Source organism: Lissotriton vulgaris, chromosome 12, assembly GCF_964263255.1.
Source record: "Lissotriton vulgaris chromosome 12, aLisVul1.2, whole genome shotgun sequence".
In the NCBI taxonomy this organism is placed as follows: Eukaryota; Metazoa; Chordata; class Amphibia; order Caudata; family Salamandridae; genus Lissotriton; species Lissotriton vulgaris.
In genome coordinates this window covers 30599583-30671671 of record NC_141700.1, presented here as the reverse complement: position 1 = coordinate 30671671, position 72089 = coordinate 30599583, and positions in this window count along the sequence as shown.

Genomic DNA, 72089 nt, shown 5'->3' with positions numbered 1-72089 from the left:
GGGGTGGGATCACGAATATTTATTTTTGTTTTAAAAAAAGTACTTCCTTCTGTGCTAGACGGCCGTGAACCTTAGCTGACTGTATCTCACAAGGAACAGAGCGCGCAAACGTTACTAAAATTGAAAAAGACGCAATGTTGCAAAACTCTACAAAAATGTAAAAAAATAAATACATGGGAAAAACCAGTTAAAAAAATACAAATGTAAAAAATAAGCAAAAAAAATAATAATAACTAAACATAATGGTAAGCAGTCAGCAACAATTTACAAATTCGGACGTGCTACCTTGGCGAAAGAAATCCGAGCCTTAAAACACATTTAGCATAAACAGTTTTAAAAAAAGAAAAAATAACAGGGTACCTACTGTAATAGGGCTTTTTTGGACAGCCGTCCCATATGCGCTAATGACGGCTAGACATACCGGCCGTGGCTTTTGTGAGCAGCCCCCCTTTGTGCTGGCGCCCCAAAAGCGCGCTGATTAATTAAATTTCACACTGTAGCCTGCGAGAGACATTTTCCCACAAACAAGCGGGTCGAGCACCCCCTCCCCAAAAAAAACAGCCAACTCCAAGTTCACCAGCGTGCCAACCCCCATTAGCATGTGAAAGGCGTCTGCCTGGACACAGGGCTTCCCACACACCAGGCCCCGCGGCCCTCCACACTTTCCCAGGGCCTGCCACAATCGGACAACTGTTTGTCTAAGATGCCAAGCGCTCTTCCTTTCTCCCTTTCATGGGGGAGCCTGTCTTGTGATAACAGACAATTAGCGCCCAAGAGCGCGCGGCAAGGGAGGCAGCACACAAAAAATACAGACACCCTCCATCACCAGCAGCGTAGGGAAAATGCAAACATTAAATGTAGTGCTATTTAGGGGGGAAAAAGAATTAGCGTAAAAGAAAAAAAAAGGTAAATAAAATAACTTTTGAATCAGCGCCGTAGGCCAAGCGATTTAAGCTGCAAAGGCGTTGGGGACGGGCAGAAAAGCAGTGAAAGTAAAAAAATATCTAAAAACAAAGGTTGAAATACTTACGTGGTTACTTTTTCGAGAAGTGTAAAAGGGAATGATTAAAACAAATGGAGTATGGGGAGGGTGGAAAAGGGGCTTCCGGAATTTAACACTCTCTTTAAAAAAAAAATAAGTCGAGAAAGTGAAAATAATTGAAAATTAATATAATTAATAGATCAGCAAGCCCGAGCTCGTGATTGGGCCGCCTCTGGCCGGGCCATTCTCTCGGGTGGAGTTTGAGAAAGGAAGCAGAACTGAGCCCCCCTAAAAAAAGCCTCGCAGAACATAACTTTGTTGTCCTTCCCTTCACCCCCACCAGTCTGCCCCCCCTCTTCCTTCCCATGACCCCCATCTGTCCCAGACCTTGGCTCATTTTCTCACAGCCCCCAGCTAGGTCTGTCTGCTCAGTCCCCTGGGGTCCCCAAACTGGACAGCCTGGAGTGGACGTGTCCTGCAACCCAAACAGCTACCCCCCTCGCCCATCCATTGTCCGGCCTCTTTAGACGTCCATTGTCCAAACTTCGCCCTGAGCTTGGGTTTTTTTTTCTTTCACTCTGTGTATTTTTGCTCCACGCTTTTTTTCCCTCTGCCCCCCCCCCCCCCCCCCAACCCCCCGAGTGCTACAGAAACAACACGCTTAGTAAATGCAGGCAAAATACTGGGTATGAGAGGGTTGGGTGGAGGGACAGACAAGCCCACTTTGGGTTGAACCCCCAATACGCCGCTCCCACCCTCTTCAGCTGGGTCTAAACTTGAGGTACCTCGGACAGCAACTTTGGTACCCACCTGGGTGTGTCTGTGGGGGTGGCTGCGCCCCCATCTCAGCCAAGCACCTCTCCTGGGCTCAGAGGTGTCCTCGTGCTGGGTCTGTGATGCCGAGGCTTCCCAGGGATGCAGGGGGGACGCACGAGCCTCCTGTACCCTCCAAGGAGTTCCGGGCAACTTTCGGTGTCTGGAGGACCCTGCAGCGGGCAAACAGACAGTGGCGGCTGGTCCATGGGGGCGTTTGGGCGCCGCCCCCCCTGTTTTCTCGCCGTGCGAGAAGGCAAACAAATGTAGTTATTATCACCAATGATAATAACTACCATTTGCTTCTGCCTTGCCTTCTTGCACGGCGAGAAAGTAGAATCTGTGTGGGCGGTGTTACTCGAGGGCAGGGGGGAGCGGCTTGCCCACTGTTGGTAATACTGTCTGTTTGGGCATCCTGAGAGGCTACCCAGACAGACAGTATTAACAGAGTAGGCAAGCCGCTCCCCCCTGCCCTCGAGTAACCCCTCCCACTCTCCCCGTCTCTCTGTATGCTGCTGTGCTGCAGCATACAGAGAGAAATGACGTCAGTAGGGGGCAGCCGGCCGAACCAATCCCAGAGCTGGCTGCTGTGGAGGGGAGGGAGGCTGCCTGCCGCCTTCTAATGACGTCGGAATTCTCCAGCAACTGCGGGATTCTGAAGTCTGGATCGGATCCTCAGTCAGGATTCAAAGAAAAGCGGGAAGCCGTCAACTAAGCCTTAGGTAAGTTTCGGAGACCCGAGCCAGCATTAATATTATTACTGCAGTCACAGTGAAGTATAATGAGAAGTCGAGGGATCACTGAGAAATGTTCGGGGAAAACAGCTTGGCGACTCCTATAAATTAAAGTCTATGTCAGGGAAACCCAAACTCAGATGGGATCTCTCGGCATCAAACAGTTTCTTTTCTGTGATAAAGTTCCGACTGGAAACAGTTAATTTTAGATGAAAACTGTTTTTAAATGTTTCGCATCGTCATCGTGCATTGTTTTATTGAAATGTATTACAATTTCACTGTTATATTAAACTTAGCATGTAGTGTTAAACAGTTTTCATTCTGCATCTGCCACCGCAAATGATTTCTTTAGGAATACATATTAAATGGGACCCCCAGAAGTGTTCTGACCAGTATTGTGATCCTTTAATCAGCGTGCTTGTGCAGTCCTTTAATAGAGTAGCCCGTGGTATTGATGCCTTTGCGAGGCAATTGGGTCGTTTGAATGTCAGTTTCACAATTGGCGGTTTATAAAGTAAAATGTGTCCCAACAGTGACATTTGGTTCTGAGATATGGGGCTAAAAGTCTTGCTTCCTCAGTCAGGTTGCGGAAAAACATTTTTTAAGGAGAATCCCGAGGATACCTCTGTCAGTACCTGGCTTATTAAGCAGGTTTGCTGGTTGTCACGGCTTTTGCTGCTTTGAAGATGGTGCGGCTGGTAAGGGAGCCAGTGGAGTTCCATCAGGATGGGAGAGGTGTGTTCCTACTTGTTCAGGCCCAGGGTGAGATGCAGCGGCAGATAAGAAAGCTGGCCGTCCTGTGCGGGTGACTGATGTGGTGTGTGTTAGCAGTGCCCTCCCCTCTGTACCCTCTCCCTGCATTAACTTGCAAATTGTGTGTGTGTGTGTGTGTGTGTGTGGGAGAGACTATCAGGCTTGCTCGCCAACAGGTCCCAAACATTTGCGCCCCACCACTTTCAAATGTCACCAGCCGCCACTGCAAACAGAAGCAGGCATGGGGCTGCCCCCTCCCCAGTCTGGGAGCAGGGGAACCAGGAAGAAAAAACATGAAGACGGTGGAGAGAGCGACGCGCCCCATGCGCCTGCATCCTCCCTCTGGGTACCACTTGGAAGATGCTGTGGGAGACGGGTCTCCAGGCGCCCGCGGGCGGCGGGGAGCGAGGCTGCCCCAGGAGCCGGCCGGCAGGGGATGCAGCCAGCAGCAGAGGACGGCTGTGTCCGGAGGAGGAGGCGAGTGGCTGGTCCTTCCAGGGATGGAGAGGCGGACAGGTCCAGGCGGCGGCGGAGGGAGCAGGCAGGGATGCTCCCGCCGGAGCGGGGCTCGCAAGCTGAGCCCAGGGTCACGTATCTTTACGTGGGGTTAAGTAGATACGCCTGCTTGTGGCCAGCAGAGATGCCTCGGTGTGCTGTGCATTGGAGGGGGTGGGGGCGGCTGGAGGGGGCGTCATCCCTCTCAGGGAGATACCATCCAAGCCCCACACAGCAGGCACACATCCGGGTCCGGCTGCCGCAGCCCCACTCCGGGTGACACACAACCATTTTGGATTTGAGCTGTGAGGGGTTGGATGGTGTGTGTGTGTGAGAGGGGGGGGGGGGGCGCTGTGGGAGGAGAAATGCATTTTTTTGGTTTCTCCATATTTGAGTACGTAAATGGTGACGCGGTGACGTCAGGGAGTCAGATAGGTTAGTCATTGCTGGTATTTTAATGCGTTTTCCTCCCAGAGGTGGCTGCCGTATTGGTGGGGTACCCACACGGTTTTTTTGTAATGCCTGTGTACAAATGCCAGGTTTGCAGGGGGTCGGGGGCTGAGCGTGTGAGGGGGAGGGAGTTGGCAGAGGGCTTCCCTGCCCATGCCCACCCCTGGATCCGGGCTCAGACTCGGATGCTGGCACACCCCAGCCCCCCAGGGCTGATGCTGCGTCCTCAGATATTCCTTAAAGCCGGATCCGGCAGGGCCAGGCTGCAGCTCGGAGGGTTAACCCCTTGCGCGCCGCGAGGCATCCCCAGGCAGCGTTTCCATGAGCGCTCCTGCCACAGACTCTCCCACCCTCCAACAGGCCTTGTAGTGTGAAGACAGCAGACGCATCGTGGCCATTTATACAGCGCCCAGCGCACACTGCGGTGCTTCTTAGCGCTGGAATAATCGGTCTGGTTAACATTATATCCATAATCTGGGATCAGGGCAGGCTTGGCCTTTAAACCCGGGGGCTGAGGCGGAAGTTGGGGGCTGTCTTCGAGGAACACGTGCTGTCTCTCTCCACCCTTCTCCTCACAGTCCTCCTCTTTCCACTCCAGTGGCGGCTGGTGACATTTGAAAGTGGTGGGGCGCAAATGTTTGGGACCTGTTGGCGAGCAAGCCTGATAGTCTCTCCCACACACACACACACACACACACACAATTTGCAAGTTAATGCAGGGAGAGGGTACAGAGGGGAGGGCACTGCTAACACACACCACATCAGTCACCCGCACAGGACGGCCAGCTTTCTTATCTGCCGCTGCATCTCACCCTGGGCCTGAACAAGTAGGAACACACCTCTCCCATCCTGATGGAACTCCACTGGCTCCCTTACCAGCCGCACCATCTTCAAAGCAGCAAAAGCCGTGACAACCAGCAAACCTGCTTAATAAGCCAGGTACTGACAGAGGTATCCTCGGGATTCTCCTTAAAAAATGTTTTTCCGCAACCTGACTGAGGAAGCAAGACTTTTAGCCCCATATCTCAGAACCAAATGTCACTGTTGGGACACATTTTACTTTATAAACCGCCAATTGTGAAACTGACATTCAAACGACCCAATTGCCTCGCAAAGGCATCAATACCACGGGCTACTCTATTAAAGGACTGCACAAGCACGCTGATTAAAGGATCACAATACTGGTCAGAACACTTCTGGGGGTCCCATTTAATATGTATTCCTAAAGAAATCATTTGCGGTGGCAGATGCAGAATGAAAACTGTTTAACACTACATGCTAAGTTTAATATAACAGTGAAATTGTAATACATTTCAATAAAACAATGCACGATGACGATGCGAAACATTTAAAAACAGTTTTCATCTAAAATTAACTGTTTCCAGTCGGAACTTTATCACAGAAAAGAAACTGTTTGATGCCGAGAGATCCCATCTGAGTTTGGGTTTCCCTGACATAGACTTTAATTTATAGGAGTCGCCAAGCTGTTTTCCCCGAACATTTCTCAGTGATCCCTCGACTTCTCATTATACTTCACTGTGACTGCAGTAATAATATTAATGCTGGCTCGGGTCTCCGAAACTTACCTAAGGCTTAGTTGACGGCTTCCCGCTTTTCTTTGAATCCTGACTGAGGATCCGATCCAGACTTCAGAATCCCGCAGTTGCTGGAGAATTCCGACGTCATTAGAAGGCGGCAGGCAGCCTCCCTCCCCTCCACAGCAGCCAGCTCTGGGATTGGTTCGGCCGGCTGCCCCCTACTGACGTCATTTCTCTCTGTATGCTGCAGCACAGCAGCATACAGAGAGACGGGGAGAGTGGGAGGGGTTACTCGAGGGCAGGGGGGAGCGGCTTGCCTACTCTGTTAATACTGTCTGTCTGGGTAGCCTCTCAGGATGCCCAAACAGACAGTATTACCAACAGTGGGCAAGCCGCTCCCCCCTGCCCTCGAGTAACACCGCCCACACAGATTCTACTTTCTCGCCGTGCAAGAAGGCAAGGCAGAAGCAAATGGTAGTTATTATCATTGGTGATAATAACTACATTTGTTTGCCTTCTCGCACGGCGAGAAAACAGGGGGGGCGGCGCCCAAACGCCCCCATGGACCAGCCGCCACTGTTCCACTCCTCCCCTCCGTCCACCTCTTCCCCCCTCTTCTCCTCTCCTGCTTTTCACTCTCTCTTTTCCCTCCCTCTCCTTGTGTTTCTCGCCTTACACTCCTCGTCTTGACTCTCTCCTCGTTTCCTCCTCTGTCCCCAGGCCTCACCCCGTGTCTCTGAGCCCCTCCCTCCTTTCTTCCCACCCCATCTCTCCACTGACACCCTTGCCATGTGGCCTGGATCTGCTCCCACCTTTCCCTCTAAGTCCGTCGTCGCTTTCTCATCCTCTCTCGGGTCCCTCCTGTGTGCTCCCTCTTCCTCTTCCTCTTCTGTGCTCCCAAAGTAGACGGTTTCTCCCCCTCTTCCTCCCGCGCCTCTCCGCCTCCATTCCCCCCCCTCTGATCCACACATCTCTCCCTCCCTCCGCACCCCCCCTTTTGATGTCGCCCCGTGTGTTTCCATTTAGCCCCCCCCCCACTGCCCCCCAGTTCAGTCTCTCCTCTCTCTTGCTTCAGATCTCACCTGCATCTATACTTTCAACTCTCTCTTTCTTCCCTTTTCTTCCCTCACCCTTGAGGGTCGCTCTCTCTACTCCACCTGCTTGCCCCCCCCTCTATGTTATCAGCACCCCCCCTCTCTCTCTCTCGTGCTACTTTTGAACATTTCTCTCTCTTTCAGCGCTTCGAGGCGTCTATTTTTATTCTTTTCCGCTCTCTCTGTTTCTCGCCCCCCATTTTAGCATCACAGCCTTTCTTGTTTCTCTCCCACTCACCTGCTTCTCTCCACCCGCTCTCCACCCCCGTCTGCCCCTGTGTCTCTTCGTCACCCCATCTCTTTCCCACCCCTCACTTTGTATTGTATTGTAATTGCATTTATATAGCGCTTACTACCCCTGGCGAGGCGTCGAAGCGCACTGACTGCCCCGTCTCTCTTCATTACCCCCAATACCTCTCTCCGGCACTCTCACTCCATAACCCGCCCCCCCCCCCCCCCCCCCCACCCATTCTCCGACCCTTCCCCAGCTCTCTCTCGTCCTCCTCTCTCTCTAGGCCTTAGAAGCGCCATATTATTTTTACAGCGACACCGCGCCCTCCTCCCGGGGGTTACACTTCCCAGCCCCAAAGCAGTCAATACGTCGAATATTAAAAACAAAACACAACATAACACCGTCCCCGTCGCAGGGAAGGTCGAATGGACCAATTCCGTTGTTATTCTGCAAACAGCTTCACTTCTGTCAACTCCTCGAGGCGGCGTTGTTCTCGATAACATATAGTTTTCTTTTATTTCTCTCTTTCTCTGAAAAATCCAGATTGGAATTCACCTTGTTGTCCTCTGTGTTAATAGCCACCTTAAAAAAAGATTCCTTATCATGCAGGTTTTAATGTTTTATTAAGAACGGCATGACGTACTTCTTCTTTGTCTATTAAATAGGAATAATGTTCAGATATTGCCCCCCGTTCAGAACAGACCGAGGGCCTGGGGTCGCAGGTGACGCGTGTGTCTGCGTGGGTCCACTCTTAAAATACAGGAATTGAAAGAAATGCCCCCCCCCCCCTGCTTACAGACCCCCTGCAGTTTCATTATCTGTAAGGGGGTGTCATTAAAGGGTGCGCGCCCCTGCTTACTCTCCACCCTCCATGGTAGGGGTCTGTGGTCCGGGGCATTAACGGCCCCGTTTACGAGGGTCCCGAGTGCCCTGCGGCCCCGGGTCACGGGGTCAGCCGGGCCACCCCCAGACACGGCGGACATCTTGAGAGCTGTGTTTTAAGAGCGGTCTGTGTTCAGATGCTAATGACGGTAAACACAGACAGACAACGGCAGCCCGGGGGTCCGTCTGTCCAGAGGGCTGTAAACACACAGACACCACGGGCCGTGGAGGCCGCTGGGCACGCGCAGGGTCAGTCGGTCCAGGGGAGGGTCAGTCTGCCAGGAGGGTCACTCTGTCCAGGGGGGGTCAGTCTTCTCCAGGAGGGTCAGTCTGTCCAGGGGAGGGTCACTCTGTCCAGGAGCGTCAATCTGTCCAGGGGAGGGTCAGTCTGTCCAGGGGAGGGCTGTAAACACACAGACACCACGGGCATGGGCCATGGAGGCGGCTGGGCACACGCAGGGTCAGTCTGTCCAAGGGAGGGTCACTCTGTCCAGGAGGGTCAGTCTGTCCAGGGGAGGGTCACTCTGTCCAGGGGAGGGTCACTCTGTCCAGGGGAGGGTCAGTCTTCTCCAGGACGGTCAGTCTGTCCAGGGGAGGGTCAGTCTGTCCAGGAGGGCCAGTCTGTCCAGGGGAGGGTCAGTCTGCCAGGGGAGGGCTGTAAACACACAGACACCACGGGCATGGGCCGTGGAGGCGGCTGGGCACGCGCAGGGTCAGTCTGTCCAGGGGAGGGTCAGTCTGTCCAGGAGGGTCAGTCTGTCCAGGGGAGGGTCACTCTGTCCAGGGGAGGGTCAGTCTTCTCCAGGACGGTCAGTCTGTCCAGGGGAGGGTCAGTCTGTCCAGGAGGGCCAGTCTGTCCAGGGGAGGGTCAGTCTGCTAGGGGAGGGCTGTAAACACACAGACACCACGGGCATGGGCCGTGGAGGCGGCTGGGCACGCGCAGGGTCAGTCTGTCCAGGGGAGGGTCAGTCTGCCAGGGGAGGGTCAGTCTGTCCAGGGAGGGCTGTAAACACACAAACACCAAGGGCCATGAAGGCTGCCGGACACACGCATGGTCAGTCTGTCCAGGGGAGGGGAAAAGTACGCAGGAAGGGAGGGCACTTAACACACACACATGTACACGCGCCCAGACACTCGGAGGGAAGTTGTGCACATACACAGCAAAGCACTACACACTCGATGTTGTCAGCAAGCACACACGTGCACACCCACTCCTTGTTCGGCGAAGGAAGTAGTCAGGGAGGGCAGTAAAGACTTCACACTGAGTGTTACACGCTAAGGAGAGGTCAGTAAACACACAACGCACAGCAGGACACGCCTAGGGCACAGGGTACAATTGTAAGCAACACACGCGCGCACACACCTAGTGCAGGACAGGGCACCCCATCAGCGAAAAGAGAACCCTGAACACACACCAAAGCACTTCACACGTAGGACACAACACACACATACGGGGCACAGGAAAAATTGTAAATACACACACAAGCACAGACAGTAATCATAACACGTCCATGGCGTTGTCTAGAGTATTTCACACATGCGCTGCGAGGCGTTTCCTAAACACACACAGCACAAGGCACGGCAGACGCAGGGCCTCGCGAGCGCACACACAACCTGTCTCTCTCTCAGACACACAACACCCCAATCCAAGGCACGCGAAGGGTACACACACAACACGAGACATGTCACACTCAGGGTCTCGCGGTGACAACCACAGACACACAAAGAGGCTGGCAATTGTAGGAGCGACACATTGTCATGCATCCTTTGAAAATACACACACACTGCAATGTATAGCACACCAGTGAGCGACAGGAGAATCGCCAACACACCCACACACATTATTTTGCACTCAGGGCAGTAAACACACACACCCACCCACATTATTCTGCACTCAGGGCAGTAAACACACACACACACAGACATTATTCTGCACTCAGGGCTGTAAACACATCCACATTATGCTGCACTCCAGGGCTGTAAACATACACACACATTAGGGTGAACTCAGGGCTGTAAACACACACACACCTTTTTCTGCACTCAGGGCTGTAAACACATCCACCTTATGCTGCACTCAGGGCTGTAAACATACACACACATTAGGGTGAACTCAAGGCTGTAAACATACACACACACATTAGGGTGAACTCAGGGCAGTAAACACACACACATTATGCTGCACCCAGGGCTGTAAACATACACACACATTAGGGTGAACTCAGGGCAGTAAACACACACACATTATGCTGCACCCAGGGCTGTAAACATACACACACATTAGGGTGAACTCAGGGCAGTAAACACACACACATTATGCTGCACCCAGGGCTGTAAACATACACACACATTAGGCTGCACTCAGGGTCGTAAACACACACACATTAGGGTGAACTCAGGGCTGTGAACATACACACGCATTATTCTGCACTCGGGGCTGTAAACATACACACATTAGGGTGAACTCAGGGCTGTAAACATGCACACACACTAGGCTGAACTCAGGGCTGTAAACATACACACACACACACACACATTAGGGTGAACTCAGGGCTGTAAACACACACACATTATTCTGCACTCTGGGCTGTAAACATACACACGCATTATGCTGCATTCAGGGCTGTAAACATACACACGTATTATGCTGCACTCAGGGCTGTAAACACATCCACATTATGGTGCACTCAGGGCTGTAAACATACACATACGCATTAGGCTGAACTCAGGGCTGTAAACATACACACACACACATTAGGGTGAACTCAGGGCTGTAAACACACACACACATTATTCTGCGATCTGGGCTGTAAACACATTCACATTATGCTGCACTCAACAATGTAAACATACACACACAACAACATTAGGGTAAACTCAGGGCTGTAAACACATCCACCTTATGCTGCACTCAGGGCTGTAAACATATGCACACACATTAGGGTAAACTCAAGGCTGTAAACATACACACATTAAGGTGAACTCAGGGCTGTAAACATACACATGCATTATTCTGCATTCAGGGCTGTAAACATACACACACATTAGGGTGAACTCAGGGCTGTAAACATACACATGCATTATTCTGCACTCAGGGCTGTAAACATACACACGTATTATTCTGCACTCAGTGCTGAAAACATACACACACATTAGGGTGAACTCAGGACTCTTAACATACACACACATTATTCTGCACTCAGGGCTGTAAACATACACATGCATTATGCTGCACTTGACTGTAATCACATCCACATTATTCTGTACTCTGGGCTGTAAACATACACACGCATTATAGGGCTGTAAACACATTCACATTATGGTGCACTGACGGCTGTACAGATACACACACACATTAGGCTGAACTCAGGGCTGTAAACATACACACACATTAGAGTGAACTCAAGGCTGTAAACATACACACACACATTAGGGGGAACTCAGGGCTGTAAACACATCCAACTTATGCTGCACTCAGGGCTGTAAACATACACATGCAGTATTCTGCATTCAGGGCTGTAAACATACACACACATTAGGGTGAACTCAGGGCTGTAAACATACACATGCATTATTCTGCACTCAGGGCTGTACACATACACACGCATTATGGTGCACTAGGGCTGTAAACACACACACACACATTAGGGTGAACTCAGGGCTGTAAACATACACATGCATTATTCTGCACTCAGGGCTGTAAATATACACACATTAGGGTGAACTCAGGGCTTTAAACACTCACACACATTATGCTGCACTCGGCTGTAAACACATCCACATTATTCTGTACTCTGGGCTGTAAACATACAAACACATTATGCTGCACTCTGGGCTGTAAACACACACCTTATGCTGAACTCAGGGCTCTACACACACACACACACACATTATGCTGCACTCAGGGCTGTAAACACATCCACATTATGCTGTAGTTAGTGCTGTAAACACACACACACACCTTATGCTGAACTCAGGGCTCTACACACACACACACACATTATGCTGTACCCAGGGCTGTAAACACACACACACACACACATTATGCTGAACTCAAGGCTGTAAACACACACAGATTATGCTGCACTCTGGGCTGTAAACACACACACACACACACTATGCTGCAGTCAGGGCAGTAAACACAAACATTATGCTAAACTCAGGGCTGTAAACACATCCACATTATGCTGCACTCAGGGCTGTAAACACACACATGATGCTGCACTCGGGCTGTAAACAGGAGAAGTGTGGCTCAATAGCAGGTCTGGCCCGGGACCGGATTCAATACCCGCCTCGGCGGCTCTTGGGCTCAAAATTACACGACCTGATAATTCTCGCCTCGGTGCCTATTCTAATCATGGAGTCCCACTCTGCAACTCTGGGCAATAGCTTGCTTAATCTCCACAACGACCCCAGCAGCGCTGGGATGCCTGGCTTCACCTTAGGGTGCCCAGCAGTGGACATTTCACAGGGAAAAGCCAGGAAGGGTTCCTAAGCGGTATACGGACAGCGCCTGGAGGTAGCTGTGCACTCTACAAATGCTGACATTCACATTTAAACACACACACATTATGCTCCAATCTTGAGCTGTAAACACACACATACAATACAAGGCCCTGGGAGATCTCTACGTACACACTTCACGGCGCTACACACATTTTCACATTCACATAAACACACACACTCTCTATCTGTATGGCATGGGATACGCGGAGTCTGACGCCATTGTATTTCTGTACACACACAGACCTGCACAGACACTCTCACGTGACGGTTAAGCGTGTGAATACACACGCACACTGGAAGGCATGACACACTGAGTGGCCAGGGGGATTCAGAACACATGCACACACGAACATTTACAAACAGACGCACGTACTGCTAGGCATGGCCGCCACACTGAAAGTAAAAACACGCACACTGGGAGGCACGGCACGCACAGGTGCGGGGGGGTGGATGTAAAGACACACGCACGAACACGAGCAGGACAGACCTAAATACACACACACCTCGGCGCGGGTGGCACACCAGCGTCCACAGACAGACACACAGCCGGACACGCAGGCGCGCTTCCTTCCACAGACCCCGAAAGCGGACAGACTGGGTCCAGACACAAATCAAACAAGCATTGGTGGTAAACATGCCTGCTCCGAGACAGGCTTATAGCGGAGAGCCTCACGGGTAGATGCAAGCAGTGTCTGACGCACTAACTAACAGACACAGTGACAGGCAGACACACTGCGAAACCCTGAGGCAGGCAAGCACACTCACTGCAAGCACGCAGACACAGAGAGGCAGGCCGGGTCACAGGCACCTTTACAGGCAGACAGAGAGACCCGTTGCAGCACCGAGATACAATGACAGCTCCACAGGCCCACACTAGGAGACAGTCGCAGACAGACACACAGACAGGCAGTGCAAGGGTCACAGAGATGCAGACAGGGTCATGGACAATCTGCTTCCCAGAAAGAGGGGGTGACAGGAAAGCAGTCAGGCGGAGACTCTGCCTGCCAAGCATCCCAGACAGGCAGACACTCAGCAGCAGGCAGCCAGGTGCATCCACAGGCAGACGAGACAGACAGACAACGCCTACACAGAGCGACATCCGGCGAACATACCCCACTGCACAGACAATGACGCAACACAGACCGCACACGCCTGCCCTCGCCCCGGAAGCAGAGCCATGCGGGGTAAACTCGGGGACACAGCCAGAATCCTGTTACATCGGAGGCTTTTTGGGGCGCACACAACGAACCCCACCTTCAGATGTGCAGCAGGCCTGCTTCATAACGACAGTAAAAACATAGACTGTGTGTTGCACAAAGATAACATGTAAATAAAATATACCTCCATCCCCACCACGTTCAGGCAGACAAGGCTGTGTGCGTGGAGAACGGAGGCGCAACAAAACCCACACAGACCCCTGCACAGGGCGAGCCGAACCCTAGAGGGGGGGGGGGGGGTCAACCCCCTTCCAGGGGTCTGGAAACAGACGGGTCCTCGGTTCTTTGTGTCCTTATGTATTCGAAATATATCATGTTGGCAGATTCCTTAGACATGGCTATGATATCTATTTATATATATTTACACACACACATATGTATGTACATTTTTATTTATACGCATATATACCCACACACAGTAAATAATACTACCCTCAAACCACTCTGGATGGTTTTAACGTTGTCAAGGCTACTGAGGGTATACGAGGTGGCAGGGGGGAGGGGGGGGGGGGTACAAGTTATGCACAAGGTTCCAAAATTACATTTCAGCTACAAGCGATGTTTTGGATGAAGTCTGCAAATTTTGCAAAACCATAAACATGCGGCAAATGATTCACGGACCCCACCACTGGCAATTGTTTCATTGCCGTTGGATTCAAGCAGAGTAACCACAACCTAAACATTTCAATTTCAATCAGTGCCCATGGCTGTTCGACTTGAAATAAACAGATGTTTTAAGCTAACTACGCCAAAGTAAACATGTAATATAAAAAAAGAAATAGGTGACGCGTCATATGGTTAAATACTGGCATCTTGGGTTTCTGGTGACAATAAGAAAACACTCGGGCTTTGTACTTATAGGTTATATCAACAAAACCCCTCAGTGGTAACATTAAAGCACTTTCCATGTTACTTGATATATCCATCGATATATATGTGTGAGTATATATATATATATATATATATATATATATATATATATATATATATATATATATATATATATATATATATATATATATATATATATATATATTTGGATCACCATAAACCGACGCCCACAATATTAGCCCAAATTACACAGTTCCTCATTGTGGATAGCGCCCCCTTCCTCCATATATGATGCTGTAATAATTTGCAGACCCCTCTGCTGTGGTAAAGACAAACAAGCCTGCTTCATGTTACCCTCCAACAGAGGTGCACGGCGCGCTCTTGCCTCCCCACTCATTGGCTTAAATATGCAAAATAAACACCAAATGCACTTCATTCCCAATTATATAAATAGACTCAGAACCAGCAGCACCTGCCACACGCGCGTGTCCCAGTTCAAAATTACTTCGACCTACACACACTTGAGTGTAGATATTTCATCTTTACGTTGACCTACACGTACTCATGATGTGTTACTTCCTCTTTATGTTGACCTCCTACACACTTACCCATGGTATGTCGCCTCATATTTACGTTGGCCTACGCGCACACATGGTCTGTTACCACATCTACATGTTGACCTAAACATACCTTTGGTATGTTACCACATCTACATGTTGACCTAATCATACCTATGGTATGTTACTACATCTATATGTTGACCTAAACATACCTTTGGTATGTCACCTCTTCTTTACGTTGGCCTACACGTACCAATGTATGTTATTACATCTATATGTTGACCTAAACATACCCATGATATGTTACCTCATCTGTACATTGACCTACACATTGCCATGTATGTTAGTTCACCTTAGCTTCGATCTAAACATACCCATGGTAAGTCAGTTCCTCCTGACTTCGAACTACACACTTCATTTTGGCCTACACATGTCAGTGTGACCATCACTCCACACAGTCCGTGTACACTGCCAAGTATGCGCGTGTGTTAGTCCCCCCTCACTTCGATCTGAGGCAGAAGACCCCTTTTTCTACGCCCAGGGCCCACCGGGCGCCGTATGTCCAGACCCTAAGTATCAGCCCCACTCCTGGCGTGTGACGGATCCTGGAGGGCGGGGCCACGTGACACTGTATTGTGTGACAGTGCAGCGATACTACATAAGGCTTATGCCACGTGTCGAGCGGGTGCCCGCTGCTGGCATGAAGTGCCTTCAACCCCTCATATCCCGCGGGCTCACGTGGGCGAGGGGGGCACCTGCCACCAGATCCTACCGCCAGGCCTCTACTCCTCGCGGCAGCGGCTGCCCCTTCGCACTCCTTGGCATCTCAGTGGTCTGTTTTGTTGTACGACCGTATGTTGTCATCCATCGACCACCCGGCGCTGCCAACCCCATTCCCTCCCTCCCCTCACATCGACGGGGCAGATGTGTGCACGTGTGTAGTGCACGCAGCGGACACCACAGCCGCCTGCGCACACGAGGACTGTGAATAGGAACATGCGTGCGCCAGGAGCGGCGAGCACCGGGGCATGTACACACGAACACCACGCACTATTAACAAGAATGAATACACACCATATTTGAACGCCTGTTCGCAATCCGAAGTCTGCGTCTCATTTCCCAGATCAGTTGAACGACCGCCTCTAATAAATAAACTCTGCTCACATATTGTTGCAGTTCCTCGCACTGCTTAAAGCCGGTTAAAGACCCCCGGGGTGCTGCACCTCGTTCCCCGGGCGAGGAACGCCGAGTCTGAGGCGGATAACATTGGATTTTTGACATGTGTGTAGGCCGCAGATGAAAGGCTCAGGGGGCCATACTTATTTCACGGACGCTCTATGTTTCATAACCATGATACCCCACTCCTCAGCAATGTACACAGTGACGTGAAGCGCCGTATTGGAGCTGGGGTCGTTTCGGAAAGCCGGGGAAGCCGCCTTTGTGCTGAGTCTGCAGAAGATCGCACTGCGCGCCGCTGCCCCAGCGTCGGCGCCGGGCTTTGTCATGTTTAATAAGAACCATTCATGGACTTGGGCTTCAGCGAGCACCACGTGCGGTGCTCAGGGCCCCGCCCCCGCCGCTCACGAGCCTCTGTACGAATACTTAATGCAGAAGGCAGCGCCAGGCTTTACAGATTCACGGCCCTTTAAACAATATATAGAATCTGTTTTTTAAACGAGAAGGAAGGGCAGCGACCTTAACGAATCCCTTTCAAGGCGCGGGAAGGGGAAGGGGGCTCCGTGGTCCAAATCCTGCCAAATATTATCATGTATGTGAGGGATTTAGGCTAAAAAATAAAGTATTCCATTTTGTTTTAAGAAGCTTCGTTCATCCCCAAATGTAAAAGCACATTTTCACCCATGCCCACCATTTGTTTATTTAATATTTACAGCATATTGTTTGCTTTTTTTTCTTTAAAAAATTGACAATTATTGAGTAAATAGAGGTGTTTCCCTCGGGCCTCGGAGAGCCAGGCAGAGTTGTGTGATACCCACCTGAGTTAATTTTACACACACTAAATCTAAAATAATCGTTCCTATATTACGGTTTTCCTGATAACACTTATGGTCCCGGTGCTTCGGGGCTCCGCTTTTCACCCCAGCCTCAAGGCCTGGCTCTGCTGAAATGCGGAGCCCCTTGTCAGACCACCATGGCTGCCCATGGGGAGGGGGCGGCGCTGCTGGTCGCCCCATCAGCACGTGGGGACCTATGGTGCAAGCGCTGGAGAGGTCTTCTGGGCACACAGAAAGGGTCAGCAGCGGTATTTTTACCCCCGATCCAGCGAGGGTCTCTCTCTGTACTTTTAATCCTCAATAAAAGGTGAGACCCTTTTATTCTCTATCGGCCCCCCGATAGCTGCTCGGATGAAACGCACTTTTCTTCAAGTGGGGGCAGGTGTGAATACGGAAGGTGTGGGGGGGGGGGGGGTCATTCGGTTCTTTAAGGGAGTGTTTAATCCTCCCCCCCCCCCCCCCCAGTCTGCACAGTGTAGAACAGCACAGTATGGGAGAGTTTCAAACAGGTAAGCCACCCCGGTGTCCCCCCTCTGGGCTCCGCCGGCGCTGTCCGCGGTGCTGCACGCTGCCGGGCGTGCGGCGCTAGTGGCAGGCCGGCTCTGCTTGGCGCTACACCGTAGTGACAACCAGTGGGTTCTGTGCGCAGTCTGTCTTTATCTTTCCCGCATTTTTTTCTTTCACCTCTAGCTTTCCTCTCCCCGTCTTTCTACCTGTTTCCTCAGCCTCCCCGCTCCCTTTCTCCTCTCTCCAGCCTCACGCACACCCTGCGAGTGAAAGAGTGACAACACCTCCAGCCCTCACTCACGTACCCACGCACTTCCGGTTGTGCCAACGAGCGGGACCACTCTCGGTGTAAAAGGGGCTCAGTGCAAGACCTTTCAAGGGTAACCGGAAGCACGTCACACACCTCACATTAGCTACGTCCGGGCAGCACCACACATCCATATGTTGCCTGTGTTGACATAATATATATATATATATCGCCCATATACTGTATCCGAGTGCATATTATGAGAAACTCTGCCCTGGTGCCAAAAATAAAAACAAACAGAGAAAACCCGTTTTCACTGTTATTGCTACTTTTGTAAAAGTGAATGTTTCCCACATTTTGTAACTCCTGTCCATTTTCCATACATTATTTGAATAAGAGTAAATATTAAGGGACAGTATACAAGTAACACACGCATTGTACATTAACTATTAGAAATAAGCATTAGAGATTTAATGTATAAAAACAATCTAGCGCATGCATAACCCTTAAACCAGAGCAAAGGGATTTTGTACCATTTTTCGCCCAGAGTAATATAACATGGAACAAACAGATGTTGCCTTTCTCATATTTAATCTCGCACGTTTTAAAATTGAGGAAATTCATTTTCAACGTATTGGTACTCAAGAAAAACGCACTAAATCAATTTACTACAATGCTTATTATTACATTAATATTTTAAGGGAGGACCAAATATTTGCACGATGACAACACTTTTGTTCTGGATCAAATATTTGCTGCGCTTCCTTTTACACAGGGAGTAAAATGGTGAATATGGATTTGCCGTTGTTTGCACCGTTGTAAGTTTCTGTACTATGACGCGTGAATGTCACACTGGAAACATTTTGTTTGACCCTAAAGGGCATCTATGGGTCTGTTTTCCTGTTCACCAGGAGAGGAGAACGTTTATTAAACGTTATTTAATTTAATTAGAAGTAACCAGTCCTGTAAAATATCGACTCTTAAGAATGACAATGACGTAACCACAAGATATATCACATTGAAATACCAAATAGTACTTTAATTTCGAGGCAGTTTGACGGAATTTAGCCTATTTTTATTTAAAAAAAATGTTTTGAAAAATCCCATTCTATAGTTCAGACGGCCTCGCATCGAATATTCGCAGTTTTCGGTGAACAATAAGATGTGTTTCCGGTGAGCTCTGAAGCCCCCGCACATTGGGTGAAATGGGGGACACCTCGCACCGGCTCAAAAGTTTGGGACATTATTGGCCCTGAATTTCCAATCCTTCGGGCCCCTTCGACTCTCGACGGACAGACAGTGACGGCATCACCAGATAAATAACATACAGGTTTGTAATTCGCATTACTGCGAGGTGTAATATCTCTGGTTATGAAAGAGAGTGAGGCTGGGCGCAGCGCCATCTATCGGCCGGACGGCGCGTTGGCGCTACCTGGTATTGCAGTTCGTTCAGCACGACGCCCTTTACATTGAACATAAATACGGCGAAGGGGGCGGGGCTGCTGACTGTAGGTTTCAAGCGGACATTGACCAGACTACCTGCCCACCTGTCCTTCTGTCTGTCCGTGTCTGTCTCTCTAGTCAGCCGCACCTGGACCTGGCTGTCAGACGAGTTCCTTCGGTTCAGTATCTATACTATATGGTATAGGGGACTTACAGGGGGCGAGAACACAGGCAGCCCTGTCATCAGGAAACTCGGAGCCGAGAGGGAATGTCCATAGGGGACTCTACGTATAGAAAGCTGAGTATAGGGGACATAGGCAATGGGGCCTGGTCCATAGGTGACTGAGTATAGAAAGCTGAGTATAGGGGACATAGGTCATGGGGCCTGGTCCATAGGTGACTGAGTATAGAATGCTGAGTGTAGGGGGCATAGGTCATGGTCATGGGGCCTGGTCCATAGGTGACTGAGTATAGAATGCGGAGTATAGGGAACATCGGTCATGGCGCCTGGTCCTTAGGTGACTGAGTATAGAATGCTAAGTATAGGGGAAATAGACCATGGGGCCCGGTCCTCGGTGACTGAGAATGGAATGCTGAGTATAAGGGATATAGTGCATGGGGCCCGGTCCATGGGGGACTGAGTATAGAATGCTGAGCATAGGGGATATAGAGCATAGGGCCTGGTCCATAGGTGACTGAGTATAGAATGCTGAGTATAGAGGATAGAGGGCATGGGTCCCGGTCCATAGGTGACTGAGTAAAGAATGCTGAGTATAAGGGATATAGGGCATGGGGCCTGTTCCATAGGTGACTGAATATAGGGGATATAGGGCATGGGGCCTGGTCCATAGGGACTGAGTATAGAATGCTGAGTATAAGGGATATAGACCATGGGGCCTTGTCCATAGGCGACTGAGTATAGAATGCTGAGTATAAGGGATATAGACCATGGGGCCTTGTCCATAGGCGACTGAGTATAGAATGCTGAGTATAGGGGATATAGACCATGGGGCCTGGTCCATAGGTGACTGAGTATAGAATGCTGAATATATGGGATATAGGGCATGGGGCCTGGTCCATAGGTGACTGAGTATAGAATGCTGAGTATAAGGGTCATAGGGCATGGGGCCTGGTCCATAGGTGACTGAGTATAGAATGTTGAGTATAGGCGACATAGGCCAGGGGGCCTGGTCCATAGAGACTGAGGATAGAATGCTGAGTATTGGGGATAAAGACCATGGGGCCTGGTCCATAGGTAACTGAGTATAGAATGCTGAGTATTGGGGATAAAGACCATGGGGCCTGGTCCATAGGTAACTGAGTAGAGAATGCTGAGTATAAGGGATATAGGGCATGGGGCCCGGTCCATAGGTGAATGAGTATAAAATGCTGCGTATTGGGGATAAAGACCATGGGGCCCGGTCCATAGGTGACTGAGTATAGAATGCTGAATATAGGGGATATAGTATTAACAAAAATATTCTATCTAGTTGTTAAGTGTTTAATTGTTATTTGTGATGTATAAGTGAGTGCATAATGCTAATCCCTTGAAATGTCAGGGAGGAGCACTAAGTGTTTTTTAAAATACCCCTCACACACTGCGAATCCCACAGTGTCATGCTTCATCATGGGGGTCTTCCCATCCCTCTACGGGGCGGGCGTGCTTCGACCAACGAATACGCGGGAGCACTTAGTTTTGTATGAAGAGGCTATGTGCGGTGTGGGTGGTGGGAGTGGCAGGGAGTGTGTGAAACTAAACAAAAGCGGGGGTTGTTTAAAAGTTTCCTGGCTAGTAGAAAAGATACATTTTATTCGCTTCCCTAGCTGGAAAAGTTAAAATAGGGAAATAAATGTAGGGAGTAAGAAATTCCACCCTACCTGGTCGACATGTTTTGTTAGCAGTCCCCGCTGCTTAACTCATCAGTACCTAGTACGATCCCTACTACACTTGAATCCATTCTTTTTATATGTGTGATCTGCCTATTCTTCTCAGTACAGCCTGCAAACATTGGCAAGTCTGTTAAGTTAGGGTTCAGTGACCCCTCAATAGAAAAATAACCAAATCGGTATATTTTATGCTTGATGATCGAGCTTCATGAGCTTAACAACGGCCGGAAGGACTCCTTTCATTCGGGTCAATATTTTTCGGTAGTTCCTCACCCCTCAATTGCCTCCGTGTTGCTCCGTCGATAGGTGACTGAGTATAGAATGCTGAGTATAGAGGATATAGGGTATGGGGTCTGGTCCATAGGTGACTGAGTATAGAATGCTGAGTATAGGGGATATAGGGTATGGGGTCTGGTCCATAGGTGACTGCGTATAGAATGCTGAGTATAGGGGATATAGACCATGGGGGGCTGGTCCATAGGTGACTGAGCATAGAATGCTGAGTATAGGGGATATAGACCATGGGGGGCTGGTCCATAGGTGACTGAGCATAGAATGCTGAGTATAGGGGACATAGACCTTGGGGGCCTGGTCCATAGGTGGCTCTGAGTATAGGATGTGGAGTAGATGGGACATAGAGCAAATAGGGCCTGATCCATAGGTGACTGAGTATAGATTTCTAAGTATAGGGGGCCTTCGGCATGGGGGACATTGTTCATTGGTGAATGAGTACAACGTGGGGAGTATAGGGGATATAGGGCATGGGGACCTGGCCCGTAGGTGGCTGAGAAAATAATACTAAGTATAGGGTACGTAGTCTATAGGTTGCTCTGAGTGTAGGATGTGAAGGGTCATGGCTCCAAGGTGTAGGGTCCGAGAGCATACAAAAGTATCTATGGGGGATGCAGCTGAGAGACCCAGAGACCAGAGGTCGGAGCACAGGGCGACACATGCTTCATGCCCATGATATATTCCCCCCTTTGATGCTGTGATTGCCACAGACTCCGCCTTCTTCCTCTCACTGTGAGAAGTTGGCCTGATATGTAGTGTTTCCAATTCTGGAACCACTGGGTATCAGTCCAAACAAACCCCAAAGATGTCTGGTTGTAAGTCAACCTTGTTAGACAAGCTATCCTAGTGGTAGCATGGACTAAGCAGCCTTAAAGGCTTAACTTAAGAGGTCGTGTTAAGCGAGCTGTTTTACCACATACAATCCTGTAATCAAATGAAAGGACACCACACAAGTATATATTATAAAAATATATGTATTTATTTCTAAATTACTCCCCAGTACTCTTTATGAGGAAAGGGGCACAAGCGTTAAATCAAAAGCACTGTTACACATATAAAGTTGCACGTTTATGGATGAGGGCGGGTGGCCACTCAGACCATATATTAAAAAAGTGGTATAAGTAACACTTATCGAACAATGGTTAGGCCTAGGGCCTAGAGATTCGCTGGGAGCAGTCAGGACAAGCAATGAAGAAGTCGGGAGTAGCCCACAGGAGACGGGTGCAGCACGGAAAGTGCGGCGCGCACCAATGCACTGTCAATGGTGCGTAAAAGTCAGTTAAAGTGAATTAAAAGATACTTCCGCTGAACCTAGGAACACAAAACTTTAGACACAGACCCTAGAGGTGTGTACCAGTGTATAGACACCGGCGTTGCAAAGTTACCTCACCCACAGGCCGTGGGTGCACAGGGTCGAAGTGGCGTCGGGTTCTGTCACGCAGGTTCTTGGTGCTTGGAGCTGTTGCAGCTGCAGGCGCTGTGAAGCAGAAGTGTCCGGTGCGATCCAAGGGTGGATCGAAGTAGAAAAGTACCTGAAAGCAGAGGGGACAGAGTCTGGGTCACTCAGCAGTGACCAGGGTGGAACCAGGACGGTACCAGGCAATGTCGGGCGCAATCAGGCGGTTGTCGATAGGCTTCTCTCCACTGTCACGTGGGCTCTGGGGCATCTGCGACGTCCAGGAGCAGGTCACGATCTGTCCCACGTAGGCTCTCGCCGTCAGCACCGTCGGCTTCAAGATTGCAGCAAACAGCACTTGGCAAAAGCAATCCACGCGGAACCGGGAGATTGCTTATCACTCGAACCAGGAGGGTCAGAGTGGGTGCTCCTTTTCACAGGAGCTGGTGCAGATCTGGAGCAACCAGAAAAGCAAGTCGTATTTCAAAGTTCGTCGGCACAGGGGCCACAAGCCAGCTGGCAAGTGACCGGGCCAACGCGTCGAGCGCACACAAGCAGAAGGGCCCCACGCAGCACTCGTCGAGTGTGGAGGGGTGAGCTTTGGTGCAAGTGGAGCTCGGGGCTGGGGCTTCTCAAACCCCGGTGTACAGCTTCGAGGGTCACTCGTGGGCCGCACGGTCAGCGTCTCGTGGCCTTTTCAAGATGGCGTGCCCCACGCTTCCGGTCGCCTCCACGGGTCTTAGCTCTGCAGGGACTGTGGATCGGGCAGGTAGAAGACAGGCAAGCTTGATCTCGTCGATCTCTGTCGCTCGAGTTCCGGCAGGAACTGCAACAAAGCAAGGGTCGAGGGCTGGATGGTGCCTGTTTGCACAGGGTGGTCACTCCTTGACCACAAGGGAGATTCTTCAGTCTTCTCACGTCGTGTAGAAAGTCGAAGGGTCCAGATTTCGTTTCTTATGTTTCTTCAGGATGATCTGAGGTCCGTTGGGACTGCTCCCCCTCTTATTCGAATCTGGGGGGTTGGACATCCTGCTAGGTCCCCTCCTATGGGTGGGACCCAGGAAGGGGGTGGTTACACCCCTCTCCTTTGATCCTGGCCGCGCTGGGACAGGGGCTGGGAGGCCCCAGAACCGGTTTGGCCGGATCCTGCAAGGGGCAGCCTTGTGCTCCCCAGGCAGTGTCTGGTTTCTTTGAAACCTCCCTACTCCAATCCACTATCTCCTGTCTGGGGTGGTTTGACACCGCCCTGTGACAGGAAACTCTTTGTCCAGGCCTCCTCTGCCGGGTTTCGGTCAGCAGCAGGAGGCCAGACCCGTGTCTGTGGCAGGGGCATCCATTTTGTGGATCTGAGGCTCATTTTAAATCAACCGCGTTTCAGTAAAGTAACATGTCTTCTCCCTCTAGAAGGGTGGAATGCTACCCCCGTCGCCAGAACTGGCGAGGGGGTAGTATTCCAATTCGTATGACACCTTACACGACATGTTTTGATAAAGCCAAACCAAAGTTGCTATATAACCGCGAGGATTATAATGCGCTTAAGAGTATATGGTATGGCATTATCCCGGATCAGCTTAGGGAGTTGTTCCCGACAGCTGCAGACAGGCTCAGCTCATGCCAGAGCACCATCTCACATAAAACCATGCACTCTGCCTCCAGGATTGATGAGGCCTTCCATAGGAGTGGCTTACAGGCTATATATGTGTCCAGATATAGGTTTAGATATAGGTATACTATATCTAAGCAAGGGGTGATTGCACCCACTTGCCCCAGCTGAGTGATCAGCCAGTTGTGTCAATTTAAGAACCAGCCAGGGGTGGCAAAAGCTATGCTTCAGCCCCTGGTAGCCCTTGGTGGCACCTATGCCCTGGGCACCTATAGTGCATGGTACAGGGGCTGACAAGGAGTCCATTTACAATTGTGGTATGTACCTATAGCACATGTATTATAAATTTAGAGAGAGAACAGCAGGCTGGGGGTCTGATTAGCAGGCCCTCAGCCTCAGTAAGTCGAAAACCAGTGAAGCAAAAAGCAAAAATTGGGGTGACCATAGGATAGCAGACCCTACTCTCCTACACTCACGTACAAGGGTCGCATTCAATATATGGCCTTTAGGTTACTATCATCTCAAAGGACACTGGGAAGGGGCTTCTAGGGGAGGTTTCATGTCCTAATCCACTGCGTGTGTTGTGTCGGGTATATAGTATTTGTTAAATTGTCCTGTGCTCTTTAAAAATTACTACTGTATGATCCTGAACTGTACTACACAATACCATACCGTACCGTAAAGAGCCATACATACCATCCTATACCACACCACCATGCGTACCGTGCCATGGCGTGACACCATGCCATACGTACCGTGCCATGACACCATGCCATCCCTTACCATATCATACCACATCGTACCATACCATATATAGTGTGCCATACCACCTTGGCATACGTACCGTACCATACCACACCATGCTTACCGTACCATAAGACCTTAGCATAAGTACTGTACTACAACATACTGTACCATAACACCTTAGCATACGTACCGTAACACACCATAACATATCATATATACTATAACATACCATAACATAAGTACCATACTATATGATCCTGTTCTGCATCATACCTTAACAACCAATGCCATACCGTACCATACCATATCATCCCATGACATGACACAATTCCATACTGTACCATACCATATCATACCATGACATGACACAATTCCATACTGTACCATACCAGCCAATACCGTACCGTACTTCACGGCACTCAGTTCACATATAGGTGGTGTTGCACAAGTTCAGTAAGTCATCACACCCATAGCTTGGGGAGTACACGTCAACACACAAAAGACACAGACTCATGCCCTCACACCCAATCACATGTGGCTGACAGGCATGCAATGCTCATGTAAGATGAATAAGACATGCAATCATTTTATGTAGCGAGTATATTTATATAGAGTGATCCTATCACCTGAGGGTAGTGCACGCAGTAAGAAGGATACACATGTGAGCCTTGTCCGGGGCATCTTTGTGGCACACCTAGGTCATGACAGAAGCCCATGCACCACATTTACCGCACACATGCGAAAACATGATCTACAGCAAGAGACAGTGGCCAGTGTGTCTTGCATCTACACAATAAACACAGTACACAATCAGAGGCAGGGCAACATACCCACTCCACAAATAATGGAAAGGGTCAGCGGTCCAAGGCTACAGGCTAAGTTTCATTTTATGTGGTGTGACACTTGACAACACAAAGGCCTCAAAACAAGTTCCACAATCACAGATTGCAGGTTGTGTTGTTTGAATTCAAGTAGTGCACAATGCCTACTGCATAATGACATCCACAGTATTTGGTGTATGTGACCTGAACACACACACACACAGCACCATAACTTGTACATACAAACAGAAGACTCAGGGTTGTGCTTTCCTAAGCAGTGCTGGATGTGCCTTAGAGGAACACACACACACCTGCACCAGACACACTTTGTCATGTTTTACACATAACAAATGTATTTGCCTGTGTCTGTATGACTTTTGACCCTAAGTTAGCACACACAGTACCAGGCTTGGGGATGCTGGCCAAGATGAGGTAACCAGAATACTCCACACAGTGAAGTATTACTATCTGGAGGCAAAGACTGCTCCATGTTTGATGCTGATTTGTAATTATGAATTTACAGAACACATCCTTTCCAAAGATGTGCAATCAGCATGTGGCTGTTGTGTGCCATTGCTCTACGTGTTCTGTGTTAAGTGTAAATGCACATGCCCAGACACCCATGCTTAAAACATATTCTTTGGATGCTTTGGGTATTGGTTGGAAAGTCAAAAAAGTAAAGATTTAGCATAGAGTTTTGGTTGGATAGAAAAATGATGGGGCTGTTCTAGGCCTCTGAAGAATTTACACCCTATTGCTTGATAATACAATATTGACATAATTGATAAGTACTCAGAATCATAACTGCCTTCTAACCAACCCCCTTCGAAGCTAGCAAACCTACATAAGGCCCATAAAATGAATGCACAAAATATTATTATACGGCAAACATTTGGAGAAAACAGGCAGCAAACTTGGAAGGTTTTATACCTTCTCCTAGCCTGAAGCACACACAGACAACTCTTAGATGTGGATATGCGATGAGCCGCACGTATTACAAAGTACATGAAAATTAAATACAGAAATCATCGATTCAGGTTTAAGGTTAGCATTGACATTTCCAAAGCCCTTGCCCAGATTCAGAATGCCAGACAAAACCGCCTGGTAACAATGAAGTCAACAACTACATCATAACATTCAAGCTCAAGAGGTAGTGAACGTGGTACGCGCAGGTCACCACCGTCTCCCCCTTCTTCCTGAAAAACCTTCTTCAGAAAGCATTTCATGGCAAAAGTTGTGGATCATCAAAATGTTATAGGCGAAGGCTTAGATCCAAATGTAAGGACCCATGTCCGTATTACTTCATTTTAATTTGCATTCCTTTGCCTATTTTGAATGGATCTATATTAGTCTGTCCTTCTTTTCATGGATACTTATGTAAAGGTCGGGCTCTTACCAAATGTTCTACCAAGTAATGTCCACACAGGTGTTTCTATCCACGGCCCTCTTCCCCTTTCTGAACCCCGACAATTAGCAAATTGTTTCATCCTGATCTAGATTCCAGATCATCATTTGATTTTCCGCATGTGTTCACATCTTCTCTTAACTGGCCTTTGCATTTTTCAACAATCTAAAGTCTTATGCAGTTTTATGTTTGTGGGTTTGATATGATTGTTTCTTCTGCTTTCTATTGAAGTGTTAACTTGTCCAAAACCGGTAGATTTTGAACACTAAATTCTATGTTTCATCTTTGGTGGTTTATACATTATAGTTACTTTCTAAGATTCCTGCTTTGTGTCACTTTGTTTTTGAGAAGTTGTATCTTGGGGGACGATTCACTCATGTAGTAAACCGTAATAACTGATGCAGCATTAAAACAGTGAGTAGTAATCATGTTAAGACATACGTATCTGTGATTATCAAATCACTACCTCTCCGGACAGCCGAATCCGTATTAGTTATGTGGGAGAACCAATTAAAGTGGCTTTTCTGCAGATTATCTGATGTCTGACATGACCTTGCAAATAACACAATATAGATATACCTTGAAGGAGAAAGATGACTGCCCTATACAAATAATACCCCAGAGAAAAACAAGCAATCAGATAAATGTAAGACAATGCCATTTATGCTGAGGATGTTAAATACAGAATTAAGTGAATAGAGATGGCTGCATGCAGCGGTCGGCTTATAAATAGCACTGGAGCCGGCTGTGTACTGGTAGGGCTTCTGGTGCCTTGTGATAGTCAGTAGTATTTACACCGATAGTTGAGCAGGATATATCCCTGCTTCTATTAATGCTGTGCTCCACAGGATTCTTTCTCCTTGAATATTTGTGCTTTACTTAGAATATTTGTAAAGGACACTACACAACAAAGTCTGTCTCAATCCACGGGTCTCAGAACAGAGGACTTTAGAAGTCTCGAAAATTGATGCTTTCGGCTTTTGCAAGAAGAGGGCATGGGAGAACCAAGACCTCCGTGCATCTGCCATGTATAGTAATCCGTTTGTAGATAACGGAGTAACAAGTGTTGTGGAGGGGGACTGGAGGCTGTAGGACAGTAAATAACACTTGCAGAACACCAGTCCTCTGAAACATCACACAAAAAGTCCCACCTTCACTCAGATGCTGGTGAGGAACTCTTTGATGGGATTTTTGTATGCGTTGTCTAACACACTGGTTGTATTTTGCAACCAGTCTGTGATTCTGAAACAGTAAAGACCTGTAGGAGGTCAGCGAAATAAAAGGCCAGCACCTGAAAACAAATAAGGGTGTACGCCCCCATTAATAGTAACCAACCCCTTAAGGGCCGCACACCTGGGAACATTCTTAGATTTATAGTAACCTGCCCATGCCTAGAAAAAACTCTTGCTGGTAAGTACAGCAACATATAGACATTTAATAACTAAATCCCCAGAATTTATCCCAATAGTGCTGGCTGCAATTGCACGTCTACAAATAATGCTTAATACATAAACGGCTATCCAAATCGCGCTAAGCACAGGACCATGTATACAAATAGTGCACGGCACTACAGGCGCTTGTCTTGCATGCCCTTGGCAGGAGAGTGCCAGGTGCCAATCCTACTGGAAGCCAGTTCTGTAGATTAAATGCCCTTTCTGTAATTAAGTCATTTGGTCAAGGTCTTGATCACGGTTAAGTGAGTCATTTTTCCATTTCCATATATGTGCACAACTGCCCATTAGGCCCTTAAAGAGGCATTCTGGGATTTGTGGTTTTTCAGGGAATATGATAATTAAAAACAAATCTCAACATGCAAAGTGTACACATGATCTATTGTATGTTATATAGGTCATATTTGGGTGTGGATACGCTATCCATGAAATTATCACTACAAATCAATTTCAATAGTTATATTACCAGTTCATATATGCTCAGTGCTTATACATTATAATGTGTGGATTAATACAGTTATCCTTCTACTCTATGTTAGACACATTTTCATAATTGGTTGGTTTAATATCGAACTACACCCTTTTTAAATGACTTTAGTGTCCCCTTTCCTTATAAGGCAATTCATCCCACCCGAATCAATTTATTTCTGACGGGATTTTGATGTCCTATTTATATATATAATACCAAAGGTTGAAGGGATGTTATAGTTAGGTGAAAATGTCAGTTAAGATATTTTTAAATATATGTGTTGTTCCTTTTAAATGTAATATTCATGTTTGTTTATATGTGTTTGGTTTTCAGCCCTGAGGAAGCTCCCTGTGTGGGAGAGAAACGCGTTGGCTGATCTATTTTGATATAAATAATGAGTTTTTCAAAGAACTTTTAAAAAATAAGGAAGAGCTATTTTCATACATTTTTGCTTGTTTGGACTTTGTTTTGGTTCACCCCCATCAGTATCTAAAAGCTTCTCAACTATTACTCGTGCCCTCCCCATGCAAGTATTGTCATCAATGCTGTAATTTCAGATGTCATTAGGGATGTCATAAAAGCCATCGTTAAACATGTCACAAGGCCTGTATTATGTGAGGGTATAAGCAGCGCATGGCGAGGGTACGAATTACAGTGGCGATGGATGGATGGATGGATGGATGGATGGATAGCTGGTCTGTGTCACTCCATATCGACCTCTGGATATGCATCTTGCCAGGACAGTTACTTCTTGCTCTCTCTGCGTGTTTTCTCTCTCTCGTCACGCCTGCAAGGTTCTAAAGTTAAAAGCTGATGTCCGGTTGGACTCTGAGCCCAGAGTCGAGGGTTTAGGGGGGTGTTTGGGGTATTACACTCTCCTAATAAGTGTATTTTCTGATTAATAGATGTGTACAGATGCTTTTAGTCGGGTATGGTGAGGTGTCTGTCGGTTTCCACCTGTGATTTTCACATGCCCAAACGAACACACACACACACACGCGTATATCTCTGTTTTGAAAGTCCTCAAAATGTTGGTTATTCGACAACGTATTGTGTTTCTCCCCTTTAGTGCACCTACCAATCCGCAACCCTCTCCCTTTTCACTGCCCCTTAAGTTCCTATCCTGCCCCCTGCGTGTTGTATAATGTATTTAAGTTTATATGCTTATGCCAGCGTGACTGTTTGGAAATCTCAAACTCAACCCCCCCCCCCCCACACACACACAATCTCACCAAGCCACGCCCCTCTCTGAGCCCTAATTGTGAGGTCGGAGGGGCGGAGCCATGTCTGGGGGCGGGGCTTAGGGTGTTACTGCAGCAACTTCCGACATCCACAGGGCAAACCTGGACTAGCCTGTGGAGGGGGGGGGAGGGGGGGTCCATTTGCAAAAGGAGTCCTAACATCAAGTGCACAAGTAATAAAACAACATGAAAGGGGCGCACAGAATCTTTAAAACAATTATAAAATAATTGCACTTAGATCTGCCTTCAACCTCGACTTGGGGCAGCAAAACATTTTACAGATAATGCTTTTATGTGCTCATTTCAGAAACGTGATGACTGCAGTTCTCTTTGTAGCAACAGCAACAAAAGATTTGGAAGGAATTTAAACCAGTTTCTAATTAATAGAGTTCAACGTTTAAAGAATAAAAATGTGTGTGTATATATATATATATATATATATATATATATATATATATATATATATATATATATATATATATATATATATATATATATATATACATAATATACATACAAACATTTATGTAAAATAGAGGGCAGTAAGAGGGTTACTCTACACAATATAAGGAGGTGTCCTCGAAGGAATTAATATATCAGGAGCCATCGCAAAATAACTTTTCACTGGTGCCAAAAATCAATATATAAAATGACATTAAATTAAAAAGAGGACACATTCATACGCCATTGTGTTCTGTTTGCGCCGCCGGACACTGAGTATTTGCAGCGGAGGAAACACGGCACAAAGTAATTGCAAACTATTTTTCAGCGTTTACCTAGTAAATAAAACTGGAAACGTTTTTGCTAAAATTAAAAATGTGAAAGAAAAAAAATAACATCGTGTTTGAGGCAAAATTAAATTGTTGAAAAACAGGAGGGCGATTTGTAATATATATATATATATATATATATATATATATATATATATATATATATATATATATATATATATATATATATATTTTGCGTTGTCGTTTTTAAAGGGATGTTTAAGGGGCCATGTTTTATTTTAAAACTTCTGTGACTCGCGCAGTTTTAGAATCGTGTCCCACGCTTTTGCCCTGACGGCGGGTTTTAGGGAGAATTCTGCACAGAAGCAGGAAAACGGCGCACATAGATTTGCCATCATGTGTGCGCAAGAGCACACATTGTGTCACACAGACTGGAGTTACATGTTCGTTAAATCTTAAGTGCAGGGGCAGAAAAATAGAACAAATAGACTTTCCCCAAAACTTTTCACCGCTGCGAAGTTTTATAACATGACCGTGTAATTTGCGAAAAGTGTGAGTCACCTGTCAATGAAAGGGTGGTTGGGTGGGGGGGGGGGGGGGGGGGGGGTTACAATAGTTGTCCCCCCTTTCGAGGGTGAACCGGTTGGTGTTTGTTGTTGCCTGCAGAAAGTCGGACTTTTCCAGGGATTCTGTTTGTTATTAATTATGCCTGAGATGTATTCGGCTGTGTGCACGCCCTGTTGTTGAAACTGCACGTGTACTTTGTAAACTCACGCAGGCTCGGGGGACGTCCCAGCTGGCGGGATAAATATTATAAATATATTTAAAAAACAAGGAACATGTAGTGAGGCAGCCGCCGACCAGCGAACCTGTGCGAGAGACCAGGGAATGCCGACTGGGGCTCGGATACAGCGTCAGTGAAAGATCGCTCTTTGCACCTGGGACTGTAGCGCCGAAAAGAGCCATTTCCCGTCAAGGCGCATTCGAATCAAAGGGGACTTTACAAAATCCTGCCTGTTCACCATATAGCTGTTTTGTGATATCTTCGTAGTCTAATATATCGAATTTTATTAAATGCACCTCGGCTCACCCGTACAGGTATTTTAACATCCCACACAGACTGGTTAAGAGTTATTTACGGTGAAAAATGATCTTTACTGTTTTGGGCAAAAAACTTGTTTTGAGCTGCGGTCAACGTCGAGGCGCTACAAAACAAACAGGGACAAAATACACTGCTGGAGACCCGAATATATTTGTCTGTAAAAGAAAGGGTTTATTCAGGAGTATTCGTATTTTTTATTATTAAGTTACAGTCGGTGCAAACGGCGGGTAGACATAAGAAAGGTGCAAATTGAACGGTACACGCAGGGTGATAAATCTAAAACACGTGCAGGAGAACATGGCAATAAAATGACGTGTTTAAAAAAGCTATTCACACAAAAACACACACGTGTAAAATGCCTGTAGCGGTTTCATATCTAGCATTGGCTCGGGATGAATCACGGGTGTACACGCGTGTAAATGCACATGCATACATATTTGTAACTATAACGCATATATATATATATATATATATATATATATATATATATATATATATATATATATATATATATATATATATCTGTGATTATGTATCTATATAAACACACTTGCGTGTAGATGGAAATAAACACAGCCATCACCTCGCACACACTAACACACTGAAGACGCAACAGTCATAATTTATAAAGCCGTTTCTACCTATAAAATATGCTGTTACATAATTAAACAAGTCACCAGTTTGAAATAGGCGTCACCAAATACCGACCACGTGTCCCGCTTCCTCGTCAAATTTACAGAGTCCTTCCTCTGTTTCTTGGCATTTCTCCTCAATAAATCATTTATGCAGTAAATGTTTTTAAACTCTCCCTGTCAGAAAAGGTCACGTGTTTCATGTTTTGGGACCAGGTAAAGAAGTCGTAATGGCAACATACTCTACATTATTACAGAATATGCAGTATTTTACTGACTAACTCCTCTGAACAAAACATAAATAGCTCCAGGGCTGGGGAGTCACCATTTCAAGCATGCCCGCGACCCCCAGGTCTCCTCCGACCTCAGCCCCACCCCCACCAGATCTGCCCCCTCCGTCTACCTCAGCCCCACCAGATCTGCCCCTCCAACACCGCCTACTTCAGCCCCACCAGATCTGCCCCTCCAACACAACCGACCTCAGCCCCACCAGATCTGCCCCTCCAGCACCCCCGCCCTCAGCCCCACCAGATCTGCCCCTCCAACACAACCGACCTCAGCCCCACCAGATCTGCCCTTCCAGCACCCCCGCCCTCAGCCCCACCAGATCTGCCCCCAACACAACCGACCTCAGCCCCACCAGATCTGTCCCTCCAACACCGCCTACCTCAGCCCCACCAGATCTGCCCCTCCAACACCACCTACCTCAGCCCCACCAGATCTGCCCCTCCAACACCACCTACCTCAGCCCCACCAGATTTGCCCCCCAACACAACCGACCTCAGCCCCACCAGATCTGCCCCCCAACACAACCGACCTCAGCCCCACCAGATCTGCCCATCCAACACCGCCTACCTCAGCCCCACCAGATCTGCCCATCCAACACAACCAACCTCAGCCCCACCAGATCTGCCCCCCAACACAATCGACCTCAGCTCCACCAGATCTGCCCCTCCAACAAAACTGACCTCAGCCCCACCAGATCTGCCCCTCCAACACCGCCTACCTCAGCCCCACCAGATCTGCCCCTCCAACACCGTCTACCTCAGCCCCACCAGATCTGCCCCTCCAACACCACCTACCTCAGCCCCACCAGATCTACCCCTCCAACACAACTGACCTCAGCCACACCAGATCTGCCCCTCCAACACCGCCTACCTCAGCCCCACCAGATCTGCCCCTCCAACACCGTCTACCTCAGCCCCACCAGATCTGCCCCTCCAACACCACCTACCTCAGCCCCACCAGATCTGCCCCTCCAACACAACTGACCTCAGCCCCACCAGATCTGCCCCTCCAACACCGCCTACCTCAGCCCCACCAGATCTTCCCCTCCAACACCGCCTACCTCAGCCCCACCAGATCTGCCCCTCCAACACCGCCTACCTCAGCCCCACCAGATCTGCCCCTCCAACACAATCGACCTCAGCCCCACCAGATCTGCCCCTCCAACACCGCCTACCTCAGCCTCACCAGATCTGCCCCTCCAACACAACCGACCTCAGTCCCACCAGATCTGCCCCCAACACAACCAACCTCAGCCCCAACAGATCTGCCCCTCCAACATAACCGACCTCAGCCCCACCAGATCTGCCCCTCTAACACCGCCTACCTCAACCCCACCAGATCGGCCCCTCCAACACCGCCTACCTCAGCCCTACCAGATCTGCCCCTCCAACACAACCGACCTCAGCCCCACCAGATCTGCTCCTCCAACACCGCCTACCTCAGCCTCACCAGATCTGCCCCTCCAACACAACCGACCTCAGTCCCACCAGATCTGCCCCCAATACAACCGACCTCAGCCCCAACAGATCTGCCCCTCCAACACCGCCTACCTCAGCCCCACCAGATCTGCCCCTCCAACACTGCCTACCTCAGCCCCACCATATCTGCCCCTCCAACATAACCGACCTCAGCCCCACCAGATCTGCCCCTCTAACACCGCCTACCTCAACCCCACCAGATCTGCCCCTCCAACACCGCCTACCTCAGCCCTACCAGATCTGCCCCTCCAACACAACCGACCTCAGCCCCACCAGATCTGCTCCTCCAACACCGCCTACCTCAGCCTCACCAGATCTGCCCCTCCAACACAACCGACCTCAGTCCCACCAGATCTGCCCCAACACAACCGACCTCAGCCCCAACAGATCTGCCCCTCCAACACCGCCTACCTCAGCCCCACCAGATCTGCCCCTCCAACACTGCCTACCTCAGCCTCACCATATCTGCCCCTCCAACATAACCGACCTCAGCCCCACCAGATCTGCCCCTCTAACACCGCCTACCTCAACCCCACCAGATCTGCCCCTCCAACACCGCCTACCTCAGCCCTACCAGATCTGCCCCTCCAACACAACCGACCTCAGCCCCACCAGATCGGCTCCTCCAACACCGCCTACCTCAGCCCCACCAGATCTGCCCCTCCAACACCGCCTACCTCAGCCCCACCAGATCTGCCCCTCCAACACAACTGACCTCAGTCCCACCAGATGTGCCCCCCTCCACCTACCTCAGCCCCACCAGATCTGCCCCTCCAACACCGCCTAACTCAGCCCCACCAGATCTGCCCCTCCAACACCACCTACCTCAGCCCCGCCAGATCTGCCCCTCCAACACCGCCTACCTCAGCCCCACCAGAACTGCCCCTCCAACACCGCCTACCTCAGCCCCACCAGATCTGCCCCTCCAACACAACCGACCTCAGTCCCACCAGATCTGCCCCCAACACAACCGACCTCAGCCCCAGAGATCTGCCCCTCCAACACAACCGACTTTAACCCCAGCAGATTTGCCCCTCCAACACCTCCGACCTCAGCCCCCAGCACCGACCTCTCTGCTCCTACCCCCACCAGACTGTCCTTTTTATCAGCGTTCACCTCAGCAACAGCTTTGGTCTCACCCATTGGCTCTGGTCTGTCTCTCAGCATCTTAGAGCTCAGCAGAACCAGCCCTGGGCCTCACCCCCAGGTCTGACACGACCCTCCACCAGCTCTGACCTCACTTCCGCTAGCAATGACCTCACAACCAGCTCTGACCCCTTCCACCAGGTCTGACCTCACTTCCGCTAGCAATGACCTCACAACCAGCTCTGACCCCCTCCACCAGGTCTGACCTCACTTCCGCTAGCAATGACCTCACAACCAGCTCTGACTCCCCCTCCACCAGGTCTGACCTCACTTCCGCTAGCAATGACCTCACAACCAGCTCTGACCCCCCCTCCCCAGGTCTGACCTCACTTCCGCTAGCAATGACCTCACAACCAGCTCTGACCCCCTCCACCAGGTCTGACCTCACTTCCGCTAGCAATGACCTCACAACCAGCTCTGACTCCCCCTCCACCAGGTCTGACCTCACTTCCGCTAGCAATGACCTCACAACCAGCTCTGACTCCCCCTCCAGCAGGTCTGACCTCACTTCCGCTAGCAATGACCTCACAACCAGCTCTGACCCCCTCCACCAGGTCTGACCTCACTTCCGCTAGCAATGACCTGACCTCTAGCTTTGACCCCCCTCCCCAGGTCTGACCTCACTTCCGCTAGCAATGACCTCACCACTAGCTCTGACCCCCCACCCTTCCCCTCCACCAGGAGTGACCCTCCTCTGTACAAGTCCACGCTCCCCTGCAGGCTGAGTCCCCGCGCACTCACCGCGCAGTGTTTTCTGCGGCACCTCAGCGGCTCCGTCTGGTCCCGGCCCTCACTCCTGCCTTCTGACGGCCGAGGGGCGGCATCTGATGCTAATGAGGGTCTGGAGCAAGAGGGAGGGGCGGGAGTCTGGGGGGCACAGTGCCAGGGGCGTGACTGTCTGTCTGCTGCGCGTCGCTCTGTCCTGGCTGTCTGCTGCACTGTCCGCCTGCCAGCGTGTCTGGGCAGCTGGTTGGACAGACAGACAGAGCGAGATGTTGGGGGTCACAACGCCCCACGGGCACTCTGTCCCCCACGGTCTCAAACCCTCGTTCAGATGCGGGGGGTGCGGCTCCAGTGCCTGCTCCAGCATTTCACCTGTGCGGCTCCTCCTTTCAACAGGGCGCTCTCGCTTCTCTCCTGTCTCCTTTATGTTCCCTCTCCCGCTCTCTCTGTGTCCCCCCACACACCCTCTCACAAACACACACCCTCTCACAAACACACAAGCACTGTTTCTCTCTCCCCCATACCACGGCCCACTTTCCTGCACACGAGTATCCCCGTTATATTCACCAGTCACGCAAAACTATCACACACCCTCACACACGAACCCCACAAACATCCACGAACCCCACAAACATCACACACGAACCCCACACTCCACAAAGATCACACTCCCTCACACACAAACCCCACAAACATCACACAGGAACTCCACAAACATCACACACCCTCACACACGAACCCCACAAACATCACACACGAACTCCACAAACATCACACACCCTCACACACAAACCCCACAAACATCACACACGAACCTCACAAACATCACACACCCTCACACACGAACCCCACAAACATCACACACGAACCACACACTCCACAAAGATCACACTCCCTCACACACAAACCCCACAAACATCACACACCCTCACACACGAACCCCACAAACATCACACACGAACCCCACACACCACAAAGATCACACACGAACCCCACAAACATCACACACGAACCCCACACTCCACAAAGATCACACACGAACCCCACAAACATCACACACGAACCCCACACTCCACAAAGATCACACTCCCTCACACACGAACCACGCCCTCTACAATCATCTCACACACAAACCCACACTGCTCCATAAACACCACGCTCTCTCACATACACAAACATATCAGTCTATCTCACCCTTGTCTTACACACCCCACTCTCAGCCGCAAGTACGCATAAACAATACACGCGCACACAACTGTCTGTCACACACACACCAGTCTCTCTCGGTGCCACGCTCTGCCCCAGCCCGGGTCCCAGAGAGGCCCCAATTGCCTGGCACTGTTTACAGATGCTTCGCGGACTGGCTCGGAACACCCCCAAAAACCCAACAAAAGCTGCAAATAACCCCCGCCGGGCGGACTTTGTTTCCCAAACGTTTGACTATAGCACGTGTCTGGAACTCAAATAAAGTAATGCACCAGTTCACACATAATACGCTTCGGGGTCGGGACAATCTGGTCAGATGGAGGACTATTCACCAATCACAGTGAAGAACAAAACAGGGTTCAGATATTTGTGTTGCATCAGTGAGACCGGAGGCGCAGGCCTGCTGGGACGTTTCACTTTGGAAAAGAAGAACAGAAAATCTGTCTCTCGGATTTCTTTTTCCCGTGAGTTGTGAAAATAATGTGGGTGCCTTTTATTTGCACTGCGCCGACGTCCTGCTGAATACGGCCTATTTGCGCCCAAAACACGAAGCTTCTGCGACTTAATGAGGAGCCCGTCTCCTTGCACCGTTCGTGTCCGGCTGCAAACACCCCGGACCCGCGGCGAGGAAATGGATAAAAACCCGCGTGGGTCCGAGGACTTAAACCCTGGTGGGAAATACCAATACATGCGGAACTTCCTTAATATATTGTCCCGATTTCGTTTAAAAAATGTGTAAGAATAAATGGAACAATGTCTACAAATGTGTAATGTCAGTACAAACACCTGGCCTGGATTTAAGGAGCGCTAATGCACCTGTTTCTATAGTTTAGAACTTGTAGGAGGGACGGAGGGAACCCTTCGTTGATTTAAATATATGTGTATTTAAATGTTGATTTCCGTTTATCCATTGGGGCTAAATCAGTAATAGCGCATTTTAAACTGAGATTATCATTTGAAATAATTTACCGAAATGACCACACGCGCCCCACCACATACAGTAAACGAACGGGGCATTTTTGACAAGTTAAATCATCCTCGAAACTTTTTGCATTACCCTCTAGCTGTTTTATGTTCTCTTTGTTAATAACTATTTGTTTTGTAATAATACATGTGTATGGAACAAACTTTTCACCCCGATAAAAAAAATGTTTACGTTTACGCTACGTTTTTGTCTTTCTTTAACATGTGTTGTTCCCATCCACTAGGAAGAGGCGACATTATTTACTTTTCGATTTCAACCTCATTAGAAATTCCGCTCCTTCCGGGTTCCGTCACGAAATCTCACCCGCGCTTCTGTTTGTTGTTGATCCAAGTCTGACTGCTTTTAAGTGCAAACGTGAACTTCACCAATTGTCTTTAATACAATGAGAGCCCCCCTCCCCCCCACCGCGCCTCCTTGTGTAAACCGACGCTCAGTATGATACCGCGCACTTTGCATGTTTTTGTCAGTATTGTGCAAACATTAATTGTAGACAGGCCAATGTCTGTCTTCTATCACAGATGCCCGCTCTCACCTCGGCTGCTGTAAGCACAAGTGGGAAAAAATCAAGCGTGCTCATTTTCACTAAAGGTATTTTATATACACATACACACAACACAGACACACAGAAAAGTGTGTTTTAGGAATGCTCACAGCCGGCTAATCTACCCCGCGCCTGCGCAGTGAGCAGAGCACGCACTGAGCGTCACGCACTGTACGTAACGCACTGTTACAGGGGCGAGGGGGGTCAATTCTGTATGGAAAGAGTGCCACATTCTGCTGCAGGGATGTGTGTATATCAGTGTGTGTGAGTGGAGTGTGTGTGTCAGTGTGTGTGAGTGGAGTGTGTATATCAGTGTGTGTGAGTGGAGTGTGTGTGTCAGTGTGTGTGAGTGGAGTGTGTGTGTGAGGTTTCTGTGTATATCAGTTTGTGAGATGAGTGTGTGTATCAGTGTGTGTGAGTGGAGTGTGTGTGTGAGGAGTGTGTGTATATCAGTTTGTAAGATGAGTGTGGGTTTAAGTGTGTGTGAGTGGAGTGTGTGTATCAGTGTGTGTGTGAGTGGAGTGTGTGTATCACTGTGTGTGTGAGGAGTGTGTGTATATCAGTTTGTGAGATGAGTGTGTGTATCAGTGTGTGTGAGTGGAGTGTGTGTATCAGTCTGCGTGAGTGGAGTGTGTGTTTGAGGGGAGTGCATGTGTCAGTGTGTGTGAGTGGAGTGTGCGTATCAGTTTGTGTGAGTGGAGTGTGTGTATCAGTGTGTGTGAGTGGAGTGTGTGTATCAGTGTGTGTGAGTGGAGTGTGTGTGAGGAGTGTGTGTATATCAGTTTGTGAGATGAGTGTGTGTTTAATTGTGTGTGAGTGGAGTGTGTGTATCAGTGTGTGTGAGTGGAGTCTGTGTGTGAGGAGTGTGTGTATATCAGTTTGTGAGATGAGTGTGTGTATCAGTGTGTGTGAGTGGAGTGTGTGTATCAGTGTGTGTGAGTGGAGTGTGTGTGTCAGTGTGTGAGTGGAGTGTGTGTATAAGTGTGTGCGAGTGGAGTGTGTGAAACAATGTGTGTGAGTGGAGTGTGTGAATCAGTGTGCGTGAGTGGAGTGTGTGTATCAGTGTGTGTGAGTGGAGCATGTGTGTGTGTGTGTGTGAGGGGAGTGTGTGTGTCAGTGTGTTTGAGTGGAGAGTGTGTATCAGTGTGTGTGAGTGGAGTGTGTGTATAAGTGTGTGCGAGTGGAGTGTGTGTGTCAGTGTGTGTGAGTGGAGTGTGTGTGTCAGTGTGTGTGAGTTGAGTGTGAGTATAAGTGTGTGCGAGTGGAGTGTGTGAACCAGTGTGTGTGAGTGGAGTGTGTGTATCAGTCTGTGTGAGTGGAATGTGTGTGTGAGTGGAGTGTGTGTATAAGTGTGTGTGAGTGAAGTGTGTGTGTACGTGGAGTGTGTGTATCAGTGTGTGTGAGTGGAATGTGTATATCAGTGTGTGTGAGTAGAGTGTGTGTATCAGTGCGTGAGTGGAGTGTGTATATCAGTGTGTGAGATGTGTGCGTATGGGTGTGCGCGACTGGAGCGTGTGTGTGAGTGGAGTGTGTGTATCAGTGTGTGTGTACATACATTTTTGAGATGAGTGTGTGCATACGTGTGTGTAAGTGGAATGTGTGTATCAGTGTGTGTGAGTGGAGTGTGTAAATCTGTGTGTGAATGGAGTGTGTGTATCAGTGTGTATATCAGTGTGTGTGAGTGGAGTGTGTGTATCAGTGTGTGTGAGTGGAGTGCGTGTATCAGTGTGTGTGAGTGGAGTGTGTGTATCATTGTGTGTGTATAGCAGTTTGTGAGATGAGTGTGTGCATACGTGTGTGTGAGTGGAGTGTGTGTATCAGTGTGTGTGTATAGCAGTTTGTCAGATTTGTGAGTGGAGTGTGTGTGGGGGGTGTGTGTGTGTGTGTGTCTCAGTGTGTATATCAGTGTGTGTGTATATCAGTTTGTGAGATGAGTGTGTGTATAAGTGTGTGAGTGGAGTGTGTGTATCAGTGTGTATGAGTGGAGTGCATGTATCACTGTGTGTGTATAGCAGTTTGTCAGATGTGTGAGTGGAGTGTGTGTGTGTGAGGGGAGTGTGTGTGTCCGTGTGTGTGAGTGGAGTGTGTGTCTGTGTGTGTGTGTGTCTCAGTGTGTATATCAGTGTGTGTGTATATCAGTTTGTGAGATGAGTGTGTGTATAAGTGTGTGGGAGTGGAGTGTGCGAATCTGTGTGTGTGAGTGGAGTGTGTGCATCATTGTGTGTGTATATCAGTTTGTGAGATGAGTGTTTGTATACATGTGTGAGAGTGGAGTGTGTGAATCAGTGTGTGTGAGTGGAGCGTGTGTATCAGTGTGTGTATAGCAGTTTGTCAGATGTGTGAGTGGAGTGTGTGTGTGAGGGGAGTGTGTGTGTCAGTGTGTGTGAGTGGAGTGTGTGTCTGTGTGTGTCTCAGTGTGTATATCAGTTTTTGAGATGAGTCTGTGTATAAGTGTGTGAGAGTGGAGTGTGTGTATAAGTGTGTGTGAGTGGAGTGTGTGTTTAAGTGTGTGAGAGTGGAGTGTGTGTGTATCAGTGTGTGTGAGTGGAGTGTGTGTTTAAGTGTGTGTGAGTAGAGTGTGTGTCTCAGTGTGTGTGAGTGGAGTGTGTGTATCAGTGTGTGTGTATAGCAGTTTGTCAGATGTGTGAGTGGAGTGTGTGTGAGTGGAGTGTATGTATCAGTGTGTGTGTACATCAGTTTGTGAGATGAGTGTGTGTATCAGTGTGTGTGAGTGGAGTGTGTGTATCAGTGTGTGTGTATAGCAGTTTGTCAGATGTGTGAGTGGAGTGTGTGTGTGAGTGGAGTGTGTGTGTCAGTGTGTGTGAGTGGAGTGTATGTCTGTGTGTGTGTCTCAGTGTGTATATCAGTTTATGTGTATATCAGTTTATGAGATGAGTGTGTGTATCAGTGTGTGTGAGTGGAGCATGTGTGTGTGTGTGTGTGAGGGGAGTGTGTGTGTCAGTGTGTTTGAGTGGAGAGTGTGTATCAGTGTGTGTGAGTGGAGTGTGTGTTTAAGTGTGTGTGAGTGGAGTGTGTGTATCCGTGTGTGTGTGTGAGTGGAGTGTGTGTATCAGTGTGTGTGTATATCAGTTTGTGAGATGAGTGTTTGCATACGTGTGCATGAGTGGAGTGTGTGTATCAGTGTGTGTGAGTGGAGTGTGGGTATCAGTGTGTGTATATCAGTGTTTGTGAGTGGAGTGTGTGTATCAGTGTGTGAGAGTGGTGTGTGTGTGTATCAGTGTCTGTGAGTGGAGTGTGTGTATCAGTGTGTGTGAGTTGAGTGTGTGTATCAGTGTGTGTATATCAGTGTGTGTGAGTGGAGTGTGTGTATCAGTGTGTGAGAGTGGTGTGTGTGTGTATCAGTGTCTGTGAGTGGGGTGTGTGTATCAGTGTGTGTGAGTGGAGTGTGTGTATCAGTGTGTGAGAGTGGAGTGTGTGTATCAGTGTGTGTGTATATCAGTGTGTGTGAGTGGAGTGTGTGTATCAGTGTGTGAGATGTGTGCGTATAAGTGTGTGAGAGTGGAGCGTGTGTTTGAGAGGAGTGTGTGTATCAATGTGTGTGTAAATCAGTTTGTGATGAGTGTGTGTGTGTGTATGATGTATGTGTCTATCAGTGTGTGTGTATATCATTGTGTGTGGAGTGTGTGTATATCAGTGTGTTTGTGTGTGTGTCTCTTGTTCCCGGATAAAGACAGATTGCCCTGCTCGTTATCTCCTCACCCCGCCCCCAGGTCCAGCAGACCCCCATTTTCCTTTTCATAAAGTGTGGGAATGCATTAGAAATGCAGACCTTGCCCTTAGACAAAGGTGGAGGGACCCCCGGGTGGGGGGGGGGGGGGGGGAGGGGGTGTCCACGCCATGTGCTGTCCGTCTGCGTGGGGCTGGGCGTGTGTGCGCACGGATGAGGCTGTGTTTGTGTCTGGGTGGGCATGGGTGTGTGTAAGGATGAGTGTGTTTGTGTGTGCGTGGGCTTTGTCTGTGTGTTCTGTGCGTTCGTGTTGTGTATGAATGTTGGTGGTTCCGGAGTCACGCCTTATGATTTAGCAAAATAGAAATACATTCTAAAATAAACCTTGTGTGTGAGTCCCCCCAGATATGCACAGTGTGTTCTAAACGGGTGCTTTAATCGGATGTATCTTCATTCTCCAGTGGCCATGGGGGCGGTAATATAATATTTCATAGTGTTTAACTAACTCTTGAGCTGGGAAGGGGCCAGTGTCACTGCCTGGCCCTCAGACTGGGCTCCATCTTAGGGTCAGGCCTGAATCTGCTCCCACAGCCCGGGAGAAGGGTCTGAAAGGCAAATTCTGCCCGCTGCCTGGGAAGCGCCCCTTTCATAAATGAAAGCAGCAAGCGCCCTTTGAAGCCCGGCCCCCCGACTCTGGCAGTCACTCCAGATGGACACCCCCAAACCCAGAGACATGCTGATTAGCATATATTCAAATGAGGCCTGCTGTAATGTATTCTATAAATCCTGCCAGCCGCCACCCAATCATAGCCTCCCCAGCCCGCCCCCTCTTTCACTGGTTTTCCCTCTGCCTGGGGGGCATGTCTGACTCTGTCTCCAGAAACCCATTAGGGGCAGGAGCTGTTGTCTGTACCCCCCTGTATGGGATTCTACCCCTCTACCCCCCTACACCACATACACCCCCTTCCCAGACTGACTTATTGTATTGTATTGTAATTGCATTTATATAGCGCTTACTACCCCTGACGAGGCAACAAAGCGCTTTTTCAGCGAGTAGCCCGCTACTCCGGGACCCACAGAGGATTAGTGTTGAATTAGTATAGTGAAACATGCAAGTACATTTTAAGTGGTGGATAGGTTAGTCAGTTATATGGATTCAGAAGGATAGAAGAGGAAAAAAGGTTTGTATTTATATAGCACTTGTTACCCCTGACTTATGCCCACAATAGACATGTGGGGTACAAAATAACAATACCAACAACCTCGATAATAATAAACCAACCACATAATAATGACAGTGATAATAGGGGAAAATAACAACACCAAGCGGGAAACAACAACAACAATAATAACAACAACAACAATAACAGTAACTACAACAATAACCACAACAATGATAATAATAACAACAATAATGAAAATAACAACAAACACGATAATAATAAATCATAATAATTACAACAATAATAATGACAACAATGACAATAATACATTACAACGTTAAGAACAGTAACAACCTCAATAACATTAAACCAACAACTTGATAAAACCTCTTATAATAACAAGAAAACAACATCAGCTTTGAGACAGCATCAACAACAAGAATAAGGATATACAATAATAAAATCATAGTAATAATACCATAACTTAAAACACTCTACAAACCAAAACAATAAAACATGGTTATCATTAATAAAATGTTACTCAGAATGTTTTATTGTTACTACTGTAGTATCCATAGCATTGTATCTTTACTCTAGTTTTTATTATGATTGTTGTTGCTATGATGTTTTTACCTTATGTTTGTCAGTACCAGTGACGTCAATGATGTTGACAGTGACGTCAGTGACGCTGACAGGGAGCCCGTCTCGTGTTAGCGCTTCCGTCAGCAGCCAATGACAATCACTGCTCTGAGTTGTTGTTTTTGCAGGCAGTGGGGCTCATTTTGTTGACTTTGGGGATTTTGCAGCCACAAGCTGTAAACAAGCATTTGCAATGCAACGGTCTCGCCTTTGCAAAAGTTAGAGCTAATGGCATTGTAAATGACAATGCCATTTATTTATCTGTTTTCAAATCCAACACATAAATAAAAATGTTGTCATTTACAATGCCAATAGCTCTAACTTTTGAAAAGGCGAGACTGTTGCATTGTAAATGCTTGTTTACCACTGGTCTGCTGCCTCAAATATGTTCTAGGCTTATTTTGTGAAAAGAGGGAGAGGGATGAAGAGGGAGAGAGAACAAAAGTGAGAGAGAGAGGGGAAAAGAGGATGGGGAGGAGAAAGGTGAGAAGAGGGAGAGGGAGGCGAGGGAGAAGGGAAGAAAAGGGAGGAGAGAAAGAGGAGAGGAAGAGATGAGAAGGGAAGAAGAGCGAGGAGGAGAGGAAGAAGGGAGAGGGAAGGAGAGGGAGGAGGAAAAAGGGAGATGGAAAAATAGGAAGGAGGGGAGAAGAGGAACAGGAAGTAGTGAGGACAGGAAAGAGTGAGGACAGGAAGGAGTGAGAGAGATGGGAGTGAGAGGGAGAAGGAAAGAAGATTATTTTTGTGTCTCTGCTTAAGGTTTAACATTCACCACACGCCCCAACTTCTTTTCAAGCCTCACGCCCCCAACTTCTTTCAGCCTCACGCCCCCAACTTCTTTCAGCCTCACGCCCCAACTTCTTTTCAAGCCTCACGCCCCCAACTTCTTTCAGCCTCACGCCCCCAACTTCTTTCAGCCTCACACCCCCAACTTCTTTCAGCCTCACGCCCCCAACTTCTTTCAGCCTCACGCCCCCAACTTCTTTCAGCCTCACGCCCCCAACTTCTTTCAGCCTCACGCCCCCAACTTCTTTCAGCCTCACGCCCCCAACTTCTTTCAGCCTCACGCCCCCAACTTCTTTCAAGCCTCACGCCCCCAACTTCTTTCAGCCTCACGCCCCCAACTTCTTTTCAAGCCTCACGCCCCCAACTTCTTTCAGCCTCACGCCCCCAACTTCTTTCAAGCCTCACGCCCCCAACTTCTTTCAGCCTCACGCCCCCAACTTCTTTTCAAGCCTCACGCCCCCAACTTCTTTTCAAGCCTCACGCCCCCAACTTCTTTCAAGCCTCACGCCCCCAACTTCTTTCAGCCTCACGCCCCCAACTTCTTTTCAAGCCTCACGCCCCCAACTTCTTTTCAAGCCTCACGCCCCCAACTTCTTTCAAGCCTCACGCCCCCAACTTCTTTCAGCCTCACGCCCCCAACTTCTTTTCAAGCCTCACGCCCCCAACTTCTTTCAAGCCTCACGCCCCCAACTTCTTTCAGCCTCACGCCCCCAACTTCTTTTCAAGCCTCACGCCCCCAACTTCTTTCAGCCTCACACCCCCAACTTCTTTCAGCCTCACGCCCCCAACTTCTTTCAAGCCTCACGCCCCCAACTTCTTCCCACGCTCTCTGATGCCGCTCATCGGATAATGTGTTTTTGTTTTATTGGTCCTTCTATAAACAGAGTACACATTGGCTGCTTTAAAGCATCAGGAAGGGAGGCTGCTGTCTGCCTGGGGAGCACTGTCTGGTCCCCTCGTTCTACTGCCCGGGTCAGATGCCCCCCCCCCCTCCTCCGGCAGCAGTGTACATCTGCAGTGCTGTCTGGCCTTGGTGTTCCTGGGGCCAGAGTTTATGGACCGAGTATGTTCACCCCCAGAGACACTCGGAACAGCGGGTGGTGTGAGTCTACCTGGAGTTAGGGCTCGTGTGAACTTCTTCCGGGTCTCAGAGGTCACAGGAGGCAGGAAGATGATCCCACGAGAGGCGAGCCTCGAGTGCCATTGTATCTGTGTACGTCACGATGTAAACAATAAGAACACGTGCAGAGCAAGGGCTCGAAGCGGACTCCTGCCCTGAGGATATGGCGTTTTGGAAACAAGAGTAAACACATCTCTCTGCACGGCGAGAAGTAGGTGTCAGGGGTCAAAGGAGGAGCCCTCGAACCGCTTTTGCATCACCCCGTTATAAGTAATCGAAACATCTCTTCACAGTGGTCCCACGAGCCCCTCTGTAGTAATAAAAAATAAGAAAAACGTATACAAGCAATGTTTACATTACCTGGGGAATCCAGTTATGCGCAGCGAGCTGGCGGCCGCCCACGGCTTTCCACGTTCAGAGGCCCCAGAGAGTCAAACATCCATCCCCAAATAAAAAATAAAACAAGGGGGGAAACGCAAGCCTTTGTGCCAGCGAGCTGGAGGAGGGGAGGAAAGGTTTCTGGCATCTGCGTGTTTTCTCGCCTCAGCGTGTTCGGTCGGCGGCTGCAGCAGCACTGCCCCCTCCTGTGAGAGCCGAGCGCAGGAACAACAGAGCACATGGCTGGCAGCACATAATGAGCTCTGTGCACACATGGCAACCTCTGGAGCACGCACGACGAGGCACACTGCCCGAGCACATGTGCGTTCGTTCATATGAGAGTGGTGTGCTTATAATATACTCAGCCACCTCGCTGTTTTAAAGGGACAGCGTAAAAAGTAAAACGAGTTCTCGGCATGGTGGCCATTTAAAGAGTGGGAGCACAGGGAGGAGACTGCGAGCGAGCAGCGAAGCTGGCACAGACTGACAGAAAAAAAAGGAAACACCCACAATGGCCCACCTCTACATGACGGCAACAAAGGGACGGGGCTTAAAAAAAACACAGAAACGCCCACGAATCTGCTCCCACAATGATTGCCACATCTCTCTTCCAATGGCTAGCCTCCATTTATGGAGCTAGCCAATGGAAGAGAGAGGCGGGTTAAAGCCACTATACTGAAATCAAAAAATCTCGCCTGCGCGACACTGCTGCGCAGTGAACGCCAGGCTTCGACCTAAAAAGCCTCAGTCACAGGGGCACAACACCGTCCGCATGAAAGAGGCGCCACGAAGAAGGGCATTTTATCACCCCCTGCAAGATGAAAGGCTGAGCCGGTCGAGCTGGTATTGCAACCTTTGACCTATCGTACACACATCATATTCAGAGCTGCGCTCGAGAGAGGCACTCTTGAAAGCGGGATGCTTTCATGCCGGCTGCAGGGGCGAACCATAGAAAGTAAAACGGGATCCTCCAATCAGAAGTGATCAAAAATTATGTCGACAACTGCAGAGTATGGCACCCGCGTGGCAGTGACGTCATACGCACGTCACACGAGCACAGTAATGCTGGCGGGGGTGTAGGGGCCCTTCTCTGCCTGACCTGGAGAGTGAATGAGGGTCTTCACTGTCAACACCAAGGAATGACTGAGGCACGGGAGACTCAGGGGCCCCTCTTCACATCCTGCATGGGCCCCCTATCATTTTACCTACTCCACTGACTGACCAGGGAGATACCGAGGGGCTTCACTGTGGGAGCAGTGACCTATTACACTGTGCTATGGTGTAAGGAAACTTGAGCTCCCCCCCTTCCTGATTTAGGAGCTCTCAGGCCAGGGGCCTGTGCACAGTGCCAGAAGGGGTCACCTGGAGCATGAGGGATGGGGCCAATGTTACCCCACTGGGACTGCGCCCCTAGAGGCACTTGTCACGGAATGTGACTAAAGCTGACACTTTTTTAGGCCTCGACTATCAGACCAATTGTGGAATCTCCTAAAACCTACAGTGGCGCTTAGAGCCCGCCCATTGATTACCACTGGTTGACTTTCTTGTCACTCTCATTTAATTGATTCTTATTCGATGCTGGCGGCTTGAATCTGCAGGTTCACTTTTTTCTTTCCGGAACAGAGCGTTGTTACCTTATATTTGACTGGCTGGCTTGTATCTTTTCACTGCTCAATCCCCATGAGAGTGCATGTGTTTTCCAGCTTTCTCCCTCCTGTGCGCCTCTTCCTCATCTGCTTTTCTCCTTTCCCTCTGCGCACCTTGTTGCTCTCTCCCTCATGCGCTGCTTTGCATCTCCCTCCCCATTGCTTCCTCCACCCCTTTCTGTTTTTAGGTTTCGACCTGGCGAGGGCACGCAGTGCCCCTACCAGATCGAAAACTTTTGTCAACAGTATGGATGTTCGGACCGCCTCTGTTTCCCATTGGCTAGCTCCATAAATGGACGCTAGCCATTGGGAGACAGAGGCTGTCAATCACGCTTTCCCCTGAAAACGCGATTCGGGGGCGTTTCTCGGACTTTTTAAAAGCCCCGCCCCTTTGTCCTGGGCCGCGCTGTGATTGGCTGCCGGCCCGGGACACCCCCGTGATGTCATTCCCTGGGCCGCGCTGTGATTGGCTGCCGGCCCCGGACCTGACTTATTTTTCTGAAGTGCTTTCTTTGTGCATTCCTCCCGTTGCCCACCATGCCGCTCGACTTGGCCGCATGGAGTGGACCGCTGAGCCTCACTGAGGTGGAAGAGAAGCCGATGCATCCTCTCCAGGTCCGCTACGGGAATTTGGAGTTGGACGAGCTGGGGAAGGTGCCGACACCTGTAAAGTGGTGCAGTTCGGCAAGTGCAGTTCGGCAACTGTCCCCTTCACTAGCAAGAAGCTCATAAGCTCCTCTCCCCGTTCTCTGTATTCTCATTACTCACTGTATGCTATCGTTTTAATGGTATCCTGTACCCCCATATCCCCCCCAAAAAGTATTAGCGTGTCTCATGAATCGGCGCCCAAGCGACTTTGGCGCCTGTCACTTTCGGGTGTTTAAGGCCACTCACGGACGGGCCCCGGCCGGGCCCCGCACCATTCCTGCAGTGTTGTGCTGCTGCAGCTCAGCTGCTGCCAGCCAGCCTCACTCACGGGCCCCGGCCGGGGCCCCGCCCCATTAGTGCGCAGTGCACTAGCTAGCCACTAGCTCAAGTCAGTAGCAGTATTCCCGGCGCTCAGCCTCAGCCGCTCACACGCCACGGTGGGCCCGCGGCGCTGCCCGCACCGCACCATTCTGCCTGGAGTGCCTGCTGCAGTGCCAGCCCGCCGGCGCCCAGGACTGAGTCCGCCGCACCCCCCCACCCCGCACCATTGATTCCAGTCAGGCAGAGCAGGCTCAAATGAAGAGGCAGAGAGCAGCAGTCAGCAGAGCCGCTCAGCCGCTGCCAGCCACAAGGGGCCCCGCACCACCATTCCTGCTGCCAGCCTCGCTCGCTCACGGGCCCCGCACCATTCGGCTGCCGGCCCCGGGCCCGGCCGGGGCCCCGCACCATCATTCCTGCTGCTAGCCTCGCTCACGGGCCCCGGCCGGGGCCCGCACCATTCTACTGCCAGCCTCATGGGCCCCGGCCGGGGCCCCGCACCATTCCTGCTGCCGTCCATAATTAAAAAATCATCATGATGATTCATGATACATACGTCAAAAAATGTATTATACATACGTCAAAAAATGTATTACAGTGAGGGGCCCCTACGGGGTCCCCTGGAGCGCGAGGCCCCCCGCAATGCAGGGGTTGCGGGAGCTTGTGTTACGCCCCTGTTTAAGGGCAGACAAGTTACCCTGCAATAGCCAATGTGTACTAGTTCTAGCTTGATAGCAATTCGCGGGCAGTGACAGGGCTTCTCTGGGTTTCTAGAGCACGTAAATGCTAGAAACAGGGCTATCGCACCCGCTGCGTTCTTGGCTTCTAAAGGCAGTGCTGCAGGGCGGAGCTCGTAATTATTTAATACCTCAGGTTAAGAAATTATGACGGTGACTAATCGAACTGGCACCTGCAGGGAGTTCCTAATGTACGTGCTTCCTTCTCACTCTACTCAGCAGCATTTGATGTTCACGAGAGCGTGGGGTGCTAATTTTACTCACGATCATGTGTCAGTTGCGACACTGACGCATAAAGTACATACCGCTCGGATGCCAAGTAAAACTGAACTGAGACGTGCCTAACAGGTTACGTGAACCTGGAGTGTTCTGTAGTGGAAAGATGGGTGTACGCTTGCTCGCCGAGTATTAGCGACCTTTGGCAAACACGGTATTATGTTTAGGTGACTGTCGTGTTAAAGGTATCTTGGCACCAGCATGTACGTCGTTTACCTATCGTGGGTTGAGCCTTCTCAGAATCCAGCAACGTGACTAGCCTCAGCGGAAACACTTCAGGGGAAATAGCCACACAAGAATAAGAGGTGAGCACCTCCGAAAGCACTGAGTTGGCAGAGCACCAAGCCTTTTCATAGCCTCATTTTCCTCTGCGCAGACCTCCCAGCTGGAAATGTTTTCATGCGCTGTACTCTACCGTGTGCTGCATTTGTATTTGGATGGGTAATCATTTTTCATGATGCAGTTGCAGAGGTCGCTGCTAACTCAGATCACATGTTTTTTGGCCGCGCCATTCTTAAGTGTTGCTTGTTGGTCCCTAAATCTGCTATAACGGAGTTAGAATAAGGGCTGCAGGATTGGTTTGTTTGTGCTTTGGATCGTAGTGCTGCAGAGGTTGAGGATTATGAGCCAAAGTATACATTGTGCTGAGCGGCGGTGCGGAGGAATGGTGGAGATCCACTTCCTGCCTGGGCACGTCCCGGTGTTAGAGGTGAGGGGGTGGTGGTGAAATTTGGCATTTTGCTAGTTTGGCCAGCACATATATTGAAAGGGGGTGTGAACTGCTTCTACGCCCACCTGACTAACTATACTCGTTGTTGACTGTATCACCTTATTTGCCATAGTGCCCCTCCCCATTGAACATTACCCCTCGTTTAACACTTTTTGATTACAGCTTCGATATAATCATCACTTGTTTTGAGCCTGTTGAGGATTGTGCGTTGCTTTTTTAGTGGGACATGCTGTCGTGATTGACTTTGTGCTTGCTGTTGGTTCGGTTCCTGCTTGCAGTAAAATCATTTTTTGATATGTAAACTAAAAGGAAATAAATCAGTCTCAGTGCCACAGAGTCACAGATTACAAATGCAGCGGAACGCTTCAAACAGACCCACTGAAAACACATAAAATAACCCAAAGAGACGAAGGAAATCTGCACTGGAGGCCAGGGTTTCATCATTTGCTTCAGAATCACTACTTCAGAGGTCGGTGACTCCAGTACTACTATTGACCCCTGATCACAACTAGGGGCTAACTCTGTTTCTGAGGAAAACCCCTGTTGTGCCTGTAACGGTTTTAAATCAAGACTGAAATTACGCTTGTTATTTGCCCATGTTCAAATTGCACGCCAACACTGTTTGCCAATAAATGTTCATCCGGTAAAATCATGATGAGTACCTTCATTACAAATGGTGTAAAATTCCGATTTGTACACCAAGGTGAAAAGAAAATATCACTTTACATTAGCACATAGGCATCTGGTTAGGGGTGCAATTTTCCACTCGAATCAGACTTCGACACTTTGAAATGATGAAGAACACGATTAGTATGCTATTACCCGCCTTAGGTGTGCACAAACAGTGCTGTCTGTTATCAGCCACGGGTGGAAACACACTCACTCCCTCTCACACACAAACTCTCACACACACTCACTTATTTTTGCAGCAAGATTGCTGTCGTTTCTTTTATTTGCAATGTCAAGATTAGGGAGAGCTCCCCCAGGGCCTAGGCGCATGACGACTTAAACACAAATTGTTCTGTGGAAGAGACACAAGGGGGCGCTGTGCTTGCTTCCCTGCCCCCTGTCTGCGCTTGCTTCCCTGCCCCCTGTCTGCGCTTGCTTCCCTGCCCCTGTCTGCGCTTGCTTCCCTGCCCCCTGGCTGTGCTTGCTTCCCTGCCCCCTCGCTGCCCTTGCTTCCCTGCCCCCTCGCTGCGCTTGCTTCCCTGTCCCCTCGCTGCGCTTGCTTCCCTGTCCCCTCGCTGCGCTTGCTTCCCTGCCCCCTCGCTGCGCTTGCTTCCATGCCTCCTCGCTGTGCTTGCTTCCATGCCCCCTCGATGCGCTTGCTTCCCTGCCCCCTCGCTGCGCTTGCTTCCCTGCCCCCTCGCTGTGCTTGCTTCCCTGCCCCCTCGCTGTGCTTGCTCTCCTGGGTGTGTGTGGCTCTGGGTGTGTGGGTGTGTGTGGCTCTGGGTGTGTGGGTGTGTGTGGCTCTGGGTGTGTGTGGCTCTGGGTGTGTGTGGCTCTGGGTGTGTGTGGCTCTGGGTGTGTTGGTGTGTGTGGTTCTGGGTGTGTGGGTGTGTGTGGCTCTGGGTGTGTGTGGCTCTGGGTGTGTGAGTGGCTCTGGGTGTGTGTGGCTCTGGGTGTGTGTGGCTCTGGGTGTGTGTGACTCTGGGTATGTGGGTGTGTGTGGCTCTGGGGTGTGTGTGTGTGTGTGTGTGGCTCTGGGGGGGTGTGTGTGTGTGGCTCTGGGTGTGTGTGTGTGTGTGTGTGTGTGTGTGGCTCTGGGTGTGTGTCTGTGTGTGTGGCTCTGGGGGTGTGTGTGTGGCTCTGGGTGTGTGTGTGTGGTAGTAATTGCTGTCTGCTGAGCTCGTCCAGTAGGGTACAATAGGTCTTACATTTGCGAGAGATTAAGCTGTTGGCAATGTAAATTACAATGCCATTTTTTTTATCTGTTTTCAAAACCAACACATAAATAACATTTTTGTCATTTACAATGCCAATAGCTGAAACTTTTACAAAGGCGAAACCGTTGCATTGTAAATGCTTGTTTTTTTTTTATGCACTGTTTTTGAAGGACCCTTCAGCTGCCGGATGCTCTGCTACATCAAAAGCAATTTAGTGCACTTAATATTACTTTTTTGACGTCCCACTCTTACTGGTGTATGTCATCTTGGATTAGTCAATAAAAAATAGAAAAAAGGCACGTGCATGTGCAGCGACACGTGCCCTCCTACAGAATGGTGTGATTGGCAACAACACTGCACCATCGTGCCTTTTTTTCTCTTTCTTTTTGCCAATGCTCTGGGCACGGGCAAAAAAAAATATTTTGTTTACCTGATGATGCACAGGTAGGCACCACTAAGTCCAAAAAAATGAAACCCTGTTGGCTTTGCCAATGCTATTTTTGTACGAAATGCCTACCATTCTCTCATGTTTAGAGATTATGGGGTGTCCTTTGATGGATAAATTGTTACTTGAATAAGAATATTTGTATTATTTTTTTTACAGAAATTCTGCATTTGTTTGCTTATATAATCTTGTAGGAAAATCTTGAAGCACTTGTAAATACTCTTGAAGTGATGGAATTGTGCAATGGCTGTTTTAAGTTTAGATGTGAAAGGTGAAATAATATTGTCTTTTGCAAATTTGGACACCTTCTTAATCTGCCTTGACCTAAATCTACATGCCTCGCAGGTTACATCCGGGTCTGGTGGCAAATTTACTCGACGAAGGATTGTCACTTCTGTAGCCAAACTACATTCCAGAGGCACCAGCTTGTCAAGGGAGAGCACAAATCTATTGAGCCTTTCATACCAAGACATGTATGTATGTATGTATGTATGTGTGTGTATGTGTGTGTATGTGTGTGTATGTGTGTGTATATATATATATATATATATATATATATATATATATATATATACATATATATATATATATGTTGAACATATGGAAACACTACAGAACCTAATTGATTTGGAAATGGAGAATGAAGGTATGAATGAGGAAATCACACCAAGTGGAGCAGCAATGAGTTCGGACATAAACATTTGGCAACCAGTGAAAACAGGTTTCAAACCGAAATCAATCTTTATGCCTTCAATGCCGAAAGATGGCCTAGATATGTTTGCAGAATACGTAACAAAAGACCTGAAAGAACTCTCCATTCTAAGCACCAAGCAGAGGTACAGGAAAAATGAAGACCATAACAGAAAATATAATGCATTAATGGAGAAAATTAAATCTAGGCCTGACATCGTAGTAAGATGGTCCGACAAAGGTGGCAATATTGTACTCTGGCCGTTGGAGATGTACAACGCGGAGGCACTTGCACAATTGCAAGACAGGGAGTGCTACACAAGGATAAGCCCAACCCACTTGGTAGGTATCCAAGAGAGATACCACAATGAACTGTATAAATGGAGAGGGGAAGGCTTACTGAGCAAGAATGAACTAGAATTCCTCAAAACAGACTATCCAGTAACAGCACAACTGTACTTAATCCCTAAGGTGCATAAAAATGAGAAAGTGCCTCCGGGAAGACCAATAATCTCAGCCATAGGAAGCCTCTTCGAGAATACGAGTGTATATATTGACCACTTTCTCCAACCCGAGGTCAAGAAACTACCAGCATATATAAAGGACACGGGTGATTTCCTGAAAAAGATATTCGATGTAAGATGGAAAGAAAACTATGTATTTTTAACATTGGATGTCCAAGGGCTGTATACCAGCATTAGACACAAAGATGGACTGAATGCCATAAAACACTTTTTGGGAAAAAGACCTATTAACCAGTTCAAACACACTGCAATGATTTTGGAGATGACTGAGTGGTGTCTCACAAATAATACTTTTATTTTCGACAAATTGTTTTATAAACAGATCCAGGGTTCAGCCATGGGTACTTGCTTCTCCCCCAGCTATGCGAATCTGCATATGGGCTGGTGGGAGGAGCAGGTACTGATGAACCTACACAAAGAGACATTGAAAAATAATGTAATTGTTTATAAGCGATTTATAGATGACATCTTTATTTTGTGGGAGGGTAGTGTGGAAAGTGCTAACAGCTTCACAGAACAGTTGAATGAGAACTCACTAAACCTAAAATTTACTTGCAATGCTAGCAAAGAAAGTATTCAGTTTTTGGATGTGGAGCTATTTGTAGAAAATGAACAAATACAAACACGCACGTATCGTAAGCCCACTGCGGGCAATACAATCCTCCACGCAAACAGCTTCCACCCAACACCACTAAAACAGTCCATCCCATACGCAGAATGCCTTAGGATGACTCGCAATTGCAGCACAAGGGATGGGTTAACCAATGCCAAGACAAATCTCTTTTCAAGATTGAAAAAAAGAGGGTACACAGATGAGACATGCAAGGCTGCAGAGACAAAATGTAACTCTAAAACCCGCCGAGAATTACTATTCGCAAAAGAAGTGGAGTCTGAGACGATCGCACCCGACAGACAACCACCCAGGCTAATCACGGGCTTTAATTGTCACCAAGCCAATCTTCGCAAGATACTCCGAAGACATTGGCCATTGGTTAAAAATGATTCAACCATAGGCAATACAGTGGGTGAAAGACCACTAGTGTCCTTCAGGAAGGCAAAATCCATGCGGCAACAACTGGTTTGCAATGCCCCAGAAATACCTAAACAAAAAGCCTGGTTCCAATCCCAGAAGGGTTTTAAGAAGTGCATGAAATGCAAAGCCTGCATCCATGGCAAAAATACTGTCAGCATCACAGTACCCTTCCGTAAACAACCCTACACTCTGAGGGATCATTATACATGCAAAACAGACCATGCTGTATATCTTTTAACATGCATATGTGGCAAAATGTACGTAGGATCAACTATTCACCCAGTACATGTCAGAGTGTTGCAACACCTCAGGGCAATAACCAATAAGGACCCAGCATACCCTGTAGCGAGACATATCCACGAAGTACATGGTGGAGATGCAAAAGGCTTAACATACTGCGTACTGGATAATGTCCCAAAAAATCTGAGGGGGGGCAATCGCAAACTTGCATTGCGTCGTCTGGAATCACGATATATAATCTTGCTGAATTCCAAAATCCCTGTAGGGCTTAATGCAGATGAAGCCTTAAGTGTACATATCTAGAGCAGCGTCCGATTCCTCTTTCCCAAGTACCCTTTAACATTGAAAAACAGCACACGCGATAATGTGAACCCAATCATTTATCCTATCACGTAGTCATACTGAACCCCTTATAAGTTGGCAATAAACACTCCCAAAGTGGCACATATGGCACGCAGGGATCTCTATACTAAAGAGAAATTACCCTTCAGTGGGAGTACAAACGCGCACTAGCGCAAAAACGGCATGTTTCCGAAGCGGGAAAAATAAACACTAGTCTTGCATGGGAATCAGGACGCTGTAACCTCTACACGTGAGAGATAGCAGTCATAAACACGGAGAATAAAGGCTCATTATCGCAATACAGATTTTCGCCGTAGTGTTTAAAATCATGGTAGACTTGCAAGCAACAAACGGGATGCTACTCACTTATCACACGAGCGCCTTCGGACATCTGCAAACTTGTTCTGCCCCTGCCACTAGTCAAGCAAACCGATGTCTAAAACGACAGAGCCCATTTGAGACAATCCATGGTCCAGGTAACCAATCAGGGTCCATAGGGGAACACACCTCCTCCCTGAAAGGCCAGAGTTACCATGACACCGCAAACATGCAAGAAATCACGTAACACAGAGGCTTTCTCCCGCCAGTACTACTAAATACCAATTAATGATATGTTTATACGACAGAATGTTTAAAATGTACCATTCATGATTAGAATTATATTCTTAATGTGTGCCTACTGTAAACGAAGTAAGGAACAAAGAAATGTATTATAAAGCGCCAGAGAAACAAAGGAACTAGAATAATTGTTTGGGTGTAATATATGATTACTATGGTAACTAATGAATGCCAATCAGGAATGACCATTATGACTCATGTGATAGTTTAAACATGTATAAAAGCGTCATTTTGTTTAGTCAGATGTTAGTGAGCAAGGCGGAGGTTGCCGCCGAAACGCGTCTGAGCAGAAGTTGATATGAAATAAAACCCTTGAACTAAGAAAAAAAAATGAGCAGAAGTTGATATGAAATAAAACCCTTGAACTAAGAAAAAAAAAAGAGCAGAAGTTGATATGAAATAAAACCCTTGAACTAAGAAAAAAAAATGAGCAGAAGTTGATATGAAATAAAACCCTTGAACTAAGAAAAAAAAATGAGCAGAAGTTGATATGAAATAAAACCCTTGAACTAAGAAAAAAAAATGAGCAGAAGTTGATATGAAATAAAACCCTTGAACTAAGAAAAAAAAATGAGCAGAAGTTGATATGAAATAAAACCCTTGAACTAAGATACACGGAGTCAGCGCCTTCTTGGATGGTGAAGTTTGGTGTGGTATTAATATATATATATATATATATATATATATATATAGATATATATATATATGTGTGAAAAAATAAATAAATGAAATAACATGGAAGAAAAAATGTTAAATTTGTATTTGGCATTATTTGGGGTTGGATGGACGGTAGTGCTAAAGTTGGCGTATATTACTTAGGGGCCCGTTGTAACTCGAGCTCCGAAGAGAAATTCAGACCTCATTGCACACAGGTTTGCCCCTACTTTTCTCTCCACAAGTTACAAGTTGCTGCAAAAATGGATCGCTAAATTCACTAAAGGTTTAGGCAAATAGCTAAAGTGCCTGATTAAGTTATTGATATTAAAAATATAAATGTTTTCATTTCATTAAAGAAATTGATTATTTTCGCCTAGTAGACATTCTTCTTGTGTACAAATGTCAACAGTTAAGAGTTCACACGTAGCTTTCAGTCTGCAATGTCGTCTGTGAACTCACTGTGACCTTCTTCAGGACTGTAACTAGGGGTGGGGATAAATTCCTCTCCATCGGTGGAGATGGGGACATTTTGTCTGCCTGGTGTTAAGCGGAGTTCCGGCCAAATTCAGGCAATGGTCGCGTGGTGGAGTTTTTTCTCACGTGTGGCTCACTAACGGTAAGTTGGCGAGCGAGATTTGGCATGCCCTAGCGCAATTTTTGGTCACTAGGAGAGCAGCCTGCGAGATTACTCCAACACGGTTGGTCGCTGCCATTCACGGTCAAAAAACTGCGGCTTGAGTAGGAAATGTACGCGAGAAGCAGGTAATTCGACTCGAGAAGCAGCGCCCTCTGGAGTGCTGCGTGGTGCATCACGCTGATTTTTCATTGCGGGATGAGCTCCCGGCGCTAAATCACAGTGCAAACAGTGCGACATGCTAATTTTCACTCGTTCGCTGAACTCTGTAGAATCTTGCAGAGTTTTTATATAACTCTGCAGAATTCCATGGAGCGAAACTCTGCGTGTTCGCCCACCACTAACTCCAACCATCCACAGAGTACCTCAACTGCATGCATATTTCATAATGACCAGATATTCATAACATTTAGCTAATCCGCTTTTATTCCCTCGTTAGCAGACTCCACATGACCTCATAGTTCACCAGAGGCATCATCATTAACATGAACGACGACATCATGATGAACATGAACGACGACATCACATATGACATATGAAGTCCAGGTGAACAGAGTTAAGAAGGGCTGGGTTCCATCCACAGATAGAGTTTTCCGCAAACACCATTGAGACGGAGAAGTTGGGCTTTAAAGGATTTGTGGAAAATGCAAAGGAAGGGTTCGAAGCCTCCTTTGCATGGGCGAGCGTTCCACAGGGACAGTCCCACCAGTAGAAGGACTTGTGCTTGGAGAGGACACAGGGTGCTTTAGAGATGAATTGTTGATTGAAAGTATTGTTACCGATGGGACCGATTGTGAGAGATTTTGGGAAAGGAGGCGGATGATGTGGTATGACCTGTCTTAAAAACGAAGAGCCTGATTTAGACTTCAGTGGAGGGGTTACTCTGTCACAAACATTACGGATATCCCGTCTGCCATATTACAAGTGCCGTTGGATATTATGTACTTGTAATACAGCATATCCGTCTGCCATATTACAAGTGCGTAGGGTATTATGTACTTGTAATAGAGCATATCCCTCTGCCATATTACAAGTGCCGTAGGGTATTATGTACTTGTAATACAGCATATCCGTCTGCCAGATTACAAGTGCCTTAGGGTATTATGTACTTGTAATAGAGAATATCCGTCTGCCATATTACAAGTGCCGTAGGGTATTATGTACTTGTAATACAGCATATCCGTCTGCCAGATTACAAGTACTGTTGGATATTATGTACTTGTAATAGAGCATATCTGTCTGCCAGATTACAAGTGCCGTAGGATATTATGTACTTGTAATAGAGAATATCCGTCTGCCATATTACAAGTGCCGTAGGGTATTATGTACTTGTAATACAGCATATCCGCCTGCCATATTACTAGTGCCGTAGGGTATTATGTACTTGTAATAGAGCATATCCCTCTGCCATATTACAAGTGCCGTAGGATATTATGTACTTGTAATAGAGAATATCCGTTTGCCATATTACAAGTGCCGTAGGGTATTATGTACTTGTAATATAGCATATCCGTCTGCCATATTACAAGTGCGTAGGGTATTATGTACTTGTAATAGAGCATATCCCTCTGCCATATTACAAGTGCCGTAGGGTATTATGTACTTGTAATACAGCATATCCGTCTGCCAGATTACAAGTACTGTTGGATATTATGTACTTGTAATAGAGCATATCTGTCTGCCAGATTACAAGTGCCGTAGGATATTATGTACTTGTAATAGAGAATATCCGTCTGCCATATTACAAGTGCCGTAGGGTATTATGTACTTGTAATACAGCATATGCGTCTGCCATATTACTAGTGCCGTAGGGTATTATGTACTTGTAATACAGCGGATGGTATATCTGTCACGTTTGTGATGGAGTAACCCCCCAAGGTCCAAATCAGGGCCTAAGTTCAGAATTTGAAATAGTTTGCTGTGTTTGAGTGACAGCCAGTCAAGTTGTCAACAGTTGGGAGAGGTTTGCATGTCTTACGGGAGGTTGAAGAGTCTGCAGAAGGGCAAGACTGGTTTCTTTGAGACACCGTATGCAAAGCCGCTGCACGATTCAAGCTTAATCTTTACCAGTGTACCTGGTCAAGAGTGTTGGAAACCAAAACTGACTAATTCCAGCGATTTCATGCGCTTGAGCCAGAACCATAACTCATTTTTCAACTGTGTTTTAAATCAATATCTTTGTTTTTTTGTGATGTTCTTATTTTCTACCCCTTTCAAGGCCAGGTCATGCAGACAACAGCACGAAAAACCAAGAGACATCAAGAAAGCAACATGGTGACGGTGCGAAGTGTGGCATGTGTTGTGTGCTTCGGAAAGCACAACTGGTGAATTTCAGTGGTTTTGGGTTTGAGGCGGAACCACAACTCAGTTTTCAAATGTGTTTTTGTGTGATATCTATCTATCTATCTATCTATCTATCTATCTATCTATCTATCTATCTATCTATCTATCTATCTATCTATCTATCTATCTATCTATCTATCTATCTATCTATCTATCTATCTATCTATCTATCTATCTATCTATCTATCTATCTATCTATCTATCTATCTATCTAATCTATCTATCTATCTATCTATCTATCTATCTATCTATCTATCTATCTATCTATCCATCTATCCATCTATCGGTCTGTCTGTCTGTTTGTCTATCTATCTAAAAAACAAAGGTCAAAGTGACTTAATAGACAGGTAAGGTAAGATCTTAACTAATGGAAAAACACACAAGAACATTTGCCAGAAAAACCAAAGGCTAAAGTAACATTGTAGTTAGGTAACGGAATGAACCAAGAACAGTTGCGGCTGTTATCTGCCAAAAGTGGTGGGGCAGCGTGGAGGTGGGTCACAGAAAAGAAATAAATAAAAATATAAAAGCCCCTGCTGCTTGCTCACCACTGGCCGCCTCAGTGCTCTTGTCCTGCTATGCACAGGCTCCCAGACTTCCCTGATGCCAATCCAGACACGGCTCTTGTGCTTGAAATACCAGCATAAGAGAAGCACCGGGATTGGCCTGAGCAGGTTGAATTTGCGCTCACTGAGAGACTGGGAGCCTGGCCTGCTGTTCTCTCCACCCGGCAACGCAGCTCGGGTGGGAGGGATCTCAGTGCGCATATCGGTTTGGCCGTCCTAAGGCAGCTGACCAAACAGACATGCGCACTCAGCAGTGCTCACCGCTCCTTCTTCAGTCCTCTCGTCATGACGGCTCCACCCCTAAGACTCGGCTCCGGAAGAAAAATAAAATGATAACAAAATAGTTTAATTTTCATTTTATTTTTTGTGTCGCAGCTGATGGCAGGGGTGGGGCAAAGTTCCTCCGCCATTACAGAGGAGCCGCCCCTGCTTTATGTATCACAAAAACACAGACATTGGACCGTTCTGGTTTATTCAACTAACTACACCCTGCTCTGCCGTCATGCACTGCTTATGACGTCAAATTTTACATCACTTGTGATAAGTTAAATGACACCATTGATGACATCAATAAGGACATTTCAAAGGACATTACTGATGCCCTGTTTTTCAGTTATTTTTAATCTCCCAAAAAAGTAAAAAAAATAAAAAGAATTTCAAAAAGGGGGTAATTTTTAGAACTACTTTAATTGGTATAGAAATAGAAAAAAAATGATTTTGTTTGTGATATCAGTCCCTAACTGTTAAAGTAGCTTACTATGCACCTGCGTCCAGAAATAGTAATGTTAGATTTGGAAAAAAGGGATTTCAATATGGGCATCGATGTTAGCAAACCCATTTTTTTAACTGACCTATGTACTAATTTGTCCATAACTGCGTTAACTATGGATAGGATTTTACTTATGCGGAAAAAAATTAAATGTGATTGAAGGAGTGGGAAAGTATAGGATAAATGTGTTAATAAATTGAGCACAGCATGCATGATGTGACATTATGGTGATGAAACCGCATTGTAATATTCCACCAACCACCATTAAAAGGACATTGTCCAGCCTCAGGAATTCAGAAACCGCATGACCAGCAAATGTGAAAAACGAGGCAACGAGCTCATCACACACCTGCAAACACTGACCTCTGTTCTGTGCCCCACCCCGGGAACCCAGGGTGGTGCAAATCGCAACTACTATCTTGCTCACAACTTCAGCGGAGCTACGCGGGATGATCGAGATGACTGAAGTGCGACGTAAGGAACCTAAAAGTGTTCGTAAATGTATAGGTTGATGAGGAGAAAGAGCATACGTACCATCACCTGCAACACATATAGGTGATATTTCTTAAGATTGGCTTCCATTCTGAAAGTACTGCATCGGCTATACATTAGGCATGGGGAAAATTTCCATTAAATGTAATTTCGGTAATGCCTCATGGCGCTTTTTATGCGAAACTCCCCAAATTATGTAATTATGCCATCTCATGTCGTTATGCACCATTTGCACAGAAAAATGTGTGCAAACACATGGGAACAATGTTTACAACCAGAACAAGTGACTGCTGTTTGCTGCGCTTGTATTTTTTGCACTAAAATGTTAGTGCAAACAAAATACATCCTCACATCCAAAACAGACTTCACTCTAAACTATTACACCAAATGACAGTTTTGCATGTAACATAATTGTGTGTCATTCTGCATTTTTTCCCCAAAATTTTGCATATTCACACAAATGGAAAGTACACCAATTGTATGCCCGCACCTACTATATTTGCCTGCAGTCACGGTTCAGGCCATTTGGTGTCTGTTGTGTAGTAGAGAGTAATAAGTGGGTATGTTTGAGAGTCCATCCTCTACATGCACATGCAGCCCCAGTGTGAGGTGTCATTACTCACCTAGGACGATTGATTTAGGAAGTAGGGGACCCCTATATATGAAATACGCTAGTTAAACATAGGGAAAAAATCTAGTTTGAAAAAGGTCTATAACTAGTACACACAAAACATTAAGGAATAGGCCCTAACATACTTCTAGATGCTCATAACCTGAGAGCCAGTATCTACAGCGCCGATATCCTTGAAGTTATTTATTATCAGCTCCAGATACATATTCAATTCCAGCATCAACTTAATTTTCTACGTCGCTATCAACTATATTGAAGGAGACCATATTTTCATCATATAAACTTTGAATCTGCACTTTTTCTACAACGTCGTTGGGTCTACAAGATTGAGGAATTATATATTTAGGATTTTCGATCAGCTCCTCTATTCACCTCGAGCTGTTTTAAGTCAAAGACGGGTCACCTGATGAAAGCTTACGAGTCGAAACGCGCGTAGTGCATCTACCGCTCTGCCTGCATCATGTTTATTCATCTTCTTCTTTCTAATTTTATGTCAAGTTATATGTTTGTCTTTGCACCTTTGATAAAAAACTCCAATTGATTTAGAAATGCCTCAAAAGGCTTCTTCAAAATATTTATTAGCAATCTTCTACAAAATTCATTAAAAAAAAATATTTTTTATAAAATCAAACAAAAACAATCAATTTTGAATAAATGTATAAACTATGTGGTCAATGATACTTTGTGTATAGTGGGTTCCTATATTACTATTCCTTAATGTTTTGTGTATATTACTCACCTAGGAGTCAGTTTATGCCAAAATCCTGAACAAACAACCAAGGTGTATGAGGTGATAGAAGATATAGCCATCACCTCTCCTTACAACAAAGGCAGTGTATATGACAGTGGATCAAGCCTTGGCATTGACATGGCGACAAACTGGTGCACTCGGTGGGTACACATCTCCAGGCCTAACAGTGTGAAAATAAAACATTTGCAGTGTGAGAAGGGGCGTGGCTTGGAGGGAATAGGACTTTATGCAGAGAACTACCTGAGAAGTTGGTCTGCCTCCATCCCCTGCCCCCTGCCCACATTGGCCTTCTCTCCCTCTCGAAAAAGCCAAAAACAAAAGGCTGCTGCTGTTCTCCTGGGGTGTTTTCACATCCTTTAATGGATATTGTCTGCTTACTGCCTCAAAAGACCTGCTGGAAATCCATTCTTCGCAGTGGCTTCCAGCTCACCTTGCCTGCCACCGTGTGATATTAGCTCCTCGCTGGTGACCGGGTAAAGGGAGCTGATATTGTGTTACACATGGTGGCATTGTGCGAGTTGGCAGGACTGTGTCTCTGTATCTGTTGCAAGTAACAAGAGTGGCTTGCCTGTGAGAAGCCAACATTGTCTGAGGGGTTCCCTTATGAGTGGACAGGGGCTTGCTATGCAATCCCAACGTGCTCTATTAGCGGGTAGTGTGGTCGGACAGTCTTAGGCTTAACACAGAGGAGTGCAAGACATTTGCAAAATACACACAATGATCAATAAAGGACAAACACAACTCAAGGAGATCCACACCTATTTATAAAAATAATGTGTATTTTAGGTATGTTTAGGTATTAGAGAAAAAATGTTCAGGTGTGTTTATTTTTAATTAGAACATTGGAATGTTGGGAGCTCCATTGAAAACAATGGAGTGCTCTGGGCTTATAATGGCTGGTAGAAGCCCGGAGCTCCAACATTGCAATGTTTCTTTGTTCACAGCTCTGGCTGCGGACAAAGGCTTCAGGGAGCCCGAGGGGATTCCAATCCCCTCACGCTCCCATAAGACTTTGTTCTTTTTTGTTAAAACATTCTGCCCTCTAGTGGCAGAATGTTCTAATAGCCTTATAGCCCTTCGCATCTGGGCTATACCGGATATTAAAGTCCCTCTCCCTTGTTAAAGGCCCTCGCCTTCGGCTCGGGCCTTTGACGCTGGAGAGGACCTTTAATAGCCGGTATAGTCCTCTACGGCGGGCTATAAGACTATAATATAAATTCTTTTCACTTTAAAAGTGGACACAGCGCAATCTCTGAGTTCTGCAATGTTATCCTCTGGAAGGAAGAACAAGTTCTGCAAACAGGCAGTATCGTGCAACATGGCATTCAGATTGTACTTTGCCCTCTGCTGCATGCTTGTAGAGAGGTACTGCTCCAAAACGCAAACGAGCAGCAAAAAACCTGGGCATTGTCTTTGATGACACCCTTTCCATGCAGAACCAAGTGCGCACCTTATGTGGTAAAGCTTTTGCCACACTAAAACTGCTTAGACAATTGTTTCCCTGGATTCCCTATGATTGCAGACAATCCGTGACCCAGGCTCTTCTTTTAAGTAGACTGGACTACGGTAATGCCCTTTATGTCGGCATGGCCGACTACCTTTTTTCCAGATTGCAGGTTGTCCAGAATGCTGCCGCTAAATTAATTCATACCAAAAAAATATATAGCTCACATCCTACTGCCTAAGGGAACGTCACTGGCTACCTGTACGTCAGAGAGCTAGCTTTAAGCTCCTGTGTTTTGCGCATAAAACCTTGCACAAAAATGGACCTCACATCTTGCGAGATAAGTTGCAATTTCATGTTCCCCCACGAAACCTGAGATCATGTCATTTGGCCCTTGATCAGTAAAAACGCACGTCACAGGTTAGAATGGGTGATCGATCGTTTTCCAAAGTAGCTGCGGTTCTTTGGAACAACTTGCCACTGGATCTTTGCCTGATAGCTGACCATCTGCTGTTCAGAAAAAAACTGAAAACCACCTTATTTCCTAGATAATGACTTTTTTTAAATCAACCGAATTTTGCTCTAAGTTCCGTCCCAGCGCCGTGATATCCCTAGGGATGATTGATGCGCTTTACAAATATAATATACAAATATTTTATACAGGTACGGTACATCGACTTACATGACCAGTCTCCGGAAGTTAAGGTGAGTGGCGAGCAAGGCCCAAGCAAACACCAACAGTAAACCACCAGGGCACGAGGGCAGCAGGGTGCAGGGAGCAAATCAGCGTTTAGAGCCCAATGCGTTTCAACGGGGATCGGTCTCTGTAAAAAGAGGCTGCAGGCTCTGGCTAGGAAGCCAGTTGGTCAAAACCAGCAGGTGGGCTCAGGGGTGTGATGCTCAGGGAAGGGGGACATCATTGGTTCTCTTCTCTAAGGCCCAGGGGTGATGGGTGCGGGGGTGTCCTTAGGCAATGGGTTATTCCTTACCGTGGCCTTCGCGGTTGAGGGGGTTGACGTGCAGAGGCTGCATGCGACGTCAGGGAGTCCAGGAGGGGTAAAACCACAATGGACTTAAGCTCTGGAGGGCTGGGGAACCCGGTTGGCACAATTGGCCCACTTCACCTCGAGCCGGAGGTGAAGTGTGCAGTGGTGGCTACAGGTGTTGGGTTTTGGTGATTCTGCAGGTCTCAGGGTCTTTTCTTGTGGAATGTCTTCTAAACAGGTCTGCTGTTCATGGGAGATCTTGAGTATCTTTGAAGGCAGGCCGTCCTCCCAAGTCTCTGGAGTAAAAAACTGCAGAATGAGTCAACTTTGGTGCAATTTTCTATGAGGGACGTAGACAGGCTGGCAGGGTTGGTACCAGGTCAGCTGATTCTCTCTCTTTTCTGCTTTTGCGGCTCACCAGTGTTCTCTCTCTTCTTAGGTCACCAGGATCGGCTTCACTGGTGCCAAGGGGCTCCCTAAATACTGAATTTAGGGGCATTAGGGCAGTGTAGGGTAGTTGCCAAAGTACTATTGACCCTTGTGGTCACTACCCCCCATATGTCCACTTTCTTTGGGAAGTGGGCATAACCCTGTACCAGGACTCCTAAGTCTGCCATCAAAAAGATGTCTACTTCTGAAAAACCGTGTCCACCTCACAGTAGCCCACCTTAGGGGTGGTACCAGCCTGGAGGTGGCACGCCTACCTGACTTGCTAATTTTCCTGTCTGTCCAGGTGCCAAGGGGGCTCTGGACAGCAGGGGGCTCCCTCTTCTGTGTGGGGGGGGGGGTGTAGATTCTCATTCCAAAGGCAGCTGCTTCTTTGAATCTTGCTAGGCCAAAGAGGCTAACAGCAGGACATCCTGTGTGAGAGAGTGTTACACCCTCCTTCCGGACAGGCTTTTGTTCTGGATCTCCTGAGAGCAAAGACTCTCACCCTAGGAGATCAAAACAGCTTTTTGGGTGGCATGCTTGCAGAAGCCAGTCAGCAAAGACACCATCGACTGATATGTTTTCAAGGGGCAACTCTAAGGTGCTCTCTGGGTGCATGTATTGATTAATCCAACACGGGTATCAGTGTGGGTTTACCAATGTGAGATGTTTGATACCAAACATTTTCAGTGAAGCCATTGTGTAGCTGGGGAACTCATTTTCACCAGTGTCCAGCACGTTTTAAAATGGTTTCTCTGGTCACTTGTACTGGCAGCAATGGAACTGACCTGCACAGGGGCATATCTGCTCATGCAGTTATGTCCTCACATGTAATATTCTGCATCCTGCCTTTAAGGCTGTCAGGCTTGCTGTAGGGGTGACTTATAAATATCACATGCAGTGTTAGGGGACATAATACACAGGGATGTGAACGAAACTGAATGGTGCGCCGTCGCACACCACCCAAGATGCACAGCCACACAAAACAAGGGTCTAATTTAGTCCAGGTAATCCATAGTGATCAAAGTTTAATCCTTATTCTTCAATGTTTTCAAAAGTCTTATGGAGGCAACAGGATTGCAATCTTCAAATGTAAACGAAAAGCCCATCCAGACTTCTTTCCACAGCGTGTCGGAATTCATTTTTCATCATGAGTAACCAAGCTGATGTACCCAATGCATTTTGGGATGGAAGCCCCTTCATCAGGGGTAACTACAATGCACAAAGAGACCTATAAGATACCAGAAATAATCTTGTGACTGTACCTATGCATGCAGAGTTTAATAACTAACAGCCAGATGTAGGAAGGCTATTACCGGTCGGTAACGGCCGCAATTAACAATTTCGGCCGTTACCGACTGGTAATAGGCTTTTCTGATGTAGGGGCCGAAATTAAGGATTCAGTAATTTACAGAATCGATAATTTAAGGAATCAGTAAATTACCGATTTCTTAAATACCGATTTGGTAAATTACCGAATTCCTAATGGAGGGACCACTTAAATGAGTACTTATCCCATGTTAGGATTCGTTATTTACCACCAACTACAAGTTGGTGGTAAATAACGAAAACACACCAAAAAGCAATTTTATGCAAATTGCTTCAGTGCCATGTTGCATGTATGTCTGCAACATATGCACCCATCACAATTAAGGGGTGCAACAGGGTGTCAAAGTGACACCCTGCCACCCTTCAATGTTTTTCCCCTTTTACTGAATCGGTATTTACCGATTCGGTAATTGCCATTCATTCCTATGGGCCTTCAGGCCCATAGGAATGAATGGCAATTACTGAATCGGTAAATACCGATTCGGTAAATTCCGAATTTTACAGATTCTGTAAAATTTACCGAAAAATTACCTACATACTATTTACCTATTCTTAAATACCGAATCGGTAAAATTCGGTATTTAAGAATAGGTAAATAGTATTTACCTACATCTGGCCCTAAGTCTTTATACTGTGTATCAAAAAGGTGTGCGATACCACCGCTCACGCATGCTAAAAAGAATTACTTTTGTGATTGAAAAACAACTTCATAACTGAAAACACGCCCCATGCTGACCAATACAATGCAAAATGCTAGACAAACAGTCAAAGATAAATACAATTAAAATTAAAGGTGTCCAAGCATAACCCAACAGTAAAGTCGCGACGTAGACAGAAATGTAGCCTGTGTTTGCTATGAAATGAGAGTCAATGTCTCATGCTTGGTGGGGACCAGTTGATGTAATTTCCACAGGGCAACCAGAGTTTTGTGCTCAAAAAACCCTTTGTGAACACCACAACTGCAATCAATCAATTTGAAAATGCTGTGAGTTTTACCAGAAGCATGTGACCCAAATCTGGTTTAAAGAGTATGCATGAAAGAAATATGTAACCCACTCCATCAAAAACATACCGCGCACCCCACGCTTTACTAAAAAATAACAATAGTGCAGATGTCAAACCATGCTTGTGATAAAAATTAAAATGTAAACACATACTCAATATGCCATATGAATAACACTTGACAATAACAAAGCTTTAAATAATACAGTCACAACTTATTAATAAGAAACAATGTGAAGAAACACATATAGAGTACTAACTGTTTAAATGCTGTTATCTGCAAAGTTACATGAACATCAAAATGTAACCATCTATGAGCATTTGTGCATTGTTTGAAACATGAAAATAACTCTTGTTTGTGAACTTGATGCAGTGGAGTTTTCCCAGATGGCTACTTTATATAGTCTTCTCTACTGCCTTTGCATAATTATGTTCCTTCTTTTTAAAATGTTTTTATTGTCATGGTTTTAAGTAGTCTACACAATAAACTTTGTATTGACTTGACTTTACCCAGATGACCTCAGAAGGGATGTTTTCTTATCAATTCAATCCTAGTACCAGGGTGCCGTCTATCGGAGCGGGACAGAAATATAAAATAGATCGGAATGAATGGTAGATGTGTGGTATGTCGTGTTTTCACATTTGTCTGCACCAAGACACGCAGCCTGCAATTGCAGCCTTGCATATGGTTGGTGAGGAGTCCCCTAGGGTGGCACAGTTCATGCAGCAGCCCTTAGGGCCCCTCTTTAGTACCTCAGGCCCTAGGTAGCAGGGTACCATTTACTAGGGTCTTAGAGAGGGTGCTAAAGGTCTTGCGAATCAGGGGGACAATTTGTGCGGTTTTTAGGGAATGAACACTGGCACTGGGGAGCTGGTTAGCCGGAACCCAGTACACCTCAGCCAAAGTTGCATGAAATACTGGACAAAAAGTGGGGGGAGTACTGCAACAAATCACAATTTCCTACACCAGCTCCCCCCCCCCCCCCACCCCGCCTGCAGGCCAGGAGACTCAGCCTAACCTGAAAGAGTCTTCCTAGTTTGTCAGGTGAGGAGGCGTAAGGAAACAGGATGGATTGTTGCAGGGCCTACTCTGCCTTACATCTTCCTGTCTAGGTTACTCCATCTGGGGAGCTGAACTACTTCAACAGTGTTAGAATCCAATTTTAAAAAGCCCTTTGTCTACTTCGTTAGTGTCCTCGTCCATTGTTTTGGGGATCAGAGTTGTCTACCCTTGCTAACCCTAAGTTATGTTATGGTATGTTATATTGGTCTTTTATAGGCTACTCCAAGGAGAGTCCCAGCGCTTTATTGTGAACCTGTAGCAGAAAACATAACAAGGAAAATAAAAGGACCTGAAAACAAAAGAGAGGAACGTATCTAAAGAGTAAAAAGCCAAGTTTTAAGGCCCTTCCTAAAAGCCAACAGATTGGAGGTGCTGCGCAGTACCACGGGCAAAGTGTTCCAGAGCTGTGGCGCCAACAACCTAAAAGACCGGCCCCCAATGCGTGCCCTTTTTACTCGAGGGACCACGGCAAGAAACGAGACTCAGATGTTAGGGAACGGGCAGGACGGTAGAAGGCTAACCTCTTTTGGAGATATTTCGCACCAGTTATCCAGAGTAACCCCCAGCTTACCCAAAGCGGTTCCCCACAACTTGAGTAACCCCACCACGACTAACAGGGTCAGGGGGGCTGACTTGCTATTTGACGTGGGGTCAGACCACTATGCCAAGAACAGTGCAGCCATAACGACTAACGCCCAGCAGAGGCCACTGACAGCTGCCAGTGCCCAGACCCACGCCTTTAGCTCTTCACTGGCAGGTGGAGGTGCTAATTTACAGGTTCTTTGGATTTAGGTTGCCTGTCTGCTGTTTTAGAGTAGAGTGTTACTACATCCTGTAGCATATGCCCTTCTTTCACTCTCTCTTCTGTTAGCTCAGGCACCACCACCTCGTGCTTAACCGTTGCCTGGCAAGTCAGAACTTCTTGTGGGTCAGGCGCGGCTTCACCAGTGCCAACTGTGGAGTTCTCCCCAACTGGGGTAGGATCTCCTAGGCTTACTAGAACTTTGGCTAAACTGTTCACACCTATCCTACTCTTCCACCTTTCCCTCTTTTTTTGGGGCTTACTTGCACTAGCTGCAGGCTCAGCCCCCCAGAATCCTTGGGTGAGGACTGGCACTGGACCGCTACCTATTTATGGCTCAGACCAACCTCTGGGTGGTCATTCCCAAGGAGACAATGAAGGGGAAGGTCTTTACTGACTACCACCTTTCTCCATCTAAGGGACCCAGCTATTTCTAGGAGCACTAAAGCTACAGGCCTAACATGGGAAAGCCCTTACTCTTTCAGTCTCACCTGGGACATACTGGTTTGAGAGTACCAACCGGCCATGCACCACAGTGTAACTGGCACATGTGTCTCTCAGGGCAGTGGCTGGGATTCCATTCACCAGTAGGTGGTGGAAGTGTCTACTCCCCTCTGGAATCTCAATCTCACCTTTTGGAATCACTTTCCAGTTAATGACTAGGAGGACCTCCTCATTTGAGGAATCATCCTCGAGAGCTAAACTAACAACCCCTAGAGGGGCACTCGTGGGTTTGCTTTTAGTATAGGAAGGGTCCTTGGCTAGATGCCCTGTCTGCTTACAGTTAAGGCACCAAGCTTTCTTAGGGCCCCCGTTTCTACCCTGGTACCCACTTTTTTGTGAGTTAT